General features: G+C 34.9%; 3 protein-coding genes and 1 long non-coding RNA gene across 9 annotated transcripts in view; 2 read left to right on the forward strand and 2 right to left on the reverse strand.

The window, feature by feature from the left end:
* The window catches only part of LOC119069643 (nucleolin), a 32,527-nt gene extending 20,412 nt beyond the window's left edge, over window positions 1–12,115 (reverse strand). For 4 of the 6 annotated variants that reach the window (XM_037173761.1, XM_037173763.1, XM_037173759.1 and 1 more), the window contains exons 1-2: window positions 11,991–12,115; window positions 4,464–4,615 (exon numbers count right to left, since the gene is read on the reverse strand). In XM_037173761.1, the coding sequence (XP_037029656.1) occupies window positions 4,464–4,577 (114 nt within the window). In that variant the 5' untranslated portion in view covers window positions 4,578–4,615; window positions 11,991–12,115. Of the gene's footprint in view, window positions 1–4,463; window positions 4,616–11,325; window positions 11,495–11,990 lie in introns of those variants that run through there. The other 2 variants (XM_037173764.1, XM_037173760.1) reach the window with 2 other exon arrangements.
* LOC119069653 lies at window positions 9,890–10,636 on the forward strand. The gene is made up of 2 exons (XR_005086368.1): window positions 9,890–10,440; window positions 10,542–10,636. It is a non-coding gene; the product is annotated as an uncharacterized LOC119069653 (long non-coding RNA).
* Window positions 12,116–36,628: 24,513 nt separating the features above from the next.
* LOC119069655 lies at window positions 36,629–45,616 on the reverse strand. Its single transcript, XM_037173774.1, has 8 exons — window positions 44,635–45,616; window positions 44,512–44,568; window positions 41,882–42,007; window positions 41,751–41,819; window positions 41,521–41,664; window positions 41,361–41,420; window positions 40,552–40,677; window positions 36,629–37,076 (listed from the first exon to the last, which is right to left on the reverse strand). Exons 1-8 carry the CDS (start codon window positions 45,508–45,510, stop codon window positions 36,882–36,884), a joined length of 1,653 nt encoding a protein of 550 aa, XP_037029669.1. The 5' UTR covers window positions 45,511–45,616; the 3' UTR covers window positions 36,629–36,881.
* Window positions 45,617–72,078: 26,462 nt separating this feature from the next.
* Window positions 72,079–72,089, forward strand: part of LOC119069574 — a 14,858-nt gene continuing 14,847 nt past the window's right edge. Inside the window, exon 1 of the mRNA XM_037173659.1 lies at window positions 72,079–72,089. This exon is cut by the window's right edge and continues 373 nt beyond it. The gene's annotated coding sequence lies outside the window, so the exon portion shown is untranslated.

Below are 72,089 nucleotides of genomic sequence, written 5' to 3' on the forward strand. Positions count from 1 at the left end.
TATTCATGATTTACCATATAGGGGAAGTGAAATATTTTGTTGCATAGCAGGTTGATAGCATCTTTAATATATTTAAAAAAATCAAAAGTGTTTGCATACCAACGGTTTCAAAGTGATTCTCGTTTCGGTCTAATGATCGACAAAATTTTTGCATCACAGCAATTAACTTCATATTTCTATTCATCGCATAACTTTTAAGTTGAGAAATTGGATTGGTAGTGCGCTGATAGTTTTAACGAACGTATTGATCTTGAGACTTTTTTATTTTGAAATCCAATCAAATCTGTCATGTTAACCAAAAACATCGCATGTCTTTTCGCATTAGTTTTTAAGAGCTTTCGAAAGCTTCTCTGTGCTTTGAGCTTCTTTTAGATTCCATTCAAAAAGTGGAACATTCCATTGAAATTCAAAAGAAGCTCGAAGCTCAAATATAATTTCGAAACCTTTTAAAAGCTAATGCGAAAAGACATGCGATGTTTTTGCTTAATACGGCAGAAATCTACAAGAAACTCGAAGCTCGTAAAGCTCGTAAAGCTCGGTGAAGCTTAAATCTGTCGAGGACGATACATTGCTGTTGGTAATTTCATTAAAAAGACCACCAAGCACGAACCTCTTAGGAATAGGAACTGATAGTCGCTAATCAAATGTTGTCTCATAACACGATAAAAACGAACGTTGAAACTAAAGATGTAATAGATTTGAAGTTCAGACCAGGCGAGAGCCGTCTTCATAACCAACTGAACCGAGCCATTTAAATGTATGAAGCAAGAAAAATTGATTTCAATTTGACTATTTTGCATAATTCAGTTGCATTGCAAATAATTATCCCCATTGACTGAATGATAAACCTTGCACACCGTCAAACGTTCAGCATGACAGTGTCGTATAATTATCAAATTTCCAAAGCTCGAAAAGATCGTAGATTACACTTTGGTTTGACGATGTTAAGTTTTTGTTTAGTAGGTCGCTTGAAGCCTGTACGACTTGAACGATGATAGTAGATTATACATTTGATGCTGCGCAAGTAATTAATTACAATGTGGGAACGATTTTGTGATTAAAGCAAAGGGATTTTTAGGCAACAACCTTCGGTAACTGTTTTTCGACAAGTGTAGAGTTTGTCTATCCGAACCGAAGGCGAGTGTGTGAGTTTCACAAGATTGTTTCTGAGGTAATTCTGCCGTATTAAGCAAAAACAACGCATGTCTTTTCGCATTAGCTTTTAAAAGGTTTCGAAATTATATTTGAGCTTCGAGCTTCTTTTGAATTTCAATGGAATGTTCCACTTTTTGAATGGAATCTAAAAGATGCTCAAAGCACACAGAAGCTTTCGAAAGCTCTTAAAAACTAATGCGAAAAGACATGCGATGTTTTTGGTTAACATGACAGATCTCGGATCAAGTGGATCAAGTCATTGTTCGTCAGTCGCTATATTTGTAAACACAAAAGCTAACAACAAATAAATTCAAAAGAAATCTATTTCCACAGCGCCAATTGATCGGTGAAACTTAAATATTCGATATAGGTCTGATGAACATATTAATTGAAAATTAAAAATATTTTGTAAATAAATGTTCGAAACGTGTAACTGCAGCGCGTAATATAAGAACCAAATATGACACTCGAATGAAACCAACGAAAATCAAGGTTAAACTCCGACCAAAGTATCAAACGAAACATTTTTAATTTTTCGTTTTGTTAAAACGAATGGCAACAGAAAAAAGTTGCATTTACATTCAAGGTTCACTCCCGTATATTGAAATTTAAAGTGCAGTCACTTTCCGAATAGAGTTCGTTATACTTCTCGTTTTTTTTGCGTTCGCCACAAATTTTGCACAAAACGAATATTATTTTGCTTATTCGACCGAGCATTAAATCAGCTTTCGATCAATATTATTACATTGTCTCGAAACAGGATGTCTTGAGTTGAGTTGTTTATTGCCGTCGAACAACGAGACAAAAACTTCACGATGAAAAGAGTAATTGATTCGCATTGTTGTGGAGCTCATAAAAACATGGTTTTGGTAAGACGAAACTCTTCCATTGTCAACATTCTTATCTTCCTCCCGCAACGAAACCAATCTGAGACTGTGTGGCAATTGACAGAGTCGGTTTGAGACATTGAACACTTTAGTTTCTTAGGAAATTTAGAGAAAATTTTGCGATTCAAGAAATGTCCATTGAATTTGGGAATGTGTTGGCCAAGGAAAAAAATGAAATTGCCGAAAGTTCTAAATCTAAATCCTGCTGGATCTCGCTCCAGTTACCTTTCGAATCTTACTGTTAAGCCGCTGAACATTCCTGCCTATAAGCAGGTACTATTTTCCGATTTTTTCCTAAATTTTACCGAATTTTCCAACATTTTCCAGAATTTTCCCAAAATATTTTTTCGGAAAATTGAGGAAACCATCTAGGAAAATATGGGAAAATTCAAGAAAATGTGGGAAATTCTTTTCCCAAAAATATTCTCCGTTATAAGAGACGTTACAGCAGGCTGCTGAAGTTGGTCTGGTCACCCAGCTTTCCGATTAATTTAACTTAATCACCTTAAACAACTTTTCATAAGATTTCTTTTGAACGATGTTAAATTCAGCTGTTTCAATTATCATCGTTGAAGACTCTGCTAAATCTTACAGGAAGCTATTCGACAAAAATGACTGCCGAAGGTGAGACATAAAAATCTCTTTTGTGAGAATGAAGAAATTACAATTTTCCAGATCGGGCTGAGGCAAAATGTGCATTGAACAGAAAAGAACTCGTAAAAAAATTGATTTCACTTTTAAAACCTTCAAATCGAATTGAAAACATTTAATTGCTGATACGAAAGCCTAATCATTCTCATAAATCTTTCGACGCGTAAAACTTGCTAACATTGAACATTCTATGAATGAATTACATAATTCGCTTTTGTATTTCATTTTAATCATCTAAAACCCATTGTGTTCGTAAATTATCCAGACACAACCATCATCATCTTTAATTCAACGCGCTATCATCTCAGAAGCAATTTAATTGTTCCATTAAAATCGTATTGAACAAACGCAGATTTTATGGAGCCATACAGAGAGTTGGACAATTAAATGACCAAGGAAGGTTAATTGATCCGCAAAGCACCATCTAACTATTGACAAAAATATTTTTTTTAGACAAAAATAAATTCCCAGAATTTCTATCGATTCTGTTTTGTTTTTGTCTTTTTGCCTTTGATTGAGTTAAAGACCTGACGATGATATGCAAATTATTAATGCGATTAATTGGCAGAACAAGGTAAAATCAAGGTAATGATAAAATAAGTTGTGGTCGTTCTGTTTTGTAATTTTAACGTTTATCGAATCATTTTGATCACCGACGATCTAATCGTCACTCTGCATTTTTGTGTACAATATTGTACAGAACTGACAGAACATCGACACGAAATGGAATTGAGACATCATTATCGCCGCAAAACTGGCAAGTATAATTACTATATGACAGAATTTTCGCAATTAATAAATCATATCTCGAGATTGAGTGTCTCTTCACTTCTGATCAATGCCACTGTGAACCTCCTCATAATATGCATTTAGGTCAGATTTTATATCGAATATCAGTATAATGTAGACAATATCCAACACAGCCATTTATTGTTTGATTTATTCGATGTAAGTTTATCGACTTGATGGGATGTGAATTTGATAAATTGACAAATTGATGATTTATCGTACTTGTTAATGTTATTACAATGCAACGACGATCCAATGACGGATAACATGGAGTCAAAAGTAAATTTATGAGGGGTGAGACGAGAAGGTTATGAAATGGGTAAATGGAGGAGAAGAAATTGCATCAATGTGGGTGAGTGCAGCTTTCAATTTCTTGTTCCGAAATTCAAATTCCAACCAGATTCGGTGAAAATGGGATTAAATGAAATTCTTTGTGGTATGGAGCGCGTCGGATGAGCTTTGACGGTACGTAAAAATAGGGGAGAATTTAAATTCCTCTACGTCAACGCTCAGACCCTTGAACGGTATTTCAAGTTATACTCAACTCGATATTCACGTTGTCTCTTTTCGAAGACTTAAAGAAAGTTTGTCAATGAACAATGAGCAAGCTTAAGGAGAATAAGTCCAACATACATCATATAGCCAAAGAATAACCATTTTCTTCAGTATGAGGCTGTTCACTAACATGTGCGACTTGAACCTTATTTCAAAGTAAATTTGTATCACATTGCTTTAGGATTTCTTGCTGTCATCAAGCTTAACACACACGAACAACTGAAAATCTGTTTCGATTTAAAACCTTTTCTTTGTTCGTGTGTCAACCTTAATGAGCTTTGCTTAACGAAGGACTACCTAACCGTAATAATTGGCAAATTTGAAGAGAATCAATGACATTTACACTACTTGAATGGAATGTTGCACTGATGAGTTAAAATGCAGTTATGTTCGTATCCTAATTGATCAATTACAATTACAACATACCTTATTTCCCTGTAGAGGAATTTGTAAAATTTCTAATTCATTTGGTTGTTCAGCTGGTACTGGAACGGCTTGAACCGCACACAATGCACACGCGAGGAATATGAGGTTCTTCATTGTTATTTTATGGTGTTAATTGTTATTTATGCTAAAGCCTGCGAAAGAAAAAGAAAACGAAAAAGTTGAAAAAATCTGAAAATATTTTAACAAAAAAAAATTGAATTAATTTTCGTCGCATTTCCATTTGTGTATGCAACAAAAAATGGGACGCCATAATTTGTGCTGTAGAACAATTTTGTTTTTCTCTCCATTTATTTCCAATAAAAAAAAAATACTTTTACCTTGGCACAAGACCTAGGCTCTGATCAATTCTGACTGTTTATATTTAACTGTGATCAATGATTTATCAAGCTTATAATTCATTTCTACACGCAAATTATTATCATTAAAAATGAAATAAAAAAAAATTGCAAGACTCAGGCAATTAAAGCATAGCAGAATGAATTCGATTGAACAAATTCGTCGAAACAAAATTGATCACGCTGAATAAACAATGGAGAAAGGAGATAGGGAGAGAGAGAGAGAGAGATAGAGAGTTGAAATCAGAGAAAAATTTTAAGTTACTTTTTCGTGAATAAATTGATTGCCATTTCCCTAATCTGGTCCGGTGGAATTTCTCCGTAGACGAACTGTTTTATGAGGTACCGGTCATATCTTAACAGTTATAGGAAAAGCTTGATAAACTTTTTGGCGTACAAAGAGTTACAGACGAGGTTAATGCTTCACAATGTCCTAGACTTGCCATTTTTTCGTGAAGCCTCGCTAAATTTCAAATGAAAAAAAAATTAAGAAAAAGTCAAGGAAAATCGTCGAAATTTTTCCAGTTTAATTTTAGTAAAGTTCACAGCTACTTCAGACGTTTTTAGACCCGTACGAAGTACTGGGGTCTTATAGGTTTACGCAAACGTTTGTAACACGTCGAATTGGACTCCCTGAGTAAGGGGAAACCTATTGTGGTTGTCTAGAGATGCCAAATCCGCGAAAAAAAAAATGTCCGTCTGTCCGTCTGTCCGTCTGTCTGTCTGCACGATAACTTGAGTAAAACGCATCCGATTTTGAAAATTCTTTTTTTCCCGTTTGGTAATGTCAAAAGACAGGCTAAGTTCGAAGATGAGTGATTTTGGATCGACCCCTCCCGAGCTGTGGCCCAATAAGTGCTTTACGGTTTTTCGAAGATATCTCCGGACATTTAAACGTTAAACTTGTAAGTGATACGTCAAATAAAAGGTATTGACAATACCGATCGACAAAAAAAAAGTTTATGGAAATCGGATGACCGACTCGTGAGTTAGACCCCTTGGTGTGGAACAGGCACAGGGCGGCAAGCAGTTTTTGCTTGTAGGTCGGCCACATTTGAACATATTTCGTCTGTTTTAGCTTTATTAGATAGGTATTGACCGTACCAATCAGGGAATTTTTTTTTTATGAAATTATGTTCTCCGGAGCGTGAGCTAGGTCTCTTGGAGTGAGCTCTTATCTGGCTACTCGGAAGTACAGTGAACGTGGTGTATTTTGACAATATCTCGAGTAAATTTTGACCGAATTTCATGAATTTTTTTTGTTTGAAAGGTATTAACGAATGTAAAGCGTCGGTACTATTTCCGGTCTCCTAACAAAATGGCTGCCGGCGGCCATATTGGATTTTATTAAAAGTGATATAAAGTGGGAGAAATGATGCTTAGAGAGTTTCTGTTAACATGGAAATAATGTGTTAAGTGTGAGAGGTTTCAGGGATTCCATATATGGACATCTATATATACCTATATACAGCTATATTGAGCTATATACAGGCATATAGAGCTATATAATAGCATATTCCTCTGTGAAATGTTTATTTATAGTGAAATATAGTTAAATATAGCGGTATATAGCTGTTTAAATAGGAATTTATGAAATTTGTCTTCGTACGGGGCTGTCTATATTGCCTCCGGCAATTTAGTTGTATATGATAACAAGGCAAAGAGTGGATAATGTAAGTGATTTTAAAGGGAGAATAGTTTTTCAGCAGAGAAGAAAATGAAGTAAGAGAAATGAAGAGTTTCACATTAAAGGCTTTTGATACGAATAGGTGTTTCGTACGGGTCGGCGTTAGCTATGTTTTTCTGTTATTTTCAGGGATTTTTTTAGGAAAATGATTTCCCAATCTACTTGAATTTTCCAACATTTTCCTCGAATTTTCCACATTTTCTTTTGATTTTTCCATTTTCCTTAATTTTACCAAAAAACATTTTTTTTTGAAAATTTAGAAAAGCTCGGGAAAAACACGGAAAATATAGGAAAATGTTAGAGTCCCTAGTTACTTTCGGTGCTTATATGATTATAAGGAATACCAAAAAGCCATTCCAAGTAAGTGAATTACTTAAAATATTTTGCGAAAATCGATAAAAGCAATCCAACAAGCAAAATTTCCAGGTAATATATGGAAAGAAATAGCAATTTACTTTTCATACGAGTACAAAACCGACGAGACACGCTCGTTGATGTCATGATTTTATGCATCCTAAACACACAACTTAATTTCGCAAACAAAATTTATATCGAAAATTTTTTTTTTTTTTTTTTTTTTTAAAAACATGGCATGAAACCATGTTTTGACACCTTTATTGGTATGCTATAGTACAATCTTAACTTATATGTTAATTTATTACTATTGATGACAAATGTTACCAACTGTCTCTCTGTTAGAGACAACCAGCCGAACGTGTGTGAGTTTTTCCATTCCATTGATTGGATCTCATTTTGATGATGGTAGCATCGTTCACTGCGACATCTGTATTTCAGCAACCCAGACCTTGAGAACATTCTCTTCAACGACATAGCCAAGCACCTTACTATATCGCTTGCTTGATTGCTGATTGAAGAGCTTTTCCCATGATAATACCGACCAGAAATTCTATGAGAATGTCTTCTACGACGTAGCCAAGCACCTTACTAAATCGCTTGCTGACTGCTGACTGAAGAGCTTTTTGTTCCCACCATTTGCTGATAGATGGCGATTGGTGTCTGATGTATTCGCTCGTTGGATTCGTATATCACATAGCATTAATAATTTTTTTATTAATGTGTCAGCGATTTCGAACTTACGAACTTTCAGCACAATAATTCAGTGTGAGGCTAACGACTTACACACTGCGCTATTGAGTCGACAAAATATCGAAAATTAAAAAAAAAAAAACAACAGAAGCTGATGAAGCCGACAGTAACAAATGACTAATATGTCCTTCCGTAATGCCAACCGTAGACAAACCATCTTTTGAATGTGTTCTACAGACTTAATTATTGAGAGATGCGGTAAGTCGAAAACTATTTGACCGAACCTTCATTTTACATCTAAAAAAAAATTATTCTTGCCATCATCCATTCCAGTTGATTATTATTGGCTATAAAAGCAGCATAGAATCCAATAAATATAAATTCAACAGCAAGAAAAAAAAATGTTCAGAATGAATATAAAGTCAATTGATTGCCTTCAATATGTGATTAAGAGTACGTCTGGTTATATTCTCATACCAGAAAGAAGCGTGAGAGAAAAAAAAAACGTTACCGAGAATTAACTGACGTAGGGTCATTCAAAAATGAATACATTTTCCATCCGGCATAATACGAGATTTTGGTTTGTTTTGTTGAGTTCATTTTTTAGCGAATATGAGGACTTTACGTAAAATGATAAAAACAAACACCTCTAACAACCTATCAACATAAACAACAATAATACGAGACGAGTCATCGTTAGAAGATAAATATGAAGTAAGCGAAAATGAAAAAAAAATCGAATTCACTGAAGATTGTTACATAATATTGCCGGATAGGTGAAAGCCGATTTTTACAGGTGGACGGTATAATAAAAACTATGAGCGTACTGATGAAGATCACTATCATTTTCGCAAAATACGTTTTTTTTTGTGTGACTTTTGTTTTCTGTGATGCTATGTGGATTATAAGTAAATGTATAGCAAGTTCATTGTAATGTATGCGACATCCGACATCAAAAAATTTGAAAATGATGATAGTCTGAGATGATAAAAGGAAATAAAAATTTAAATAAAAAAAATTTCTAATAAAATTCCATTTTTGCGGTTCCGTTGATTCGGTTGTTGCCGTGAGTCTACAATTAAATTTTAGAAAAAAATTGACTCTAAATACCGGTTAAGATTACATAATCCACAGATAGTAGTAATTCAATGTAAACACATTCAGATTTGCATTAGCATTTTTGTAATAGAAAAACTGTTACAGAAAAAGTGAACGCATTTTTATCTCACACAAGTTTGCTGGTATATTGCATTTTGTAGCCCTCTGATTTCTATACTGCTATCGAATGATGTCAAACCTTAAACCGAACCAATTGCATTCTTATATACTTGCTAATCGGCGTACAGTGGACTATTGGATTTATATTACGGTGAACTCAGTCAGACATGAAACCATAGCACTGCTTCTAGCATAGAAAATATTTGAAGGCCGATGATGGTATTGGAATACTCTGTTTTTCTTTCATTATGATACACTCGGTGTATAACCTGCAAGTGTATACACGCACACATGTATCAAAATTTTGATGTTTTGACATCTAACACACGAGTGTGTCAATGCTAGGAGCAGTGCTATGATGAAACTAAATCGAACTTCTTCTTCTTTTTGGGATTATTGGACATTATATATCGGGATATTGTGGGATTCATTTGAAGCCGATACCCCTCGACCAGAGGAAGAAGCTTTCCGCGTTCGTCAACAACTCCAGAAAATCTAGTCCAACAATCGAGTTCAAACATGTAAAATCGATCGAAGTAATTGCTGAGGTAGGGGTCAGTAACCATTAAAACGGGCAAATATTGGCGGTAGAAATGAAGATAAATAATTCTTGGTAACTTCGCATGTGCGTTACACTAGATTATATGCGTCTGTTAAATGAAATTGATAAAAAAAATTTAGGCCTCGATAATGTCAGACGGAATTCTGACGTCAAAATGCATTAGGTACAGAGAGTTTAGCGAAGGACACCTAAAAGTGCCGCCGTGTTATCAATCTCATATTTCAGTTACTTGTCTCTCTTCATAACAAACGTACAGCGAAATGAGAGAAGTGAAAGAATTGGAGAGAAATAAGATCTTTCGATTAAAAAGGCACTTCTAGGTGTTCATCGATGAAGAATTTTTTCGAGTAAATTATTGAGTAAACGAATGCATTTATAAATGTACACAACAGTAAGACTTTTTTCAGGGGGCTTTGTGTGTAACCGGCTTCGTGTCTATGAAAAGACTTAATATGCAGATGAAAAAATGCAAAGGACGAATGTACGAACTGTATGTATACGAGTGTACAATGTAGAGGCACATAAAGTTTAAAATACCTCTTGAAAAAAACCTGTCAACCTTGTTTTAAAAAAATGCTTATTTGCAAGTGTGTTTTTCGTTGAAAATGATAATTAATAAGTTTATTTGACATGACATGGCGTCAAACATTTTTATCTACATGAAAATTTATAATTTTTACTGCAAAGAAACTTGCTCATAGCCACCACTCACAGTTGAACACAATGTGTAAAATACGCAAAATAAAATTAAAATTAAAAAAAACAACAACGCGCACACTGACACACTGAGTAAAACTGTAATGAAATTATGTAACATGAAAATTAAACAAAAAGAAAATAAATTTATGTAAAAAAAGATATCGAAAAATGATTGTAAAATCTACATGCGAGCGAGTGTAATTTCGGCAATAATAATTTTTATTTTAAATATTTTCTTTAACACATTGGGTGGAATTTTTTGTCATATGACATGACGCAATTACATATAGTGAAATATTCGGTGAAATTTTTATCATCATCATAACAATAATAATAATAATTGAAAAAAAACCATTTGAATACAAATTAAGATTTCGTGTTCATTATGCGTCCGAAATGAAAGAAAAGGTGAATTCAAAACAACACCTACAACAATTAAAACAACCAGAAAACTTGAACAAAAACAATTGAATTCAATAGCAACCACTCTTCTCTTTCGAAAATCCAAGAAACAGAATCTCCGAAACGTTCAATGGCACTTTTATTGAAATGTAAGAAAAAGCGCGTCGTCCGGGTTGCATTATGAGATTGATTCCGTTCGTATCTACATGCATCAACACCAAAGCACCAAAGTCCGATGGTGATATGATGGTTGGGATTGTGTGTATAAGAAATTGTTAATTTTTTTTTTCGTTTATACACACTGCGTGCGTAAGACATGAGAATGTGTGTACACACCGATTGCATCTATAAATGGTAAGACGGATAAAACATGCTGACGATTTAGAGTTACATATATGTTGGAATGTTGTGAGTCGAATTGATTTGAATAAAAACCTATTTATATGTTGATTGGACAATCAACGCAACCGATTTGTTTTTTGTTTTTTTCTTTCTTCAAATGTAACTATCAACAATGCAGTCGAATAGAGCTTTCGTTCCATCGATTTTTTTTTAAATTTTATTTTGTTTATTTATTACTGCGTTCGTCCACCGATAAATTTGAATTTAGAAGAACAAGAATTGATAGAGAGAATAAACCCGAACCGTTAGATGGTTGTTTCGTTTATTAACGTTAATTGTATACGCTGCACTATGGCTGAGTTCTTTGGTGCCACCTTGCGACTGACACGAGATTTTAATTTAAATTTTTATTAAATTTTTTATTCACTCCAAGTTATTTATAATATTGTAACAACAGAAAATGTATTATAACTCAAAAGCGTTTTATCGTATATTTGCTTTTGTTCAAATAAACAATAATCGTTTCCTGAACAACTAGTCGGTATATACCTCGAGAGTGCACTTTTCGTATATAACTATGTACATATACAATTTCACTTCCAACGAAAAACCGTTCAAAACAACCGAAGAACAACAAGAAAATAAAAAAAAAAACCAACAAAACAATTCACGCGGTTACAACTCCGTTCGTTTAACAATAATAACAATTTGAGCAAACACACAAAACTATTTATTTGGATTGAAGGATATGTATAATATACTTAGCGTGTCTCTCTCTCTTTCGGGAGATTTAATTTTCTCGTCAAACCGCGTATGTATGACACTTCACACGCTACAATCGCATCACTTTTAATTTACTTTAATTATTCGATTTTAGCAATTGTAACTTAATCAATTTGAATTTTATCTCTTTGTCAAATGCTACACCAGTGAGTGCATACAAGAAAAACTAACTTGACAATGTTCACGATAATTTGGAAAACTGTTGAGCGTTCAGAAGTGTCATCGCCGTGCAAACACCACCGATCGAGTGCATAAACAAATGATTAATAAAACCCAAATAACAAAACAAATTTTTACGTAAACTAAGAAACGAAAATTGTTTTTTTTCTTTAAATATTGAAAAACATGTAGAGAGACAAACAAAAATTGTTTAAACAAGAAGAAAAAATAAAAATAAAATAAAATTCAGTAAACTTTTCTTTCCAATGTACCTATATAAACTAGTTGCAGGCTGTAATCTCGGCAACACTTCGATTTGAAATGCTAATGTAAATTGTTAAGCAACGAATAAACCTCTTAATGATTATTATTTTGAGCCGTGCATCAAATGGGAGGAAATATTTCACCGTCGTGGATTTTCTGAAAGCCGGGTGGGGGTTTTTTTCAGTTTTACTTATATGTTTCATTTTATACATATTTATCATTCTCATTCATATACACAGCCATATATCTATATACGAATATACGAATATTGGCGCGCTTGTGTCGATTTCAAATTTTATTGAAACTGAAAACCTACGAAAACAAAATGGGTATGAGATGAAATGATAAAAAAAAATCAATTTAATTCATCTAGATACGACGCGATGATGATGATGACCACCGTATAGGTAATATATTGGCGTAGAAACGAGACTATATTATGGTCAGCATGCCTTTGGACTTGTATGTGGAGTGGATATTCCAATTACGTTACAATTATAAATCATATGTAATATTCGAGTGCGTCTAAGAATTTATTTGGACAGGTTTAAGATTCTCATTTTAGTCAGATGTGTTCAACAGCAGTTGTTTGTTGTCTGTTCTAGTTATGCTGAGCACTTTTTTTTTAAGTTTCAAATTCGATTCGCTTTTATTTGCATGGAATCGAAAGGTTTAAAGGTAAGGTGTTTAGAAATTACATACCACCTATTTTGAGGGAGACAGGTCCTAGACAAAACTTTTCTCGTTGGTCCAGGTGTAGACACATAGAGGAGGTCCAGTACTACAGCAGGAAAGTCCAAACTGTTTTCACCCTCACTGTCTGAAATCAGTTTCTTTGCACCACAGTCCACCACATTAAAACGCTGTGAAAGTTCAGTTCATTTCCTCCTAAAAGCTAGTTGTATCTGCCACTGCCGCGAGGGCTTGATTGGATGGTGTCATTTGAAAGAATACTTCTTAAGTGTTTGAAAAACGAATGTCTGGCTTAAGAGCCATCGGTGCTCAGCTAAAATTGTAGAATACATTTGCGTGTCCCGGATTTAATTTTTGATATCTTTTCATCAGAATCCTTTTCAAAAAATGTACGACCACGAATGTGTTAGCTTTAAATAAAAATTAGTTGCAGTCGTTTGACTAGTATTCGTTATTGCGGGCCTTAAATTTTTAAAAGGCACATGCTATTCGAAGTCAACTGCCAATAGTCAATATTGATACTATTTGCAGTCAACTGCGAATAGTCAATATTAATGCTATTCGCAGACTAATTGTGCCTTCACACTGATGAGAAATGATTGTGCATCAATGTGAAGGCACAATTAGTCTGCGAATAGCATTAATATTGACTGTTTTTAGAATTTGTGATTCAAGTTTTGTAAAGGGGCGCAAGAGTCTGTACAATCGCAGTTTGTAATAGGCAGCAAAAATTTGTAATGTTACAGTTTGTAAAAGGGATTAACAGTCTGCAATGTTACAGTTTCTAAATAGGAGCAACACTCTGTTATGTCAAAGTTTGTAAAAGGTATCTGCACTCTGTAATAATACAGTTCGTAAAAGGGAGTGACAGTCTGTAATGTTACAGTTTATAAAAGGGAGTATCACTTTGTAATGTCACAGTTTGTAAAAGGAAGTAACAGTCTGTAATGTCAAAGTTTATAAAGGGGATCAACACTCTGTAATTTTACAGTTTGTAAAAGGGATATACACTGTAATGTTACCGTTTGTTATAGGCAGCAACGCTCTGTTATGTCACAGTTTGTAAAAGGGATCTACGCTCTGTGTCACAGTTTCTAAAGTGGAGCGACAGTCTCTAATGTTACAGTTTGTAAAAGGGATTAACAGTCTGCAATGTTACAGTTTCTAAATAGGAGCAACACTCTGTTATGTCAAAGTTTGTAAAAGGTATCTGCACTCTGTAATAATACAGTTCGTAAAAGGGAGTGACAGTCTGTAATGTTACAGTTTATAAAAGGGAGTATCACTTTGTAATGTCACAGTTTGTAAAAGGAAGTAACAGTCTGTAATGTCAAAGTTTATAAAGGGGATCAACACTCTGTAATTTTACAGTTTGTAAAAGGGATATACACTGTAATGTTACCGTTTGTTATAGGCAGCAACGCTCTGTTATGTCACAGTTTGTAAAAGGGATCTACGCTCTGTGTCACAGTTTCTAAAGTGGAGCGACAGTCTCTAATGTTACAGTTTGTAAAAGAGAGCGACAATCTGAAACGTTACAGTTTCTTATAGGACCTATATACATTAGGACCTATAATCCCCACAGTTTGTAAAAGGGATCTACGCTCTGTGTTACAGTTTTTATATATTTCTCGCTTAAAAAACGCACTTTATCTGACCGCAAACCTCGATGTAAAGAAGGCTTTGCGATTCGCGTATAAACATCAAATACATAAGCCAATACATAAACTTTATAGTCGAGTATATAAGTTTTATAGTTGAACTGTAAAGGTACATAGATGATGTGTTTATATACACACAGAATATGTGATTTGTTTTTAGTCAAATAAAGTGCGTTTAAGCGCTCAATATATAAAAAATTTTATTCTACAAGAACTGTAAAGGGTGTTTTATGTTCTTGAAATGGCAAATAGGTTCACGACCTCGTCTCGAACCATTTACCATTACTCGAACATAAAACACCCTTTACAGTTCTTGTAGAATAAATAACTAATAAAGTGGAACGACAGTCTCTAATGTTACAGTTTGTAAAAGAGAGCGACAATCTGTAACGTTACAGTTTGTAAAAGAGAGCGACAATCTGTAATGTTACCGTTGTAATGTCACAGTTTGTCAAAGGGATCAACAATCCGTAATGATATAGTTGGTAAAAGGGATGATCGATACCTAGTTTTAAAGTTTGTACACGTGACCAACAGTCTCCAAAGCTTATACAATGGATAATCAGTTTCTTTCGTTGCATTTTGCAATATATTTTTTGACTGAACGAATTTTCTTTGTTTTAATATAAGTAACAAACCAACAATCTTCCCAACTTGCTGTACTTTTATTTTAGAAGATATTTTTAGTTATTTACAATTTTTCAAATAAGTAACTGCATCAATATTGACTATTCGCAGTTGACTGCAAATAGCATTAATACTGACTATTTGCAGATGACTGCGAATAGTCAATTCGTTTTTAAAAAGGATTCTGTTGGAAAGATATCATCAAAAGTAAACTTAACATCGATGTCTCTAAATGACACCTGACACAAGTATACATGAGGCATGGCTTTTTTTGGGAATTTCAAATCTGAAAAATCTTAAAAAGTTTCGAAAAATTTGTCCATGCTCGATAGATGTCCATAAATGATAAGATAGATTTTGTATCGATGGTATCAGTGAAATGCTTTCGATGTCACAGGACTAAGTTAAAGTAAGATTTTTTTATTCATTTTCATAAACCTAAATTTGTATCATAAAATGAAACAAATTCCACCCATGGAGTGGCAACTATTCTTAACAAAAGTTACCCTAATCTATTTATCCAGAACCATGGAATGTATATGACAATGTTGCATTCATTACTTTTGCTGTTGTTACACCTGTTCCACCCACTATCTTCGATGGATCTTTTGTCGTAACTTTTTCAGAATTATAATTCACAAAAATAAGCTCTGACACGAGCACGTGAAGGTCTTTTTAGCCCCGTACGAAGTACAAAGGGGCTTATAGGATTACGATGCCGTGTGTAATTGATGGAATTCGAAGCAGACGGTAAGGGCAAAGTGTTTGCCTATGTTCATAGATGACGAATCTGCAATAAAAATTTTGTCTGTCCGTCTGTCCGTCTGTCCGTCTGTCCGTCTGTCCGTCTGTCCGTCTGTCCGTCTGTCCGTCTGTCCGTCTGTCACGTCGATATCTTGAGTAAATCAAATCCGATTTCAAAAATTTCAAAATTTTCCCTGAAAGATAGTCGAAATAGTGAGGCTAAGTTCGAAGATGGGCATATTCGGGTCGGCCCTTCGTGAGTTAGGGCCACCTAAGTGATTTAAGGTCTTTTGGTGATATTTATGGCAAAATAAACGATGGAAATGTAAATGACACGGCAAATGATAGGTATTGTCAATACCAATCCAGGAAAAAAAAGTTTTTTAAAACCGGGTGAGTGGACCGTGAGTTAGGGCCTTAGAAGTGAAATGCTACTAGGGCCCTATGTGTATTTCACATATAACTCGAGTAAATTTCATCCATTTTTCGTAATTTTTGTTTCATTTGGAAGGTAATCAAAGGCCGAATAGAATGTTGTTGAAAAAAAATTAAATTTGGGTCCTTGGACTAAGGCCACTACTAGGGCCCTATGTGTATTTTACATATAACTCGAGCAAATTTCATCCGTTTTTCGTAATTTTTGTTTCATTTGGGAGGTAATCAAAGGCCGAATAGAATGTAGTTGAAAAAAAAATTAAATTTGGGTCCTCGGACTGAGGCCGATACTAGGGCCCTATGTGTATTTTACATATAACTCGAGCAAATTTCATTCGTTTTTCGTAATTTTTGTTTCATTTGGAAGGTAATCAAAGGCCGAATAGAATGTTGTTGTAAAAAATTAAATTTGGGTCCTTGGACTAAGGTAACTACTAGGGCCCTATGTGTATTTTACATACAACTCGAGCAAATTTCATCCGTTTTTCGTAATTTTTGTTTCATTTGGGAGGTAATCAAAGACCGAATAGAATGTAGTTGAAAAAAAATTAAATTTGGGTCCTCGGACTGAGGCCGATACTAGGGCCCTATGTGTATTTTACATATAACTCGAGCAAATTTCATCCGTTTTTCGTAATTTTTGTTTCATTTGGAAGGTAATCAAAGGTCGAATAGAATGTAGTTGAAAAAAAATTTAAATTTGCGTCCTCGGACTGAGGCCGATACTAGGCCTTTCAAAAAAATAAAATTTTAGGGCGATTTGAAATTTTTGTTTCATTTGAAAGGAACGTCGTACGGGGCTTCGTAATTGCGCTATGCGCAATTTGTAAGATGTACATATTACATAATAATTTTACTTTAACTACATTAACCGGCGCAATAGGCTTACGGTCAAAGTAGGGTGACAGACGCACTAGGGTCACGTACGCAATAGATATACGGGTTTGTACGGGGCTCAGTCGCAGCAAACGCTCCGACTGTTCTGATGGCTCGTTTTATTTATGCAATCACTCTTCTGCTTATACTTCTTTGGGTTTATTGACCTCTATTTCTACTATTAAATTTTCATATTAAGTTGTCATGTTGTCATAACTGACACACCATACTTTCCGTATTGTCACGATAGGGTAATCAAAGGTCATCATGGATGGGGTGTCGAGAATAAGTTGAATAAGCGAATGGGTACGACGTGATCTATGACCGATATACTACATACATAAAAATATAATAAATTTAACCCGGCTTCCTGAGGCTATAATATGCATAACAAGGGTTTCAAGTCTTTAACATTACAATGTTTGTCACAGTTAGAATTTTCATGATGAAATGTTTTTCCAGAGACATTTTTGTTGGTTTACACTGGCCTGTAACGTCTCTTGAAAACTACATCTCGAGATGTTCCATCTATAATATCAGTGAACCTTTTATGTAGCTATTCAAAAGTTTGCAGTTCAAATGAAATGCTGTTAAAATCAATGATTTTGTACTTGTACGGGAATCCTTTATGGTCTGAGGCTTAAAATGATGGAAACATAATCTGGAATCCGATCAATATGGTTTTAACAGAATCGGTGGAATTATTAGCGAAATGGCACAAACGTTTGTAATTGCAGATAATTCCATTCTGGCAACAGGTATAAGTTTTAAAGCTTCCACTGATAGGTAAATTATGTGTGCAGCGTTCCTGATATGTTGGTATTAAGAGTTAAGAATAGTCGCTGATTGGGTCCGAATGAGATGGTATAATTCCATCAAAAACTCGTTGCTGGCCTTCGATAAAAATTTCCGTATGAACGGTTTCGAAATTAAAAGTTAGAGAACAGATTTAGCTCAGTTGCTGAGTCAAAATCAATTAAACGTAAATTCTATTGAAAGTGAATCGCACAGTTTTTTTCGTCTACGCTTTACAGAAACTGTGACTTCTGTCGATTGACGTCGCTCAAAAAAATATTATAAGTCGTCGACACAACATCTCTAAATATGGTCAACCAAGAGACGGATTTCCATTAAACATTTTACTCCAAAACTATAAAGCATTTTTGGTTAAGGGGTTAACATCATCATGATTCAGCAGAGATTGACATATGAGTTTCAATATTATGTATTGAACTGCTTGAGAGGTTTTCGTCGTTTCAATAAATAAAAATTGTTGAAGAAGCCGAAGAAGCCGAAGAAAAAAAATGAAAACGGTAAACAAGTTTTACTTGATACGTAAATTTTGTTTTAATTTTTTTTTTTAATTTACTTATCGGAATTTTAATGTTATTCATTTATGTTATTAGATGGCATAAGAGATTCATTCTGAATTGGTGAACATTGAATCGGTTCATTAATTAACTTAGTTTCAGGTTCAGACAAACCAGATAATTAATCAATGTTAAGCAATCGGGTTTGGATGGTTTTTTTGTTCTTTTCTTTCTTCCCTATAATTAAGACTGATCTAAGCTAAAAATAGCGTAAAATAGGCGGAACTAAATCATTTAAGAAAAATAATGTTTGATCTTCTGCATTATACTGAAATACATTCTGTTAAGGCCGTTAGAACTTGGTAGATGGCACGACAGAGTAAAGTTAACCAGGCAGGAGTGCTGATTTGATTAGGGACCTGAATAATCTAGTAGCCCTACATTTTTTGCGAATACAATTTTTTCAATTTATGTCAGTGTTCATTTGAGTTCATTTTAATAGAGTGTATTAGGTCCCTTATTTGACGTTTCGAAAATGACCCGTTTCTGCCTGGCTTATTTTACTCTGCCGTGTATATAGATTAAGAGTGAAACCGTGAAATCTTCGAACAACTTTGGGACAAGGGGTCACGGATATTATTGACTTATAGCTCATTCGATTCGTTGAACTGTTGCGAGTAAAACGTGGTACTTCGTTTGGTGTCATATATTTTGTTGTTGACGCTCGAGGTCATGAAGCAAGGGTCTGCCAAAAGGGGCCCAAAATCGTTTTCTCGCTATTAGTCGAATAAAACAATTTTGGGAAAAAACGTTTTTAGCTAGGCTTGTAGGCGTTGAAGAGACGCACATTTTGAGTATACACACCACCAGGTCCATGTTGACGTGTTGGTGATATCAATAATTTTAGGTGAAAAAATAGGGGATTTTCCCAAGTCCCTGACCGGCTGCAGTGACATAAGTCCGAGACATGGTATGTATGGTGAGAGAGCCTTGCCTCTGTAGTACCATAACATGCAAAAACATCCTTGGATAAGTTTCACTGCAAAGGGTTGGAGCGACTTTAGCGGAATTCCAACCCAAGTCGACGAAATTTTATCCCTTTCTTTCGTTTGTTTTTCGTTTTTTTGAGGTTTTTTGTGCGGCTCTTCATTATTTATTGCTGACAAGAGTGAGATCAACTAAAAAGAATTTTTCGATGTATTCACGTGGTTCTAATAACTCTTGGAACCCAAATTTCGATCTATTTGGACTATTTTCTATATAAAAGTTGGATATGAAGCATTTTTGGACTTTTTTGTGGCTATTCAATTTTTTTTCTTCAATAAAATTGTTATTTAAAGTGAAGTAAACTAAAATAAAGAGTTACTTGATATATCGACGTTGGTCGAGTACAATTACTGTGCTATTATGTCACTCACTGTAGCAAACAGCATTCGGAATTTACTTTGACTTTAAGTTGGTTACCTGAAGGCGACAAGTGCTCTACTCCCGTTTCATAACCGATCAACGTACCGTTTTTTCGATGCTATTACCTCAGGCGCGAATCTACCAATGAACGGATGAACGGTCGTCGGGATCGCCAGGGCTGGAAGATTAATTTTTTTGATTTTTGTACCCAGATAATACCTTTTATCAAAAACGTGGGTCAATGAGAAGTGACCGGAAGGCAGTAGATTAATAGTATTTTGAATGAAAATGAATGAGCGATCGATGTCTATGTTGCGCGGTAAGAACTTTTTGTATGCAGAATTTGGAGCTGCTTTTTTTCAGAAAACATTGAATGACTTGAGAGTGAGAGTGATATGAGAGTGCAGCGAACGAAAGTATAATAACTGCATTTGCTGCTCTCGGGCAATTTTTTTTTGTTCAACTCGTTTTGGTGGTCTCCCCCTCAGAACAGATTGAATTTAAACTTTCGAAACATATTTTAATTATCCGAGTTAGGAACCGAATAGCGGTGACCGCACTCACCTTTACTCTTAGAACAATATTCAATTTTTTCTGTCTTTGTGATAGACACGAAAGTACTTTCTTTCCAATCATTGATTTTATCCGTAGCATTATGCATTTCCGGTTTCAGCTCGCTGTATCACTGGGAAATTATTGAAAGTATTTCCACGATTTTTTGTTTACATTCGTATTACACACACACATTTCCTATTCATACTGTATACCGACCCGAAAATAATATTGAATTTGAATCTTATTTACAGAATTCAATATTTTATAATTGAATTGTGCAGTCACTCATTAAAAATCAAATAAAACTGTGATGTAAGTGTGAATGAACGATGACTACATTAAATTGTGACTTCACATTCACGCGAATGTGTCTATCTGTCTGTGGACGTTCCGGAGAAAAAAAAACGTAATCTTCCAATCGTTTAATGTAAAAGCGATTTGAAAATGATTTATTTTATGTCAACCGATGGATTTTTATGTCTAATTCATAACGGTGGTATGTACATGCTGAGTGAACCATGATTTTGATTATTATGTCGATTCTTGCGTGGAGCTTTTACATTTCGTTTTTTGAAAAGAACATGAAAAACTGCTTTCCGCCACGTTTACGAGAATAGGTTTCTATGGAATTTGTAGTTTTGATAGGAGTCTATCGTCTCATTTTCATTACAGGTATGTTCCCTGGAAAACTAATGCTATATATTGAGATCTAAGATGAAAACATAGCTAACGCCGACCCGTACGAAACACCTATTCGTATCAAAAGCCTTTACTGTGAAACTCTTCATTTCTTTTACTTCATTCTCTACTGAAAAGCTATTCGCCCTTTAAAATCACTTACATTATCTTTCTTTGCCTTGCTATCATATACAAATAAATTGCCGGAGGCAATATAGACAGCCCCGTACGAAGTCAAATTTCATAAATTCCTATTTAAACAGCTATATACCGCTATATTTACCTATAAATAAACATTTCACAGAAGAATATGCTATTATATAGCTCTATATGCCTGTATATAGCTCAATATAGCTGTATATAGGTATATATAGATGTCCATATATGGAATGCCTGAAACACCCCACACACATAACAAATTATTTCCATGTTAACAGAAACACTAAGTACCATTTTTCCCAATATATATCACTTTTATTAAAATCCAATATGGCCACCGGCAGCCATTTTGTTAGGAGACCGGAAATTTTACCGACGCTTTACATTCGTTAATATATTAACGAATGTAAACCGTCGGTAAAATTCAAACAAAAAAAAATTCATGAAATTCGGTCAAAATTTACTCGAGATATTGACAAAATACTCCACGTTCACTGTACGGCCGAGTAGCCAGATAAGAGCTCACTCCAAGAGACCTAGCTCACGCTCCGGAGAACATAATTTCAAAAACTTTTTTTTCCCTGATTGGTACGGTCAATACCTATCTAATAAAGCTAAAACAAACGAAATATGTTGAAATGTGGCCGACCTACAAGCAAAAACTGCTTGCCGCCCTGTGCCTGTTTCACACCAAGGGGTCTAACTCACGAGTCGGTCATCCGATTTCCATAAACTTTTTTTTGTCGATCGGTATTGTAAATACCTTTTATTTGACGTATCACTTACAAGTTTAACGTTTAAATGTCCGGAGATATCTTCGAAAAACCGTAAAGCACTTATTGGGCCCCAGCTCAGGAGGGGTCGATCCAAAATCACTCATCTTCGAACTTAGCCTGTCTTTTGACATTACCAAACGAAAAAAAAAAGAATTTTCAAAATCGGATGCGTTTTACTCAAGTTATCGTGCAGACGGACAGACGGACATTTTTTTTTCACTGATTTGGCATCTCTAGACAACCACAATAGGTTTCCCCTTACTCAGGGAGTCCAATTCGACGTGTTACGGATGTATGCGTAAACGCATAAGACCCCAGTACTTCGTACGGGTCTAAAAAGTAAAACTCTTTTTGTGTTAGACCATCATTGATCTAAGTAATCTAATAAAATTGAGGTAGATCACAAATTGTCATCAGCGCCAATTTTTGTCGATTTTTTTAAAATAAAAAATTTCAAAAAATTTCAAAATTTTCCAAAAAATGGAATTGCCAATAATATGCACTTCTTCAGGTAAAATCTGTATTTATTGTTACGTTGTTTGCATAATTAAATTAACAAATTGAAGCCATTTTTAACTGATCGATAAATACCTTTTAATAGCAGTACCTTTCCGGACCAGCGGAACAATTTAGCCCACGTTTATATTATAAAGCCACTTTCCAGGGAAATAAAGGTTTTTTTTTAGAATCGGTTAAGATTTATACAAATTATGCTCTTCATGGAACATGTACCAGATCGGGGCCTATTTTTGCACCAGAGTAGACTTCGAGCTGGTAAAATCCGTCAGCGAAACATTTGATCAAATACTATACATTCAGGGCTGCCACTCCTCCTAAAACTCCTTAAATTTCAAAGATCATCGTAAAACCTCCTAAAACTCATAAAATGTAGCTCTAAACTTAACAGATCGCATACTTAAAATACTTAAAAATGTTTATCGATGTTGCTCAGTATTCTTTTATTTGCCAGAAATTTCTCTACACTCAGTTCGAGGTCATCATCAGTGGCTTAGACACTAAATTAATGAATTTAATTTTCAATCGAATCTCGTCACTACAATATACTTAAAATATTATTTAGAACATCTCGGAAACCAAACAAGAATTTTCGAAAATCCCTCTTAAATCACACTGAAAAACATAGCTAACGCCGACCCGTACGAAACACCTATTCGTATCAAGAGCCTTTAATGTGAAACTCTTCATTTCTCTTACTTCATTTTCTTCTCTGCTGAAAAACTATTCTTCCTTTAAAATCACTTACATTATCCACTCTTTGCCTTGTTATCATATACAACTAAATTGCCGGAGGCAATATAGACAGCCCCGTACGAAGACAAATTTCATAAATTCCTATTTAAACAGCTATGTACCGCTATATTTACCTATATTTCACTATAAATAAACATTTCACAGATAAATATATGCTATTATATAGCTCTATATGCCTGTATATAGCTCAATATAGCTGTATATAGGTATATATATATGTCCATATATGGAATCCCTGAAACCCCACACACATAACTAATTATTTCCATGTTAACAGAAACTATCTAAGTACAAATTTTCCCACTTTATATCGTTTTTACTAAAATCCAATATGGCCGCCGGCAGCCATTTTGTTAGGAGACCGGAAATAGTACCGACGCTTTACATTCGTTAATACCTTTCAAACAAAAAGAAATTCATGAAATTCGGTCAAAATTTACTCGAGATATTCTCAAAATACACCACGTTCACTGTACTTCCGAGTAGCCAGATAAGAGCTCACTTCAAGAGACCTAGCTCACGCTCCGGAGAACATAATTTCATGAACTTTTTTTCCCTGATTGGTACGGTCAATACCTATCTAATAAAGTGAAAACAGACGAAATATGTTCAAATTTGGCCGACCTACAAGCAAAAACTGCTTCCCGCCCTGTGCCTGTTTCACACCAAGGGGTCTAACTCACGAGTCGGACATCCGATTTCCATAAACTTTTTTTTTGTCGATCGGTATTGTAAATACCTTTTATTTGACGTATCACTTACAAGTTTAACGTTTAAATGTCCGGAGATATCTTCGAAAAACCGTAAAGCACTTATTGGGCCACAGCTCGGGAGGGGTCGATCCAAAATCACTCATCTTCGAACTTAGCCTGTCTTTTGACATTACCAAACGGGAAAAAAAAGGATTTTCAAAATCGGATGCGTTTTACTCAAGTTATCGTGCAGACGGACAGACGGACAGACGGACATTTTTTTTTCGCGGATTTGGCATCTCTAGACAACCACAATCGGTTTCCCCTTACTCAGGTAGTCCAATTCGACGTGTTACAAACGTATGCGTAAACCTATAAGACCCCAGTACTTCGTACGGGTCTAAAAAGATTACGTCGGACACGTATGGTAAGGAAGTTATACATCATATACGTATGTGTACGTATGTGTATATACGTATATACGAGTGGCATGTTTCTTACTATAGCCATCGTATATTACACAATGACTGTGCATGGAAATACGTGTCGTGTATAAGTACGCATACGTGTCTGGTGTATAACTTCCTTACTTACTTACTTACTTACTTAGGCGGCCATTACAACCTACTATTGGTTTTGGCCTCCTCCAGCAATCTTCTCCAATCGGACCTATTCCGCGCCAACGTTCTCCAGTCGCTCACTCTTAGTACTTTTAGATCAGACGCAATTGCATCTTTCCATCTCGCTCTTGGTCTTACTGGTCTGCGTCTTCCATCGGGATTTGTATTTAGCAGTTTCAGTGGTACACGTTCCTCGTTCATTCTTTGTACATGACCGAGCCATCTTAATCGATTGATTTTGATGAATTTGACTATATCGGGCTCCTTGTAAAGCTGATACAGCTCATGGTTGTATCTTATTCTCCAGTTGTCGTTCACATTGACACCTCCAAAAATTGATCGAAGAATTCTCCTTTCAAAAACCAAAAGTGTCTGTTCGTCACTTTGTGTCATGCACCAAGCTTCCGATCCATATGCTACAACTGGTCGAATCAGCGATCTGTACAATTCGCACTTAAGGCCAGGTTATGGTCCGATATATCGCACATATGTCAGGACGCATAACCTGGCCTTAAGGTTGCGGTTGAGTGTTTTTGACCGGATGATTTTTTGAAGACTGTAGTAACTCCTGTTACCAAGCGTTACCCTTCTACGTATTTCCTCTCCGATACTATTATCACTAATGACCAGCGACCCAAGGTAAATAAAGCTGTCGACAGTCTTGATGTAAAAAATATTTTGTATAAAAGTCGGAACACATCCGCCAAAATATTCGAAAGGGTTTAGGCCCTGCTTTAATCAGAGAAGTGGTGTTTAACCCTCTTCGCTTCTTCTAATTCGAAATATTTTACAGAGAATTAATAACAAAAACTCAGACAGTTGAGTAGTTGCGATTTGTGTTATAATATCACAAAAAAAAATTAAATAAAAAAAAAACGGCACATAGTCAACAACATTCGAAACAATTTTGTTGTCATGTTATAAATTAGCATAATTGAGGAAATCGTAATAACTCAACTCTCTTTGTCTACGTTTAAGCGTAAAGGTTAAATTAAAGCAAGAAAATATTTTGTCGCAAAAACTGTTTAGCGAAGAAAAAAAAAACGAACGAAATGAATTCAATTTAAAGAAAGAAAAAAAAAAATATCCAACAGACATGTTTGTACTCCGATTACTTCACTTCACTTTTATATATGCTTTGGCTATTGTGCCACTTTATTTTCCTTTTAAATGGTTGATTTATCTTTTTGTAGTCTTTTTTTTCGTCGTATTCGCATTCAAATATCAATATTCATATTAATTAGATATTTTATATCACCACCGCTTGGTACGTTGGTTATTTCACGCTAATTGTTTTCGATTTAAATATTTCATAATGGACGTTACATTACAAAAATACATTTCAGTCCAACATTGGCGAAAAAAAATCAACAAAATTGATTCTTCATAATAATTAGAATAATATTCACCACCAATAACAATCCGAACAACAAGTTGTCAAAAGGTACAGAGGAAAAAAAAAGCCACACACCGAAATTGTTCAATCATAAAACCAGTGTGTGTGTTGTGTGTATGTTTGCTTGCAACTTTCAATTTTCATCTTTTTTTTATGAAAAGTTTTTATTTTGGTCAACATTTTGTTATTATTTGACACGTAACACTTTCGATTTCAATGAATGCCGAACCATTTCAATTTTAATAAAATCATAATGTCCGCCCACAGAATTTTTTTAATTTTTTTTTTTTCACTTTTTTCCCCATTTTAAGCAATAAAAATAACTCAAAATGTACTCAACGGAATATGATGAAGATGATGCTTCTCTATTATTTGATGTGTTATAACGTTTTCGTAGAAAACGTGACGATCAAGTAAAAGTTTTCCATTCTTATAAGAAAGAGGCATTGACATTCTAATAATTTAGCAGTCAATTTACCGGTAATGTAACAAGCAAAAACAAATATTTCGAATTAAAATTTGTGCGTTCATTCGCTCGTACTAAGATCAGCGGTTAATAAAATCGAAAGCGCAGTACACCTTAATGAATATCTAAATAGCAGATAGGAGACATGTTTGATTTGCGAATTATAAACAAAATGAGAATTCAATGATTTCGCTTCATTGACGGAGGTTTTTCTTTTGAAGTATCAAAAATCCTCTATTGACATCGTCGGGCTATTCGAAATGTTTTATTGTTCTTGTAGTTTGCTAATTGGAAACGTCCTCTTTCTGCATTTAATTATGCAAATAACATTATCTGTAACAGTTTGAACAATGAGAGAAGATAAGAATTTGGCACAATTTAGAGTTTCAACAGAACGCACAATTTTTGTCCTACAAATGTTGAAGACCACATGTGGATACACCTATAACTTCAAAATGTCGTGTAATGAGTAGAGGGTGCGAAAATGTGTGTTTCGTTAAGGCCCGTCATTGGGAAATGACAGGACAGTTTCCCCCCGAAAATGTATGGAAAATTTTATCACAAAAATTCACCGAAAAGTCCAAAGAAACTCACCTCTGATACTTTCCATTGTATTCGGGCATAGTCTCTTTAGGTCGCCAAGGAATATTTGAACACTAAACACTTTTTACTCGATGCAAAAACAAAAAGTTTTTTTTTTGTTTTGTCGCAACAAAAACACAGAAAATATTTCGACACAACTGTGACACTCCGCTACTATAAGTACTGGAATGAATGTTTGCTGTGTTCACTTTGGCGGTAAAATATCTTCATTCAAAAAAGTGTCGGACAAATTATAAAAATCATGAAACATTTGACAAAGGGTAGCGTATACAGTTAATAATGCTCATCGACCATTTTTTTAAAGGTTTACGAGAGCTCAGCGGACATTCTTTCAACGATGGGAAAGCATTTATTAAAAATTTAACCTCTCGTAAGACTGCGCTGAGCGTAAATAAATGTTCGTTTCTCTGTAGTAAGCTAAGAAGACTTCGCGAAGTCTAATTATGCCACCTCTTTGAATAAAAATATCGGCTGAGGTCGAATAATCCTCCGCTGAGCTCTAATAATTCTTCGCTGAGCTTTGACAAACCTCCGCTGAGCTCTAATAATTCTCCAATAGGCTTCAGGAAGTGTCCGTTAGGCCTAAGGAAGTTTCAGGAAGGCTTAATGGAGCTAATCGGACACTCAGCGGAGATCTGCCAAAGCTTAGTGGAGTCTTAATAAATCATAGCAAAAATTATTAGGTATCCGCTGATGCTTATTGAGTGTTCGCTTAGCTTCATTGCCTTACTACAACGTGCTAAGGTCTGACGGACTCTTACTGAAGCCTAGCGGAGAATTATTAGAGCTCATTAGAGGTTTGTCAAAGCTCAGCGGAGAATTATTAGAGCTCAGCGGAGGTTTGTTAAAGCTCAGCGGACAATTATTCGACCTCAGCCGATATTTTTATTCAAAGAGTTGGCATAATTAGACTCAGCGAAGTCTTGTTAGCTTACTAAGGAAGTGGCAAAGATTACAATTTTAATAAATGTCTACCATCGTTGAAGGGTCGGACACTTTTTTGAATGAAAATATTTTATCACCGAAGTGAACACAGCAAACATTCATTCTAGTACTTATAGGTAGCGGAGTGTCACAATTATGTCGAAATATTTTCTGTGTTTTTGTCGCGACAAAACAAAAAAAACTTTTTGTTTTTTCATCGAGTAAAAAGTGTTTTAGTGTTCAAATATGCCTTGGCGACCTAAAGAGACTATGCCCGAATACAATGGAAAGCATAAGAGGTCAGTTTCTTTGAATTTTTTCGGTGAATTTTTGTGATAAAATTTTCCATACATTTTCGGGAAACTGTCCTGTCATTTCCCAACCTTAACATCAAAATTATTCCAACTATTTGTATAACGAACGCAATTTTTACAATGAAGCTAATGAGTGGCCGGGCCTGTACCAAATAAAATTTGTTTACACAAAGTCAAACATTTGACCATGTCCATGACATTTTTTAAGGCTGTCGTGCCTTTCAGTTTTGGATTTTTAAGAGCTTTTGAGAGCTTTAAGCTTTTTTTGTATTGAAATATTACACTTTTCCAATGAATCCAAAAAAATGTTCAAAGCTTTCGAAAGCTCTCAAAAGTACACAAACAATGCTCTTTTCTATCAGGTTTGTTTATACTTTCTTGATGAGATTTATTTGATTTTCTTACTGAGGTTCCAGCTTGATAGTTATAGAGAATTATACTAGCAGTGAAACGAAACCTCGTATGGGATCTAATTTGATGGGAAATCTAGGATGCGACAATATTTGTATAAAAATATTCGCTCTAAAAATGCATATAGACGTAAAAGCTCTGCACGAAGTGAAAGCTATTAAACAAAGCTGTACGTAAAAGCTATATGGAGAGAGCCATAGATTTGAGTAGTGTAGTAGTGTATCTCTGCCGTGTTAACCAAAACCATCGCATGTCTTTTCGCATTAGCTTTTAAGAGCTTTCGAAGGCTACTGTGAGCTTTGAGCTTCTTTTAGATTACATTCAAAAAGTGAAACATTCCATTTGAATTCAAAAGAAGATCGAAGTTCAAAAAAAATCGAAAGCTTTTAAAAGCTAATGCGAAAAGACATGCGATGTTTTTGCTTAATGCGGCAGTATGTGGCTTTAGGTAATAAAGGACTGACTTCATCTTTACCAACAACTCTGGTTCATGGACAAATCTGCAGTGTTAACCAAAAACATCGCATGTCTTTTCACATTGGCTTTTAAGAGCTTTCGAAAGCTACTGTGAGCTTTGAGTTTCTTTTAGATTCCATTCAAAAAGTGGAACATTCCATTTGAATTCAAATGAAGCTCGAAGCTCAAAAAAAATTTCGAAAGCTGTTAAAAGCTAATGCGAAAAGACATGCGATGTTTTTGCTTAATGCGGCAGATTATGTGGCTCTAGGTAATAAAGGACTGACTTCATCTTTACCAACAACTCTGGTTCATGGACAAATCTGCAGTGTTAACCAAAAACATCGCATGTCTTTTCACATTGGCTTTTAAGAGCTTTCGAAAGCTACTGTGAGCTTTGAGTTTCTTTTAGATTCCATTCAAAAAGTGGAACATTCCATTTAAATTCAAAGAAGCTCGAAGCTCAAAAAAAATTTCGAAAGCTTTTAAAAGCTAATGCGAAAAGACATGCGATGTTTTTGCTTAATACGGCAGAAATGTTATAGTATGCTAGACACAACACACCTTACCAGTCTTAAAACAGATCAACTTCTATTTACTGTAAATTGCACTGACAATATTGTTAATTTAATTAATTTATCCAGTCCATCCTGAAAACAGCCATGTCATACCGCTCATTCAAGGACAACAAAATGAGCAAATTGATAAACTAAGGCGTGACAAGCATATTGTTTGTCTGGTCTTAAGGTCATATTTTGTTAAACGATCAATCGTGCGTATTTCTGATATGCTAATTTGCCTACGAAGCTTTCGTCTCCATTAAAACTCCATTAAGATAATCACATTTTGAGGATCGAGGAACGGTATCTCACCACCTTTCCGTGTTGTTTTTTCTCTTCTTTTTTTTTTAAATTTAATATCTTTATCACATTGTGTAGTAATGAAACAGTCACGGTCAATACCGGTTTATCAATTGGTGTTAAAATAAAAATATTTGTTTGATCGCCGGCCAATTAAAATTGTAATCCTTGGATGCAAGTAACAAGTGACATTAATCTTGAAATGGAAGAACAATTTAATGGATTTTTTCGCGCGTCACTTTGCACGAGAAAAAAAAAGAACGATCGAAATGCCATACAGCTCTTGGTATTCCTTTTTCCTTAACAAAGTGGTTGTGAAACCAGTGATTAGTGATTTGAACTTTTTATCGTAAATGGTAAATTGAAATTAAAAGCCCCCGCAAGCCATTAATCACTGATTGAATGAATTATAATTCTGAAATATCTAAATATAAAAAGTCACCATTGTGAATCCATAAAAATATTTATTTCACCAATTGAATTGAGATATAAATTAAGAAAGGAAAAAAAATCAACTGCGTTACACAATGGGCTTCATCTTGAGCATTCGATTAGTTTTTTTTTTTCTTTATTTTAAATGCAGTTTCTTGGCCATCTCTAATGACATTTGATTTGGCTAATTTGGAGCAAAGCTTTTTTTATGCAACATCACTTTCAATAACGCAACTGACTTGAAAATTCGCAACAAAAACTTAGCTTTTCGATTTTGTTACATAAAAAAAAAGAAATAATTTAATTATTGGATAATATATTAATCTTTGTATCTCTATATATTCACTACCCAAGACCGACGCAAAACTGACGACCTTATAAATTAAAAACAAAAACAAAACAAAAAAATGTTTAATCAATATTTGCCACAATTTAAAAGTTGCCTAATCAATAGATACGTATGAAAATGTGTGCGGTGCCTGGTCTGAACTTAAATGTGATACATATACCAATACCGGTGTATGCAGGTAGGTAATTAATATAATAATTCTATAGTTAGACCACATTGGATCGATTAAAAGTTAACAAATTTTTTAATTAAAATGCTCGACGATTAAAAATGTTTTTTTTTTCTGCGGTTTTGTACAGTTGGCTATCCATTCAACTTATAAGTAAATCACTTCCACGGAAACGGAAAAAAAGATTAAAGAAATCGAAAATGTTCTTTCAGTAAGTTCAAGTACAAGTAACAATGAGGGGCAAATCAAAGCAAAAGGAGTTGCCCATTCCTTTATTGGAATGGAATAGAATTTAAATTACCGGAGTCTTGAATAGACCTTCTGGATTACAAATAAAATTTTCAATGTTAAGCTTTTCCATTTCATACATTTGCCATAAATCTCCCGGTGAATTCGGTTAATTTTGAGATTATGGATAAGAAAACCGTGAGGGTCTATTGATAAACTTAGCTCAAATCGGGAATTTGATTTACTGGAAGTTGAAATTTGCCAAGAATTACCGAACAATTTTTCTCGGTAGATCAAGGTAAAATTTGAGATTATTTAGAATATTAAATGGCATCTATGTTCTCAGTCAATTAAGTGTTTCCTGTGTTTTTGGGTATCGGTTTAATTCGGCATTGTGTACAATTCGGAAGACATTATTGGGTTCTAAATCGCTATATTTCGATCAATTGAGTGTTTCCAATGAGCTTTCCAGTTTATAATATTTTAGCGCAAAATTTGAATTCGCTAAGGCGTTGTCAAATTTTGCGCAGAACTATCATAAACTAAGAATCACTTAATTGACTGGGAACATCAATGACTTTTAAAACTGATATTTACAGCGGTCCCACTCAAAATTTCGTGTCCTATAGTAGGACACGTAGGACAATTTTTTTCTCATTCAATTTTTGGCTATATTTTGAGTCAACTAAGCTTTGTACTATTGCAAAAGCAATGCAAGGCTACTACGTTCTGTAAAATGAACCACAAATAACTTTTTTTTTTAAAGAAAACCTTCTCTAAGCTGATTGATGTCTGAAAAATCAAATTTTTATAGTCAGGCAGTACTTACTCTTGCTAAATAGTTGCCAAAATAGTCGTAACCGAAGATTTATTTATTTCACAGGAAAGCAATGTTCAATGACAGATTTAATAGATATGTATGCTATACTAGGACTGGAAACGGTATCTCGGTTTGAGATGAAGTAAAAGGTTAGAGACGAAGTCGAGTGACGTAAATTTCGTTTGATCTACCGTAAAGTGAACTTTACAGTAGAGAGATATACAAAATGTTCGAGTTTGTCTATGGTTTTAGAATCAAGTTTTGAAAGCATTTAGTTTCTTTGGAATGATAGTGTTCGTTACACAGAAAGTGTTATGAAAGAAATCAGTGGGTTATAACCTCAGTAGCAATTCCTTTAAAGTTTGTGGCTTTACAAAAAAAACCTCTTGAAAGAGGAAAGAGCGACGCAGGTCCTTAACCTGTCACATACATTCATCTGTTGTCGATAACGACGACAAAAATACAGACAAGCTCTGGGTAATATGGTCGTTTACATAGTAAAATGCATGTTGAAAAAATTGAAGTACAAGATTTGAAATCATCAGATTAAAAATACATTGATGGATGGAAGTAATAGATCTGATAATAATACTGGTCATATGTGACCAAAAGTCAATCTGTTCCATCTGTCAACGTGACGTTTTAAACGTCAAACCAAAATTTTTATGCAAAATAGTTACGAACTCGCTTATTTTTCCTCAATTCTATCAGTAGAATAGCCTCATAGAAAAATAAACGATTTTATGATTATTTGGCTAGACATTTTTGAATTGACGTTTAAAACGTCACTTTGACAGATGTAGTAGACCGACTTTTGATCCCAACTGTCACATATGCTTGCCGTCTGTAACAGGTTAACATTCTAATTACAAAACCATTGGTATCAGAAACGACGACTTCGATGCTCTTTCCAGCAGTGAAGCCAAAGACAGTCAAAGTTTCGCCGAAATTGAACTTTACATCCAGTAAGATCTTAAAAAATCCAACACAAATGATAAGGAAGTGCTGGAGGTTAAAAACTTCTCCTCGCGAGATTTTCTGTTGTAAACTGGTGCACATCCATTCGACTACAAAAATTTGAACGTTCCGAACAATGGAATTCACTTAACATACTTGTCCTACGCAGGACAGGACGAATTTTCAAAAAATAGGACAAAGTAGGAAAGTAGGACATTGTGGGAGCGCTGTATTTATAAGATAAAATTCTATTTTCTTAAGGTGTAGGTAGACTTCGAAAAATAAATTTCCTAATTAAAGCCCTGGCTCAAACAAACCTTTTATGAGCTAAATGTTCTTTAGTTTTATTTATGTTCGTACACATGGTATGGAAGAAATGTAGACTTAATGACGGACTAAATGATAATTTCGGTAAAATTCTTTATATTTTAAATTTTGATCTTCCTTAGCCAAGAATAGGGAAACTGATTTTTTGCTTACACTCGCAGAGTCGCAGAACAGTGAATTTCACCATGTGCTCTTGTTCATAGTCTAAGATCTCACCATTCAAAAAATATCCTAGTCGCCTATCTTCAGCTACCAATTGAAATCTTTTGAACAATATTCGATTGACCCAAGTAATCTCTCTTAAAGTTCTTAAATAGTTGGAAACGGATCTGTATGGTTAACATAACCACACACTTAATTTAATCAATTTATGCACAAACATATCAACGGAACGCAACGCAACCTGCTACTAATTATATCGTTAACATAATTTTCTTGTCTCTATTTCAATTTTTCTTATTGTCTTCCGTGCTCCAGCAGAATTTTGAACAATTAATATCGTTCCAACTTGCAGATTTTGACACAGTTTACATGCGTGATAAAATTGAATCATTCGCTTGCGAGCAAGCAATCACACAAACAATTTAATGCAAAATTAATCCTTACGAAAAGATTTTTTTTTGTTTTTAAATTAGGGTCTCAATGAATGAATGGCAGATGGAAGGTAATTAACAAATATATTTCATAAATACTTTAAATTATCCACACATTTTAAAACATTTTCCAACAATTATTAATTAATTACGAAAGTTTACCTACTAATTAGGTACAATATTCGTTACAGTCTTAATTGCACCTGCTGGATTGCATAGCATACACATTTTCAATAATTAATTTTAATTTTTTTTAATATTTTTCAATAGGCAACAAAATGAATGATATTTCTTTTCCGTCAAATTTTACAACATTACATTGGCTGACTGAATGTTATATGCGTTATAATACGCTGTGCATGATTTCATAATTTCTCCTTCGTAATTTTTATTTTTCTTCTTCTCGCTTCTATTCATAACAACATAAATAAATTAAGATGCATAATGATCCTTTATTGTTTTCTCTACCTTGTATATCCACAGAGAAGAATTATAGAAACAAATTAACGCATTAAATTATTTATTAACGATTTATGTTGCGCGAAAAATGTTGTTTTACAATAGTACTTGCCACACACTATACATTATAATGTATCTGCAACACGAATTGTTGTGTGCAACAAAAGAAGCGTTCTTGCAGCTCTGTTCAACGTCTAAATTAATTTCAAACTGTAATGGTGTCAACGAATCTAAGCCCATTAGTATGCAAGTTTTGTAGGATATTAGCGCCGCTCGTGCACAATTCAAATTTTATTGGTCTGTCATTTCAGACCCATGAAGTCATCCTTAAATCAAGCTTAGCGGGTGAAACGCAGTCAGATTTTGTCATTCCGCCCGTAAGAATTTTTATCGGTTGAAACGACTTCGTGACAAATTTCAATCAATGACGGTGTGGTAAACGAAGTGCTAAAAATATGTGATGACTGCATTTTTCGAGGAAAAACATAAATTGCCTCACTGTGGATAGTTTACATTTATAACAATAAATGTTTTCGGTTCTAAAATTCTCAGGCTGGTGTAGTACCTGACACATTACCTTGCAGTAATATGCTACTCGACACCAGATGCGCCCAAATATTTTTAATGGCAAATGTGAGAGAATTGTTCTGAAATTTTTCTGTAGATACTTCGACCTTGACATAATGGTAAATTATGTCACTAGGAACAAAAAGAACTGTTTTTGACCCAGGTAGTAAAAACATTGTTCTTGAGAAGGTGATAAGAGAGAGCGACGTGGAAACCAGCGGGAGAATCTTCAGAAAGTTGAGTCAGTTGTTAGGGTATGCTGATGACCTAGACTTAATTGGACGGAACATTGACATCGTTAAAGAGAATTTGACGAAAATTGAAGATAGGGGTGCTGAGTTCGGTCTCAAGGTCAGTGAGAGAAAAACCAAGTACATGACAACTTCATTGTCTGATGGCAGACCAACGGACCATACGCTGGAGGTGAATGGAAACCACTTCGAGACTGTCGACAGCTTCATTTACCTTGGGTCGCTGGTCAATAGTGATAATAGTATCGGAGAGGAAATACGTAGAAGGGTAACGCTTGGTAACAGGAGTTACTACAGTCTTCAAAAACTCATCCGGTCAAAAACACTCAACCGCAACCTCAAGTGCGAATTGTACAGATCGCTGATTCGACCAGTTGTAGCATATGGATCGGAAGCTTGGTGTATGACACAAAGTGACGAACAGACACTTTTGGTTTTTGAAAGGAGAATTCTTCGATCAATTTTTGGGTGTGTCAATGTGAACGGCAACTGGAGAAGAAGATACAACCATGAGCTGTATCAGCTTTACAAGGAGCCCGATATAGTCAAATTCATCAGAATCAATCGATTAAGATGGCTCGGTCATGTACAAAGAATGAACGAGGAACGTGTACCACTGAAACTGCTAAATACAAATCCCGATGGAAGACGCAGACCAGGAAGACCAAGAGCGAGATGGAAAGATGAAATTGAGTCTGATCTAAAAGTGCTAAGAGTGAGCGACTGGAGAACGTTGGCGCGGAATAGGTCCGATTGGAGAAGATTGCTGGAGGAGGCCAAAAACCAATAGTAGGTTGTAGTACCTTACTTAGGCGTAAGGCGTAAGTAAGTAAAAACTTCCGAGGATGTACCGGAGTGAACTTATATTCACACTATTCATTCCATTCGTAAATGAAATCTTATCAATCTTACGAAACGTTGACACAACTGGGACAAAAAAGTGGGATAAAAAGTTGTTGTTTTGGGTCCCTCTCTGCTGAGAGAATATGATGTTTTTGGTCCGCCTCAATATAAAAAATATTTTTAAAACACATTGTGTCCCATGTCCCGAAATGCAGACATTCTTTTACAGAAATTTGATGATGATACTTGTACTATGATACCAGCAATTATTGTACTGGATAAAGAACGATACTAGTTCTCGGAAATCTTGGATCTTCAGAAAAATTATTTTAAACGATAAACGCAATCCGGAACCTTACCCAGTTGAATAAGCTTTGCCCTTGCCCTGGTAGTATCATTGCCTTTTCATTTGCTGTTTGTAGTCAGAGTAATGTTTTACCCAGGGTAGATAAGTACTTTTGGCTACTATTTACATTTAGCAGGTGAATAAGCTGTCTGCGAAAGGTTAATCGAATCATAAATTTTCTTCTCTTAATTACATAAGTCTATTAACACCGTTGCCTCGGTCTGTTCGGGCTGAAGTAAAGTGATTACAACGATGGAGCTCAATTACAGTTACGGCGAGTATAGAAAGTCGAAAATGTGACAAAATCAACCTTTTTGCTAAGCAATATCCATAGTTCCATAATTAATGGCCGCAAATGGTTTTTCTTTCAGATAAATTTATTTGGCGTATAAAAAATCGTTTTACAGATATAATATCGATCCTATTGTATTGGCAAACAATTTACACAAATTGCTATCATATCGGAACACACGAAAAAGAAATAGTAAACATAAATGCAAAATTCATTAAATCTACTTCCATATCCATAGCTAGCTCTTGAGACACTAGCACAGACATAGAAATACTTGGATGCCAGTTTGTCTATGTGCGTACTAGTATCTCAAGAGCTATACCAAAGCGCGTTAATGATGATGTTCGTCGGCAACTGGATAATCATGTGATGAACTACTAGCTCCTGATGACCCACCAGAAAGATCAGCTGAACCCTGTGACGAACCACCTGATGATCCCAACGATGTATTCAAAATCAAACTGGTTACGCCTCCAACAATAGACGATACGACGTGCACTATGAAACCAAAGATATCTGAACCACCCTAGAGAGTAAGCATCAGAGAATGTTAGACTCGAACATCACAATGTGGATTTTCGATGAAATTAAAATGCTAAATTAAAGAGATCTTTAAACTTTGTGTAATGAAATGCATAAGACAACAGCTTCACAATACACGTCGCGTCAGTATACAATTTTTACATAATTCTTGTAAACCCACATATTTTGTTGCACTACATTTCATAGTTTTCGTTAAATCGACTTCGAAAATACCTTAAAATAATAAAAAAATAAAATCGAAAAACCTTAATCGATAGCAACATTTCTGCGCAATTGAATAGAATTTTCACATTTTAACCAATTATTTAAGACGCTTTCTTGAGGGATTTTCCTCAGTCTGATGCAGGTGAGAATCTAACCGAAAAGCTCTAAACTTCTACAACTAATCCATTTTTTGGAAGATAAATAAATTGTTGGACTTTCGATCTATCCTCCCTGGTCCGTCGGTTCGGTCAGCACGACCAGAAACAACACATATTTAAAATGATTCACAGTACATCATAAAAAATCATTCCATTTACGTTGTGTTGGCGAAAAACATTTTCACTTCAAGATCTGAACTGTTGCTCCACTTACTTTTACGGCTTTTCATTCCACGTTAAAAGATTCTCTGCCGTGTTAACCAAAAACATCGCATGTCTTTTCGCATTAGCTTTTAAGAGCTTTCGAAAGCTTCTGTGAGCTTTGAGCTTCTTTTAGATTCCATTCAAAAAGTGGAACATTCCATTGGAATTCAAAAGAAGCTTTAAGCTTAAAAAAATTTCGAAAGATTTTAAAAGCTAATGCGAAAAGACATGCGATGTTTTTGCTTAATACGGAAGTTCTGAGATGTTAATTCCAGCTGAATTTAGTTCATTCAGAAACTTTTGAATTATTACTTTAAGAAAGCTCTAAATGATGGCGCTGCAGACATTCTACAATTTTAAGGTGAAATCGGTGAAATATTTTGATAATTTAACGTATTTAACGTTAAATCTGCCGTATTAAGCAAAAACATCGCATGTCTTTTCGCATTAGCTTTTAAAAGCTTTCGAATTTTTTTTGAGCTTCGAGCTTCTTTTGAATTCCAATGGAATGTTCCACTTTTTGAATGGAATCTAAAAGAAGCTGACAGAAGCTTTCGAAAGCTCTTAAAAGCTAATGCGAAAAGACATGCGATGTTTTTGGTTAACACGGCAGAAATTTTCTCTAAATTAGCGCATTTCTTGCGTTTCAGTCACCCACGGTTTGAATGATAAAAAAAATTGTAGATTACATTGGATGTCGCGAAAGTAATTCATTACAATGAGATAACAATTTTGTAAAAAAAGCAAACTCACTAGTGTGCTTTTTGAACAACCAGCTTCAGCAACTGTCTTTTGTCCTGCCCCGTGTGAAAGTTGAATGTCAGAACGGAATTTAGATAAAATGAATGAAAAATATTGTTCAATTACTGGATCATTTTCACAGGAGGAAAACTGTTAAATAAAGGTCAACTTTCGCATAGGGCAGGCAGTAAAACATTTGAATTTATGGGAAATACCCTAAAAGATCAAACGTGTTCATCTGCTTATTGTACTTTAGCATACAATATGGAGGTGTTCTGTGTAGACGAGTGTGTGTTGCGGCACAAGTTTAAATGACTCTATGACTAAACGAACTTTAGGCGAACAAAATCGAGATGTCGAATCCATTCGGATAAAATAGCAAGTAGAAGTGTAGTCATATTAGTCGAAAAAACACTTAAGGTTGAAAGTGACGCAAGTCCTTGTGTCGACTTACAAGTGGTATCGGTTAGGGTGACACAAAAAATAACCAAAAAAATTTGGGTCAACTTTTTAAGATGATTCGATTTTCTTCCGTTTGAATTCCATTCTTTCAGGACATAAACTCAACTCAATTAAAGTTTTTACTTGGGTAGCATTTTACAGTTTTAATTGTTCCACATCGTTCCACATGTTTTCAACGAAAGGAGCGTAAAGGGAGTCGTTTCACTCACGTGTGGAATTGAAGAAACGTAACAACAAGCGCTACTTTTACGTGGTGGAAAACGCGTGGAACAAATTAAACGAAAAAAAAAAAAAAACGAAACCCCAAAAAAAACAGCTAACGCCGACCCGTACGAAACACCTATTCGTGTCAAAAGCCTTTAAAATCACTTACATTATCCACTCTTTGCCTTGTTATCATATACAAATAAATTGCCAGAGGCAATATAGACAGCCCCGTACGAAGACAAATTTCATAAATTCCTATTTAAACAGCTATATGCCGCTTTATTTACCTATATTTCACTATAAATAAACATTTCACAGGAATATATGCTATTATATAGCTCTATATGCCTGTATATAGCTCAATATAGCTGTATATATAGATGTCCATATATGGAATCCCTGAAACACCCCACACACATAACAAATTATTTCCATGTTAACAGAAACTCTCTAAGTACCATTTTTCCCAAGATATATCACTTTTAATAAAATCCAATATGGCCGCCGGCAGCCATTTTGTTAGGAGACCGGAAATAGTACCGACGCTTTACATTCGTTAATACCTTTCAAACAAAAAAAAATCATGAAATTCGGTCAAAATTTACTCGAGATATTGTCAAAATACACCACGTTCACTGTACTTCCGAGTAGCCAGATAAGAGCTCACTCCAAGAGACCTAGCTCACGCTCCGGAGAACATAATTTCATAAAATTTTTTTCCCTGATTGGTACGGTCAATACTTATCTAATAAAGCTAAAACAGACGAAATATGTTCAAATGTGGCCGACCTACAAGCAAAAACTGCTTGCCGCCCTGTGCCTGTTCCACACCAAGGGGTCTAACTCACGAGTCGGTCATCCGATTTCCATAAACTTTTTTTTTGTCGATCGGTATTGTAAATACCTTTTATTTGACGTATCACTTACAAGTTTAACGTTTAAATGTCCAGAGATATCTTCGAAAAACCGTAAAGCACTTATTGGGCCACAGCTCGGGAGGGGTCGATCCAAAATCACTCATCTTCGAACTTAGCCTGTCTTTTGACATTACCAAACGGGAAAAAAAAGAATTTTCAAAATCGGATGCGTTTTACTCAAGTTATCGTGCAGACAGACAGACGGACAGACGGACATTTTTTTTCCGCGGATTTGGCATCTTTAGACAACCACAATAGGTTTCCCCTTACTCAGGGAGTCCAATTCGACGTGTTACAAACGTATGCGTAAACCTATAAGACCCCAGTACTTCGTACGGGTCTAAAAATTAAAACGTTTGATGAGGTCCGTTTATAATTCCCTATATTTTAACAATTTACTAATCAATATTGGGGGTTATTGGGGGAGAAGGGGAATCAAAAAGTTGCTGCAAATATGTTCTAGTCCCTAAAATGTTTTTTCTCCTTCAATTTTTGTAGTAGTTGATTCATGCTATTTACATGTTAAATTGTCCATCAAATTACTTTCTGCAACTCTACTACAAACCTTATGGTACGTTTGGCCTTCACCCCCCTCTTTATTGTCAGCTTTTTGAATTGACTGGCGCGATCCCTTAAAAAAGTTTTCGATGAATATTCCTGGAGTTAGCGGCAAATCTTCGTCTTCTGGATTCTAGAAAGATGTAGAAATGGAACGGAAATTAAAATTCGGTTAATCGATTGGAATCGGTTAAAGACAAAACAAAATATATTTAAATGTAAACGAGAGTGCACAACATAACAAAAACGAAAATAAAATTGGATGCTGGAATAAAGTTATTTATTTCTGACTTTTATTTTCTAAATGATTCCTAGAAAAGAGAAAAATTAAATTCAATGATAAAGGCATGTCTTGATCTACAGGTTATTAGTCTCATTTGCAAACTACTTTTTTTTTTAGCTTATTATGCAATTTAAATTAAGTTCATGTATAATATGCATTTTAGAGACCTCAAGACCCACATTTTTTTTTATGAAATTGTATTTTCTGTTTTATACTGCTTGATGCACAATCTTGCTAAAAATGGTTAGATAATTACGAGTAAAAAAAAATTATAATAGCTTGTTGAATGTGATTAACATTACACACATAAAATGGTGATGAAAAATGGCAATAACAAATAATGAAAAATAATTAACTTTGTAATCATTCAGTCTATACATATTCAGTATACGCCACACATATCATGCTTGGCACACGCAATGAACCATGGGAGTGCAAATAAATAGTTTTCTATTATGTGTTGCATTATTATGATATGACACACCAACCAAATAAATTTATAATTTTTTAGATTTTATTTTTATTCTGTTTACCGCACTTAATCCGGCGAGCACAGTGCCCAAAAATTGTCCAAAAAATTCACCGTTCAAATTCTGAAACATCACCGAAAAGAACAGTTTCATTCATCAGAATTATTTTGCCCGTACAGCCAATTAATATCCTGGTTTTATTATTATATGCAGAAAATATTACCGCTCCACCGCCGCCCGAAGCTGCATCAACAGCGACAACTGCATAAGTTCCCAATACTTTACCGAAATTATCATCACCCGACAATAAACCGGCAAGTAAACCGACCCCCGTTCCAATCAACGATGGAACGTCCAATCCACCCGGCTTTGTTGATTGTCAATGGGGGATAGAATGTTAGTGAAACAAAATCAATTTTGAATTTCTCGTAAAAAGTCGCATTCAATTTTTACCCCAAATAAGTTGGTCACTACTCCAGTTAGTGCTCCAATTAATGCACCGACATCCGATCCTTCATCGCCCTTTTTTTATCAATTGTAATTTATTTGAGTTAACCAAAAAAAAATGTTTTCAAATGTTTTACCCCGCTAAGGTTTGCAATTAATCCGAGTAAACCGCCCTGTTCTTCTGATGACGATTCCGATTCTGAATTCGAATTCTGCTTGTCGCCATCCATTGGTTCTCCATCAACCTCATTTTCATCGTCTTGCTAAATGTTAACAATTAAAAATGTCTCTTCAATTTGATTGGTCTTTAAGTTTTATTTGGTGTTCAATGTGAAACTGAGATGCCTTATGTGTCTGGTAATGGAAAAATGGCGCACAGTAATGATGATGAAGATGAAATTAGGCAATTCGCCCAACGATGAACTGATGAATTGTTGATCGATTCGTCTGGCGATTGGGCTTCCAAAAAAATGTTTTGTCTTTCTTGGCGTAAAAGTTGTGCCTATGGTATTGTTACTAAGACAATTTCCATTCCCTGCTGATTATAATTAATTTCACAAAACAAAGATATTTAATTATTGGTGCAATGTGTCATGTATAGGTATCTCGGGGCAGATACTCTTGTATTTTGAGTGCAATAGGATTTTCTAAAAGAAAATCCTCAAAGGATCTTTTATCATTCGAAAGGATTTTTTTTGGTGTCCTAAAACTTGAAAGGATTTTTTGTGGGGGGATTTTCGACGAATCTGAGGATTTTTTTAACAAAGGATTTTTTTTAATGTTTATCTGCCCCTCGGTGTAGGTATTGTCATTGTGTCAGCGTAAAAATCTCCACCGTGCTCTTGAAAAAATTCGTAAAATCATCGGTTTTATCTACAATAACTACGAAAATAAGCAATGAACTCCGACAAATTGTGGGTTTATTTAGCTAATGAAATAAAAGTTTTGTTGTCAATCTTTAAGGGAAATATGTGAATGGAAATTATGATCGAGGGACTATTTTTTCCCGATCTATCAATGTAATCTTCCTCTTACAAATATTTTATAAAAAATCGAAATTGATACGAATTTTATGAAAGAATTGGTAAAATGGAAAAGTAACCAAGTGGTAAATTGACTCAAAGTGCTGTTTCATCATGATTTCATCGGTGAAATCATATTAAACCAGTGCAGAATTATGTTATAATCCTTTCTTGTCCATATTCACTCGTCTGCCAGGCATTGGGTTCAGTTGTAGTTTTTTTTGTGTGTAAGTACCGCTTCTTGAATTTTTATGGTTGATCTAAACTAATCGTCAAGTCCTGATAAAAACTATTTTAAATAGTTCAAATGATTGTGCCGCTGTTCAAAAACAACCTCTGGTCTATCGTTGTATATAGTTAAGTTAGTAATTAACGATAGATCTTCATATGGGTAATTCCAGTTAATTTGTGACTGTTCGAAATATTTTCACCAATTCAAATGCGATTTCGGCAAACTTTTTTTTCCTTGAAAGCTGTTGACCAGACGCGTCGTTTAAGCCCCATATTAGGTCGGTGGCCAAAAATCTCGGGGAGATACCACCATAAAAATGTATGCTTGTTTTCAGCAAATTTTTGAAAATTCTAGTTTATTTCACGAAACCTGAACCGATTTCACTAAACTTTTTTTTTGCTGAAAGCTGTTGACAAGACGCGTAGTTTGACACCAATATGAGTTCATTGTAAAATGCGGTCTCGGGGAGATATGACCAAAAAGTGTTTGTTTGTATTCGACATTCCGAGATATTCTCAATAATTCTCAAATGATTTTTGTAAATTTGTTTTCCTGTAGATATGAACGCTATAATTCCACAATTGCTCCAAATGACACGAAATTAAATTTTTGAAGATTTTTGGTTCATTCTGCTTTGAAGTAAGGTGAAATCACTTCGACCCAGGTTAGTTGGGTGAGTAAAGTCGGTGAAAACAGCTTCCCAGTGGTGATAAAAGTCATCCTCGAATTTTAACTCGTCGAGGTTATCTCGAAAAATTTTGTAACCATTTTTTTAAAACCCTTTTTAAGCCAAAGCAACCTCCGAAAAATATCACTTTTTTTGACATATCTTCCCCAAATTTTGGGTTACCAACCTGATATTGGGCTTAAACTGCGCGTCTTGACCATAGCTTTCAGGGGAAAAAAAGTTTACCGAAATCAGTTTTTATTTGGTGAAAATATTTCGAAAAGTCACAAACGTGTACCGCCGACTTTTTCGATCACACAAGTCACACTGCGCAGGCTAAAAATTCCCATTCTTGTTGGTATGAAAGCACTGTGTCTCCTGAGTATTAGAAAATTTATAGACTGATTTGTTACCGCAAAACATAGCCAACACAATTAACTTTATGACTCACAGATAACGGTAAGGGCTCATCCATATTTCCAATCCTTCTGTTCTTAACCGGTTACAGACTCCAAGCATAGGAACAGTATTATTATCGGATCTATTACTTTTCAATCGATCAAAGTATTTTTAATCGGTCGTTTTCAAATCTTGTACTTCAATTTTATTAACACGTATTTGACTACGTATAAAGGACCATATTACATAGAGCTTGTCATTGTTTGTGCCGTCGTTATCCATAACAGATGAATAGCAGTATGTGACAGGTCAAGTTCGAAGGATTTGTTTTATTATTTTGAACCTATTGGATTTATGGATGATCCCTAGGTACTGTCTGGTCCGAACCGAACCGTAGAAATAATAACCGAATTTGCTGATGTAGAACAAAAGTAAAATAAGCTATACCTTAGAAGTAATATCCTGCCGCTTCAGTCGATTAAAAAGTCCAGCCAAACGGGATTCCTAAATTTTTTGTTAGAAACAAATTTTTCCAAACTTTTGGGGTTTAAGTCAACTTGTACAACTCACTTTCTGGCTCGGTGGAAACGTTTGATAACCTTCCGCATCCGTATAATCGGTGGTGGATTCAGTAGTGCTATCGTATTGCGTTGTTTCAGTCTTGGGCTGAATTAAGTTTTTCAGCAGTCCGAAACCAAGTGCCGGTTTGGCGGTTGTCTTCGGCGTCGATTTGGCCGTTTTCAAAAATCTGATCACCTTATTCTCTCGATCTTTCAGCGCAGAGTGGATGGTGTACATGTGTTTGTTGATCGAAATTCTAACATCTTGCTTTCGCTTAGCAAATTCGGCATTCAATTCTTTCGAATGTTTTAGCATTTTTCCAACTTTTTCACCTTTGTTTGTTGGATCTTTGGTTATTTGATTGGACAATTTTTTCTTTGCCAACTCAAGCATGGTCGCTTCATTATTTCGACCGATTTCTTCCATATCTTCTTTGTATTGGTCAAGATTTTTGGAATGAATAGCAAAATCCAACGCATTTCCCAGTATTTCCATAGCTCGCTTGTCCCGTTCCATGGTCTGTTCTAAATTGAACAATTTCTCCATATTGTCCTCCACTGTGGACGAATTGAAATTGACGAAAAAGTCTCGAGCCAGTGCGGCCAAACGTTCGTTCAAACTGCGCTCAGTTTTGAGGGCACCAGCCAGTATTCCAACTGTTGCAATGCGTCGAATCTCTTCCGATGATTTTTTGCTTTTTAACTTTTTTATATCGTCAAACAGAGCACTCACATCCGATTTGTGTTTTTTCATGAAATCCAATTCACCTATCGGACCACTGTATACACTGTTAGTCGCTAAAGGACTCACATTTTTATCGACCGGTCCCGATTGAATCAGTGAAATTTGAAATAAGAAAATAACGAGCGATGTTCGCTTCAACATTTTTAAAATATTTTTTTTTTGTATTTCAGATCAATCAAAAATTCTTTGGATTCACTTCTGTTTTTTGATTGAATTCTTGAACTGCAATAAACAGCGTTGTCGTCAATTCGCTGATGTTTACTGAAGGAACAGATTGATGAACAATCGCATTTTATTAAATTTATTATGAAATTGTCAATAATTGTGAACAAATGCGACAGCAACTATGGTTGCTATTATTATGGGTTTGGATGGAAAATTATGAAAACTGTTGCCCGTTCAATGTGTCTTTTGCAACTTCGTTTGAAAGTTCGTAATGCGATGCTCAGTAGACGATGGACAAAGGTTTGTTTTTGTTTTTTTTTTTATTTATTTATTTACTTTCCATAAACAACGACATAAACATAAATCGAAATAGTAGGTGAAAACAAACGATTTGTGAAGTACTTACCTCAAGACGTGAGCTTCAAACATTTTATTTATGCCATTAACCAATCAATGTTTCACTACTGTTTCGCTGTACAGCAGAAAAAAAAATATTTTTTTTTATTCTTGCAAACATGAAACATATCATTATTTATGTCGGCTAAACTTACGTGCATTACAGTATATTATGTTATTTCTCATTTTTTACTTCAAAACGATCATTTCACGTATAAGTGCACTCGATGTAGAAAATGCCATTTTCATAATGTCTCGACGAAACTAACGGTTGGATTTGTAAACTAGCAAATATACCACGAAACCAACAACCAAACATAATCTCTAGTATCTGTATTCGTATCACTAATACAGAAAAAAAGCAAACAATTTTACCAGAACCAATTGAGCTTCCGATAAAATGTGTTGAAATTATTGACTGATATAAGAATTCCATCGGTTTGTTTCGACATTAACAAAAGTCGGATATTCTCAGAAATAATTGAAAAAGTTCAGAGGCTTTGTAGTAGGTTAGATTGCAACCCAGGTTGAAGCATTTTATTTTTCCGGAAAGATTACATTAGAGGGATTACCATTTGTCATACAGCTATCAATCGACAACGCTGCCGAAAAATGGTTCGGAACTCTTTTCTGATGTGGTGTTGTATCAGCGCTGTTTTCAAGAATTAAAATTTTTGAAGGTATAGAAATTCCTGAAATTTGAATTTCAAGAATTTTTGAGGATTTCAAGAAACTTCAAGAATTTCTAGAGACCTCGAAAATTTAAAGAAACTTCAAGAATTTCTAGAGACCTTGAAAATTTAAAGAAACTTCGAGAATTTCAAGAAACTTAGAGAATTTCAATAGACTTCAAAAATTTCAAGAAACTTCGAGAATTTCAAGAAACTTCGAGAATTTCAAGATACCTCGAGAATTTCAAGAAACTTCGAGAATTTCAAGAGACTTCGAGAATTTCAAGAAACTTAAAGAATTTCAAGAGACTTCGAGAATTTCAAGAAACTTCGAGAATTTCAAGATACCTCGAAAATTTCAAGAAACTTCAAGAATTTCAAGAAACTTCAATAATATCAACTTCTAGAGCTTAACCAAACTTCTAGAGTTTCACCAAACTTCTAGGGTTTTACCAAACTTCGAGAAATTTCAAGAATTTCAATTCCACACGTATCAAAATTACTTAAGAACACATTTTCCAACAATATCCTAGAAACAGTCGCTACAAAGAAGTGAAAGATTTGATATTTGTGATATAGACCTCATATAACTCCTTAATTGAAATCTGTCGTATATCATGGAAATTTGAAAGCTCCGAGCTTTTGACATAACTTTGTTTTGATTTAAGCTTAAAAGTACATCGAAACTCACTTGTTTTTGTATCGGATTACGAACACAAATATTCTAAAACGTAAATATCACCAGTGATCATTAGGACATTGTGTGCATGTTTTGTGGATCATCAATGCTTTTGAGGGTGGTAACGTAATGGAATTATCATGTCCGGAGCGATAGCGGATATTTTTGAGGGTTATGAGAGATAGAGAATTACTTTCTTCGGCAAAGTCTCAGATTTTTACGAGTAGAACAGAGGGAGAAAGTTGGAAATGGGTGGGTCAATTATGTTTTTAGAGGTATTTCTTGAATGGTGGCAGATAGAGAGTTACTTTCTTCGGCAAAGTCTCAGAGTTTTACGAGTAGAAAAAAAGGGCATTTGTGAAAAATGTCGAAAGTTGGAAATGGGTGGGTCAATTGGGGTTTTAGAGATATTTCTTGAATGGTGGCAGATAGATAATTACTTTCTTCGTCAAATTTTCGATTTTCGTCTTTCGAATTTCGTCAAATTTTCGATTTTCGTCAAATTTTCGAATTTCGTCAAATTTTCGATTTTCGTCAAATTTTCGATTTTCGTCAAATTTTCGATTTTCGTCAAATTTTCGATTTTCGTCAAATTTTCGATTTTCGTCAAATTTTCGAATTTCGTCAAATTTTCGATTTTCGTCAAATTTTCGATTTTCGTCAAATTTTCGAATTACGTCAAATTTTCGAATTTCGTCAAATTTTCGATTTTCGTCAAATTTCGAATTTCGTCAAATTTTCGATTTTCGTCAAATTTTCAAATTTCGCCAAATTTCCGAATTTCTGTTATAAACTGTTATAAAGAGCAGTGTTCTAAAACTTCTAAAACGACTGATATCCCAACAAAAATCTCTTCGAGAAAAGTGTGACGCAGTCTTTGAAGTACAATTTCTAAAATGAATGATATCGCTAGAGTTGACGCTTTCAGCTTCGTTACGCAAAAATTAAATTTTACACCCAATTTTAGTTCAAACAAGCTGGCTTAGTTTTTCTCATCATCTGCCAAATAATTTTTACCAAAAAAAAAAATTGACTGGAAACAACCAAAATTTTACCAAAAAAATCTGCGTCGCAAAGTGGCAAATGTTCAGGAACAGACCAGCAAGAAAATTTATCTGCCACATGCGACGCAGATTTCTTTGGTAAAATTTTGGTTGTTTCCAGTCAAATTTTTTTTGGTAAAAATTATTTGGCAGATGATGAGAAAAACTAAGCCAGCTTGTTTGAACTAAAATTGGGTGTAAAATTTAATTTTTGCGTAACGAAGCTGAAAGCGTCAACTCTAGCGATATCATTCATTTTAGAAATTGTACTTCAAAGACTGCGTCACACTTTTCTCGAAGAGATTTTTGTTGGGATATTTAATAGGGATGTAGATGTTACGAAGAAATGTCCAGAGCCAGAGATTGACTAATTGGTGTTAGGATGGTAATATTCGAGCGGTATTTTAAGTGGAGTTATCATTAGAATTACCGTTATTTATTCCCGATATCCTGATATCGGTCGAAATTGAGTGAAATAATGGTGCAGGGAGTGGTTTAAAATATTTGTAAATGGAAAAATCCTTTTGGTAAGCTCAAAAATTCCGTTTCTGAAGCTATATTTCGGAGACTGCCAATAAGTGTGTATCGTGGGCGAAAGTGGATAATGTGAATAATGCAGAGCTACAAGAATTCGCAGATTGTGTGTTTGACAGCAAGCAAACCGCAAAAATAATAGTAAGTTCCCTTACATCTTCGTCGTATACAACAGATACAACTGTAAAAGGCTATTAAGAGCATCCCTTATTGATGTAAACCATGTTACCTAAGTATATAGTGCTAACCCTTTAACTCATAAAAAGGAACTTAAGTACAAAATGAGCATAGTGTAGACCAAAATACCTGTTTTCAACTTGGCCTACAAACCTCATAAATGACGAAAATTTCTTTGGGCTACATTCAGCTCGTAATTTTCTTTGATTTTGAAAAGAAAAATATTTTACTTTCACCCATTCCACACCGCACTTCACCTACAAACATAATTTGAATGTAGAACGGATGATGACATATTCTACTGTTAATATTCGAAATTTCGTTTCGGAATGACAAATTTTTCTTGTCTCGTATTTTACAATATTTATTGGTTCAATTAGCACTCAATTTATAAATTGAGCGTTTAAAGTTCGAAAAATGTTTTTATTGCTAATTAATGCCATAGGTGCCTAAATAACCAAAAAAAAAAACATTTACGACATTCCTCGCTGTTACGCCTTGGCGGCAAATTTATTTGACTTGCTTCTCAATGTCTAACACACAAATATTTCGATGGAGTGTTGAACCATTCGATTTGGTAATTTAATTTGGTAAAGTCCTTACCTTGTACAGAAAAAATTGAGCGCGAAATTTGATTTGATCAAAATAAAAAAATCGGTTGAAATTTAAAAGTAAAAACTTTCAGTATTGTCAAACCGGATATTATTACGGTTCTACAGCACAACAGTATTGTACACATTGTATCTATATATACCACCGACTATACACCAGACATAGTGTACCAAGTATAAAGTTATGATCCGTGAGAATAAATCGATTTGAATTGTTCATGGTACAAACAAAAAACCGCTCTGATTATGTGACAATTGCATTTTATTGACCGTGCATAATGGCAATAAGGTAAATCGTTTAAAACCGTTTTTACGTTGGAGAGCTTTCCAATGAGGAAGTCTGGCCCGAAAATTGCGTTGGAATTTTCGCCGATATTTCATTCAAACCGACTGTTTTGCACGTTTTTGTCGTCATCGAAAAAGCGGATATCGGTAATTCCGTACAATCGACTAGACTAACAATATCGAAAGCGGACACTGACATAACGCAAAGATATTCCGAAACGTACATCCTGAATCAGAAGGTCTTTACAATGATTAAAATATGCTTCCAGCAGCCGTAACATCTCCATACCCGCCAGTTATCTCTCTATATATTTCAATTTTATCTTCACGATTCTTTCAATAGCGTTACACTTTTCGAAGTCATTGTATTTAACCGTCAAGAGCGATAAATTCACATATATGTGGTGATACGAAATCTGAAGCGAAGAAAAAAAGGCACACAAAATTGAAGCGATACAATGTTATTATTATACGGTTGAAGGTAGGGATGTTTGGCGTACAATAACAAACAACAAAATAGTTAGTTTGTTACAAAACAAGCACGTCGTCGCGGTTTTGATATTGAACTTTATAAATCATCCGGCGATAGTTTTTTGTTGTTGTTGTTTTCTTACTTTTCGCTACGAATTATTTACGTACATGCGTATAAAAGTGTCGTCGTTGTTGTTGTGGTTTTTGAATATTATACGTTTGGTGGACGTTTCGATTCATTTTCATTAAAAATTGTTTTTATCTTATTGTCGAGTAAACTTCAAACGTGCAATTAATTGTGAATAAAAATTGTGTTTAATTTAGCTAATTGGACAAGAAAACAAAAATTAATACAAAAGTTGATAAAGTTACGCCAAAAAATTAAAAAAAAATAATTAAAATTACCGCATTGGAGTGCAATATACGAACGCTTTTTTTTGTCTTGGTCGGTTTTATAATTTGAATTTTTTCGGATTCCATTTTAAATGCGCTGAAAGTTTTTTTTTGGTGGCCGTGAAACGAAAAAATTTTCGAATATTTCGTAGTGCATGAAATTCGTTGGTATGTAAAGCAATTTTTCTCGTTAATTTAATTAAAGCAAAACGAAACACACTGGTCATAAAGTTCCTTTGTTAAAAACATTGTCGTTATTATCTTGTAAAACTGCTCTGAAATGACATTTCGTTTTTTAACTTTGAACCGAAGGTTTGTTAAAACAAGAACAAACTCAACGTTTACCATAGCATATACCATTACGTATGTGTTGTGACGATAAAATTTGTATAAAACTCTGCTCTGCTCGGATTAACTTGCATCCAACGTCATCTGCAATTTGCATAAAGGAAGGAGGTGCAGACGAAAGTTTCTCGTAATTCCATCATCAAAATGGGGTACTTTTCGACACTTGTGCTAAAAGGAAATGAAATTAATTGTTCATTTCGACATTGTGCCGGTGGATTGTAATGTGTTGAAAAACGCAAAGTGTTCGTTTCGTAATTCTCTTTGAAAATCTGTTTCGAATGTCCTCTCTACTTTTTGTACATTCGTTATTCGCTTCGTTGAAGGGGCATTCGTCAGCATAAAATTACTTGCATCGAAACATCTTGACCGGATTTACCATCGATATAATAAACTGTAGATAAGGAGACAAGAAGAACGAAATTTCGGAAATATAGCGCTCAAGTGCAAAAAATACGAATCACAACACAAAACGAAGAGAAAAAGAAAATTGAGAAATGCAGAGTTTCAATTATTTTCAAACATTTGTATGACATTATTTCGCGCGCTTTATCAAAACGTTAGTTACGTTACACATATATCCATGTGATCTTTCCGCATAAAGTTGCTTTGACATTACTTATCTACTCTATAGATCTCTTCGTTTGGTGAAACTGATGACGGAAACGTGAGAAATGGTGGCCAAAGTGTGCAAACTAATCGAAACCAACTTCACACTTTCACATAGTAATGAATAAGTGAATGCGTCCAATTCTTTGAAATGAATGCAAATGAACTAAATACGGGGAATTCCCTTAGAAGCAAAGGTGGTTGTCAGTAGTTTGCACACAAAACCGAACCGTCGATTGTCACGCCAGCGGTCATTTTAGTGATCTATATTATATCGATGGGATTTACAAAGCCACTGAATCCACTAACTTATTGACGAGGTGTATTCCATCTTTGAAAGTTCATCACTAGAGTATATTACATTTGAGTTACATTCTGTGAACGTACAACGCAGACAACATACAAAATCTAGTACTTCACTTTGACATAGATAATATTGGAAAGCATTGAATTGGGAATCAAAATGGCCAAGGGTTTATTAAAATATCGAGATTTCCGCATTACATTAAGTAATCGAACCACATGGTAACGACGATTACACGACACGAAATGAACCGAATGAACTAAGAAATGCTCTTGTCTTCTATTTCACAAATCTATTAAACTCAAGAGGAATAATGCGGAATGTACTGATGTTGGTTTGAATGAAAAATTAACATAAAATAAATTTAAATATATTTCATTTCAAGACATCTTACAATGGTAAAGGAATGTTAACAGTTTTTAACAATGGCGAGAAAGTGTGCGATTCATTGATGTATGCAAACCAGACAGATAATTAATATTCGTCATAAAATTTCATTTTTTTTTATTTTTGTAAATACAAACAAATTGTAACCAATTTGATGTGTGCACACAGGTTACCATTACGGTATTTATACTCGGTAAAGTAGAAATGAAACACGAAAAAAAAAATCTTTTTTCTCTTAGATTACTTCACAAATCAACCGGAAGACTGCCATTTAAAGATTACACATGATTGCTTAAATTTATAAGATTGGGCATTCCTAAAGTAAAATGCGCTTTCTCATCGTGAATTTTCATACAGATTAGATTATTTCCGCTACTTTCGGCTCTGAGTTTTTCAAGTTAAATTCGTTTCCAGTTATGTTCGTTGTTCAAATTCGAATAATCGTTTATATTCTAAGAGAGTTATGCATTCAGCTAAAGTGAAAGACATTTAAGTTATCGAAAAACAGAAACCAGACGCTGTGGGCGTATGGGGTGTCGCATGGATCATCTGGATCTTTTCCGAAACTTTGATTTTATTTCGTAATCATAAACATGAGAAGACTCCACCAAGCCCTATCTAAATATTGCATTTTGTTAGATTAAAAATTTGACCCTGCAACGTCACGTAGTCTCCTTCAATGAATTCAAACAATTTTTATTGCGTACGCGTGTTTATTTCGTACATTAAACGCATTTTTCAGGGTATTACATGGTATACGTTAATTCTGTCATGGTTGTTGAGGCGCGATCAGAGAAATGATAACATCAGACGACGTGCCATTTTCATTTCTCTGGGCTAGATGTTAATACTAAGGTCCGTTGGTATGGTTTGACTATAGAGGTAGACTACCTAGAAGAATTTTCAACCGAAATTCATTGAAAAATTATATCCCACACACCACCAACACGAAAACGTCAACTTTGCTTCTTTTGACATTAAGAGTCCCTTTTTACTGTCTGTACACGAAGCTGTCACACACACATTTGAAAATATGATTTTTAGTTTTTAATTGTCGGTTTTGTTCTAGTGAAAGAACTTGTTTGACTTTTCCCAGGACTTGAAAATACATGAAGGTCAGTCAGTCAGTACTTTGAAATAAAATGAAACTCTTTCGGCGTTTCAACATTTATTTTACCAATGCTATAACAGAATGAATCTTAAAACTAAGAGAACCGCCGTTCTAACATCTATCTATACATGATACTCATACACAATAATCATTCGCGCTGATATGTTCAAAGTTCACCCATCGCTTTACAAACTCAGTTGCAGATGGCTCTTACTGAACCATACGTGGCACCTTAACTTAATTGTAGCTGACACAGCAATGTCACACTTGTCTAGAATAATGTTGCGGATTGACATTTGAAGCCTAACTTTATCTGCACATAGCGACGCCACGGAGACCTAATTCAAATTTTTATTCAAAAACGTGAGGTAAAGTAAACTTTACTGCACGGACCTCAAGTTTTTGGATAAAATACCTTACTTGGCAATGGGGCAAATGATGGAAACTATACTTGTGTGTTTACCGACCTCGGTTACGCCTTGATCGGCAAATTTCACACAAGAAACTTTTCGGGTCCTAGGTATGAAAAATGTATTACATTAAAGGGTGAAGGTGACGTAAGTCAACGTGTCTTAACTTACAAAATAACTGATATCGTTGCAGGTGACGCATTCTGCACCTGTACACAAACATTTTAACGACAAAAATTTCAGAAAGTAAACTTTCAAAAAAAAAGTTGTGTCACAAAGTGAAGATTCGGCTTTTTTCCCCTTGAATGCTTTTCTTTCAGTTTCAGGACTATTTTTCTCTGTTTTAACAATTTTGTTTCCCCAACATCTGCACTTTGTTAAGAGTGTTTCAAGCAACAAGGTTTGGAAACTGTTGTTTTGACTAGGGTATAATTTACATATCCGAGCCGAAGGCGAGGTATGCAGCTAGTCCAGTGCCGGACTGACTAAAAAAGGAAGAAATTTTTCAAAAGGCAAATTTCTTTTATTTATTTACTTTTGCATGAGGACCCCATGGACCTAGCGTTTCAAAACCTAAAGGAACAAAGAGATATTGGCCAATTAAAGAATTATATAGCGTGCTCTTTTTATCCTCTGCCGTTTTTGCCACCCAACCAACATGTCTTGAACTGTTCATGAAATACGATTTTGCAACTGTGTCTCGGCAAGTTGCGTCCCATAGCAAACATTTTCCAGTAGACCATGGTATCAAGACGAGTCCATCAGGATGATTTCCATCTTCACGTGCGACTCCAGGTGGTTCCAAAATTGCTGGAACTCCTGCAGAAACTTTACCTCTTCTAAGTGTTTCGTTCAAAGAATGATGTCTCGGATGTCGGCCTGATGCTATTATACAGCTCAACCCATGATAGCCATAAGAATCAACTTCTTGGCCCTTCGTTGTCATTTATTCATACAAAAATCAACCGGCGTTTCGGGAATCGCCCGAACGCCCATAGGGCCAGTCCGGCACAGATCTAGTCAAAACAACAGTTTCCAAACATTGTTGCTTAAAACACCCTTGTGAGTTTGGCTTGTATCACAGCATTGATCCTACATGTAATGAATTACTTCCGAAGCATCCAATGTCATCTGCTATTTTTAAAATGTCTGAAGGGAACTAAATAGATCATTTTCTATCGAGAAAATCACCCGGCTCTGCTCTGGCTACGGTTCTGTCGAAAATCCAGCGATTCAATCGAAAGTACTGTTTTTTCGCCTTACTCCCCGCTATCAATTTCATTCTATCTAATTCCGGATGCTTTTTTTATTGTCATCGCATTATGTATGTTTAAGATGAAAAAACGAAACGTAAAGTGATTTTATAACAGAACCACGTAAAAGTATCCAACATCCACTTTTAGTTCATTGACTAGCAGACCGTTTCTAATTTTGCTTAATTAACGAATAAGGCAAAACACACAAGTACAGTAAACGAAAATTGAAATTGGCAATTACAATGAAGCAACGACGACAACCTTACATCGAAAGATTGTAGTTTAACGTTACAAATTGAAGTCTGTAAAATTGGGACAATAGTTTTCGATTGCAATGAGAAACATTTTCCGTTTAAATTAAAATAATTCGGATTTGTTCCAACCTTTGTTTTGCGACATGTGATGTCAGAAACGTTTATCAATTCATTTTAGGTGGTTGACATAGGATTACTGAGGGATGTACACCGACAGTGTAAGCTGTACACAGTATGCCTTTAATTCGTGGGCACCATCACGATGCTCCCATAATTTGAAAGAGTGTAGCAAAGAAAGGGTTCAGCTTGATCGTTTATTATAAGAAGGTTGCTTATTGCAACTTACCTACCAATGTACAACAATTTCGTTTGAATCTCATCCCCATTTCATCCCAAAAACTGTTTAACATTGTTTAACCCGACATTTAGCGGCAGCGACACCGACTTTGGTTATGCTCTTGGTCATGGAAGGAAAGATTATTAGTCTGAACTACACCTAAGGAAAGTCCATGTTTCCAATCTGTTTTGGAAGCCACTCCCCAATCAAATGTTAAAATATTTCTCATGAGGGACAATTGCTTCTCTCGCCCCTGTATACCCCGCGACAAATTGCGAAAATGAAAGACAGAATTCCCAATGTATGTTGTGGACTCTACCAATTTTTCTATGTATGAGAAGGTTATATACTGGCCATGCCTCTTTTGCACCTACGTCACCAGTAGTTGTGCATTACTGCCCGTACTTACAACGCATGGGATACATACCTGTCGCTAATTATGCCTATGAGAAATATAAACCATCTGGGTACAGCGACGTTATCATCCTCAAGTTGATTTTAAGAATTCACCCAGGGGCGCCGACTTCTAAGGACAAGCGAGGCTCGGGCACCACTACTCGAATGTTAAGCACCACTACATCTTTCCAGCTTTACTTGAAAGAGCACCACTACTCCCAGATTCTCTTGTTGTATGAGCACCACTACTCCCAAACACAAGTCGGCATCCCTGAATTCACCCAACTCGAGACCCAACTGTTGTAGGAGTTCGGTGTAATAAATTACATTTGGTGGCCGATAAACTCTGACGGGAAATGAGATGGTTTAAGTGCAACGGCGACTCGTAATTGCCGTTAATTAAAAAACGTATTCAGTTAAATGTGAGGGCTAAGTTTTCGTTGACCTATTGTAATCCACACAAAATAATTGCCATTACCAAAACAAGTCCAATTTCAAAATGCAATTTAAGTTGATGTAAAGAAAGCATCGAGTAAATATATGACACACTTATTGTCCTTGACATGGAAATACGTCAGTACTTTATCTGAGCGTTTTGAATTGGGTGATCTAAATCATTGTTGCAAGGAAATATTGAATAAAAATTGCTGTATCATGTGAACAGTGATTGGTTTTTCTTATAAAAGTTCAGAGTCATAATGGCAAAATATTACGGACTTTGATAGTGGTATTTTGTTTGTTTTGTTTTCGGATTAGTATATTTACCAAGCATTCAATTTATTACGGTCAATGCTGGCTGACAATATCGTTATTAAATGTAGGTATTTTCTGAATCGGTTTTTTTCCGCTGAATATTTTCTTTTTGAACATATTCACCTATATGTCATACATACATTGAATTCGGACCAGTTCTGAAAGGTTTTGTATTGAAAAAGTAAAAGGGATTTTTATACGAGACTCATGCCTGGCAAAATATAATCTGATACTCTACAATGTAAATCGGCTGGTGGTTTTTTTTTCATTATTATTTTTGGTCTCTTTGCATTTTATAGTTTGTAATTGTATAAATTGCACAAGGTTAACTAAAAGTGGAAAAAAACCGGCGCTTAAAAATAAAAACAGTTTGCAGCAGGAACTGTTTTTTTTTGTGTGAGAATGAATGTGATATTTACATCTACATCCATACTGTAGAGTTGACCGGGTTGAGACGTTTTTTTGAAACCCGATACGAATTATTTTATCTGGAGCCCATAACCTGAATAATTCTGGCAGATGATTAACCCATTCAAGTCCAAAACACTTTTCAAAGCAGACAGAGATTCGGCATGCGCTTTAAAATTTTGTAGAAAATAATTTCAAATATTTCATCAATACATATGTTGGATACGTACATAGCCACCCAGTTAATCCAGTTTGAAGTAGCCCGACTCGGAGAATGTTCTTTTATCGGTAAATCGTGTGACCCGCCACACTACAGTACTTGTGTAACTCCGTTTTTAGCAGTATAAAGGCGAAGTATGCAGATTCACTGATTCATTGCCAACAGAAAAATTTAGTCATCAAATGTATACGAACAACTGTCACATCAGAAAACTGAAAATATCACAGATGTCACATTTTTACGGGCTGTAAAAAAAAACTTTTCATCTCAATGCAGGAAATAGCTTGTCCGACAACATCAGTCAATTGAAATAAATTTCAGGTTTTTTGTCTAGTCCATTGGATTGATTTGAATTTCCATTTCAAAACAAAAATATTACATTGAACCCACATCCGCCCATAACCTGACGAGTTGAAAGGCGGTTTAGCCCGAAAAGTCTGGCTATAAGCTCGCTGATCTCTAAGCCAGACCAACGATACGCATATATTGATCACTATTCGTGCGTTATAATCAATAGAGACTGTAATTTGTCTAATTTTAATACAAAAAAAAAACAAATTTATTCGTAACCACCAACCGATTTCCACATAATCACGTATTGGCGCACATAATTTACAACTAATTACAATTCACCGAATACGAATTGCATCCATATATTTTCTGAGCGATCAAGAGAGGTGATCAGCGCGTTGCTAACAACAAAATCGGTTAAAGTGAATGCAAATTCATAAAAATTTATTGCATGTCATTCACTTATTAGCTAATCTCAAAAAAAAGAAAAAAAATTCACATAACACCCGTGAGTAAGAGTCCGAAGATTTGATGGAAAGACGAAAAATATATTTGTTATAAAAATCGCATAACCTAGCCCATTATCTTTAATTAATTTTTAATTTATTTAACTTTTCTGTCCGTATTGGGCATTCAGGCTGACGAAGGAATGATGACATTAAAATATTTTGTTTTGTTTGGTGGTGGATCGTTATGGAAGAATCTCAAGACTTTGAAAGATTTTTTGTTTCCTCCTTTACATTACACTAATTACCTTGCAGTCCGAATATCACATATTGTTTGTTAGAGGTCAAAACGATGGTGATTTATGGTCGATAATTATTGTTATTGCATTTAACTTTAATTAACATTTCAAATTGCAAATACTTTAGTTGAACAATGCAAATAAAAAAAAGCTTTCCGCATCGAGAGTGTACTTGACGCAGATTATCATGGAAAGTAAAATGAAAGCAGAATAAAATGATCGAGTCTGGTTTTTGACAATCTAAATTCAATTGTCAAAAACCAGACTCGGATCATTTTATTTTGGCTTTTACCTTAATAACAAATTCTCCTTTTTTATGACTAAACGAATCTATTAATTGTTATGTCGCTGATATATGTCGCTTTATTTATCAATCGTGTGACCATTTATTTACATTCATATGAGTCGAAAACTATAGACCTTATATTTCAAGTCCAACTAACGTTCTTTACATAGCTCGGCCATCGCCTCGGATCAAAATTTTCCAATGAAATCATAAATTCAACCTTCGTTTATTTGCTGGTTAAATTTCAATGTCCAAGTTACGCGGCCAATTATATAATATCATAATACAGTGAATCATGCTGTGTTTAAAGCACCGCAATGGAAAATATAGTTGAGCGTATGGTTTAGTGATTGCTATCAATTAGAGACACAAATTAGTAATAGGATGATTATTAACTAGTTCCGTAACGTAATTGATATAAGGTGCGTAAATTGTCATCGCACCATCGCGACCGTATTTTCACCACCTATGAAGATTAAACCAAGATTCTAAGAACTGTGCATTTTTACTATAAATACATGAACACCTTAAAGTGCCGTCGTGGTACAGATGTTTGAAAAGTCAACTTGAAAACAATTTTTTTTTTGTTAAGTTGAAATCGTCATATAAAATTTTCCAAACCTAGTTGGCGCTACAGGAAAATTTTGATCACACCGCCTTCGTGATCAACTCGAAAGTGACCTGTTCTTTCAGAACCTTGGTACAGGTCTCTTATTTGTTTAGTTCACTTTGTTCCACAAATCTTGTGACCACTGCAAAGTAAAATAAACCAGGCAGGTGCGGTTCATTTTTGAAACCCTGCATGAAAATGAACTGACATCAACAGTGACATCAACACTGACATCAATTGAATTAGTTTTATTCGCAAAATAAAGGGCTGTTAGATAATTCAGATTCCTAGTAAAATCAAGCGATACTGCTTGGTTCAATTCAGAGAGATTGATAACACTAGGTGTTCATGGCTGTAAGAAAAAGAAGTCGTTCGTCGTACGTCAGGTCAACCTGAATGCTGATCTGAAATAGCTGACGGCCTGAATTATCTGACTTGATCTGAAATGATCTTAAACCTGTTTCAACCTGAGAGAAGTCGACCTGACCTCTGTAGGCTGGAAACCAAACTACTTTACATTATGTCTTGGAATATTTGTCACTACTTCATTCTTTGATTAAATCACCTAAATAATTAGCTTCTGTGCATAATTTCATTGGACACTACAGCTGAATTTGATAGGTCCACCTTATAGATTTTGCGTGTAGTGTTCAATGATTTTTTCATGCTACATTTTAGCACTTAATTCAAAATGTCGCATTTATTAAATGAGTGAAATTAGGTCAGCTGCGATCAGGTATGATCGCTTCAGTTCAGGTCCGGTTTTGAAAGTACCATTATAATGCCTCAGGTTTTTTCTTCTTTGACCTGACCTGAGCTGGACCTGATCTGTTCCGAGCATTACTTGTAGGACTTTTTATTAGTTATTGTCATCCCTGATGAAGCTCACAGTTTGTGTGCGAAAGCTCGGAAAAGGTGGCGGGACATTTCCACACCGTCAATATCGTCAGGAACGATATTATCGTTTTTTTGGACGATACTATCGTCTAAAAAACGATACTATCGTCTAAATAACGATACTATCGTCTAAAAAAAGATACTATCGTCTAAAAAACGATACTATCGTCTAAAGAACGATACTATCGTCTAAAAAACGATACTATCGTCTAAAAAACGATAATATCGTTTTTAGACGATAGTATCGTCCAAAAAAACGATAATATCGTTTTTTGGACGATAGTAACGTCTCAAAAACGATATTATCGTTTTTTAGACGATACTATCGTCCAAAAAAACGATATTATCGCTCAAAAAAATTTCATACAGGACGATAATATCGTCTAAATTGAAAAATTCTAAAATATTGTCTGGACGATAGTATCGTTTTATTGTCGCTATTATCGTTCAAAAAACGATATTATCGTTTTCTGGACGATATTACCGTTCTAGAAAATCTAATGGATATTTTCGTTTTCTGTACGATAATATCGTCCAAAACGATAATATCGTCCAGGATGATACTATCGTTTAAAAAACGATAATATCGCCCAGGACAATATTATCGTTTAGTTTTGGGTCCCTAAATAATTCATCTGTTTACGAAATGAATACCAACTTTGATTGTACATAAAAAGCGTTTTAACACGCCGAGCGATCCGGCCCATCCGGCCGCAATGCGAGCCGTGCGCCGGAACGGTGTCGGAACTTTGGAGTTAATTTTTTTTTCTCGCATCGTCTCATAATTAGTCTGTGTAACTTTTCTATATAAAATTTACATTTTCGGAACCAAATGAACCAATTTTTAATATATATTTGCTGTCTATAAAAAGGTGTTTATCTACAAGATTTTGTGTTTCGTCTTCAACAACCATCCAGAACGATAATATCGCCCAGGACGATATTATCGTCTAGAATTTTTATTTTAAATAAATTAAAACGATATTATCGTCCTGGACGATATTATCGTCTCAAATTTAAAAAAATAAATTAATTAAAAACGATATTATCGTTCTGAACGATACTATCGTCCAGAACGATATTATCGTCCCAAAAATTATCGACCAGAACGATAATATCGTCCAAAATAACGATAAATTTGTTCAGAAAAAGAATATAACGATAATATCGTCCGGCGGATATTTTCATACAGGACGATATTATCGTCAAAAAAACGATATTATCGTTTTTTGAACAGTATCATCATTTTAAAATTTATAATTTTAGACGATATTATCGTCCTGGATGAAATTTTTTTGGACGATAATATCGTTTTTTAGACGATAGTATCGTTTTTCGGACGATACTATCGTCTAAAAAACGATACTATCGTCCAAAAAACGATACTATCGTTTTTTAGACGATACTATCGTCTAAAAAACGATAATATCGTTACTGACGATATTGACCGTGTAGTTATGTCGCCTCATCCTCGGAAAAAATAAAAATAAAGAAATAAACCACGTATTCCAATTATTTAAACAATGAAGATGAAAAAACGTTGAAACGACATTTTAACTAAAGAATGAACACATTAGCACATTAAGATGAGCTTGTTTTCTAAAAGGAACAAGCCAAACATTTACCTGCTCTCCCAGACAAAATTTATTTACATTAAATGCTGATGCAAAAGTTCATTTAAAAACTGTCTAGAATTATGAATGGCTTAATAAGAACAACAATTGTATTGCATATGCTACCAGCTGTACCAAACAACTTATAAAACCAAATTGATTTTCACAAAACACTTTTTCATCCCACAAGCCCAGATTATGAATGACTAAACCGCACCGTTATAAAATCCAATTCAATTCAATCAAGAATTACATCTGCACGAGTTTCGGTAGTGAAATTTAAATTAATTTTTTTTTGTTTAAAATAAGTGCTCATGAATAACAAGAAAAATTAATAGTAAATCGGAATAAAGCCAAACCACAAAAATAATTAAATGTTCATTTAGGAATGAATTATTTAATTTAAAAAAATATTCAATCTGTTGTTACATAAAAACAAAAGACATCGACATAAACGACGAACCTATTTATGGTTTTTTTTTCGGTGTTTTGTAATTAATTGCTCCATACAACTCTCTAATTAAATTAGCGTTAATGCAATTAAAGGTGTACTTAAATTTAGGTAACCCAATCGAACGGAGATCGGAGACAACAAATTATATTTATTAGCTCGTGGCTAGGTAATTAATAATTTACAAAAGAAAAAACAACAACCCGAAAACACGAAAAAAATGTACTAATTCTATCAATTCGCATTCAGACATGTCAGCCAACCATAAAAGCGGAGTATTTTTTGAGCCAGACCAATTTTTCTGTTTGAAAAATTTGTTACTTAACCGAGGGGTTACACTTCTCTAGGACTGAATGGAAAAGTAGACTAAATCCAATAAGTGCCTCAACTCTCGAGTTAGCATATGAATGTCGAAGTTGTTAGAAGGTAGAAATATTGTTGCGATTAACGACATACACAAATACAAAGTGTTCTGCAATAGTGGAAACAAAACGTTATGTAACACTACTTGCCCAAATGGACAGATCTGGCCACTCTTCGATGTTAAGCTTCTTCACGGTAATATACCTTGCAGCGAAGCGAAGAAAATGTAGCCATTTACCGCTTCAACGTACTAGACTATGCTTCGCTCGGGAGGTTTCTGTCGTATTAAGTCAAAACACCGTATTGTGTCTTTGATTTTAAAGAGCTTTTGAGAGCTTTAAGCTTCTCTTGTATTAGACTGAAATATTCTACTTTTCCAATGACAAAGAAGCTCACATCTTTCGAAAGATCTCCATAGGATATAAACTAAACGATACGGTGTTTGAGTTTAACAACGTATGTGCATACTCTAGGCTTTATAGGAATTAGAAGTCTTTGAGAAAATTGTTACAGTAAAACGTTTGGACGTCAAGTTCTATAACGCAGTACCTCATCTCACCTTCGTATGAAACAATGTTGTATCGTAATTCGCGATTTTTACGTTCAACGGATGACACTACTACGTTGAAATATTGGAATATCTGACATTCGTACTGATATTAGTACTGACATTCGTACTGACATTCGTACTGACATTCGTACTGACATTAGTACTGACATTAGTACTGACATCAGTACTGACATTAGTACTGACATCAGTACTGACATTAGTACTGACATTCGTACTGACATTCGTACTGACATTAGTACTGACATTAGTACTGACATTAGTACTGACATTAGTACTGACATTAGTACTGACATTAGTACTGATATTAGTACTGACATTAGTACTGACATTAGTACTGACATTAGTACTGACATTCGTACTGACATTAGTACTGACATCAGTACTGACATTAGTACTGATATTAGTACTGACATTAGTACTGACATTAGTACTGACATTAGTACTGACATTTGTACTGACATTAGTACTGACATTAGTACTGACATTAGTAATGAAATTAGTACTGACATTAGTACTGACATTAGTACTGACATTAGTACTGACATTAGTACTGACATTAGTACTGACATTAGTACTGACATTAGTACTGACATTAGTACCGACATTAGTATGTTCAAATTTTTCACACACAAAACAATTGTCGCCACATTCTCCGTTAACAGGTACACGTTCGATTTCTTCCCGATCATCGAAAGTACGAATTTACTTTTACAATATTGACAAAAGAAAAAAGTCTTCGTTCCAATAGTACGACGACTTCTTGATTAAATTGTGTTGGATGATGATGTTGACTATGCAATCGAAGTTCACCCTGATACACATTCATTTCTTGTGAGACCGAGCAATCAGGTTTTCTTTCAAAGAATTTATATGCCTGACAGCAGGCGGGTGCCGAACACAAAATTTGAGCTCATCATCTCGCTTGATTTTCGTCATTAGACGAAATAAATCGCTAGGTGTTGATCTCGCATTTTGTGTTTTGTACCCGTCTTCTATCTGTCTCATACGGCTGTTCATCTGTTATCGATGACGACGACAAAAATAATGACAAGCTCTGGTTAATATGGTTCTTTACATAGTAAAATGCATGTTAAAAAAATTGAAGTACAAGATTTGAAATCAACCACTTAAGAATACTTTGATCGTTGTAAGTGGGTAATAGTGGTCATGTGTTTACCATCTGTAACGGGTTAATAAACTGCTTTACGAATCAGTCGTGTTTGCTGGAATCTACCAGATGAAAAGGAGATCTCTTTCGCATTAGCATAGGATTTCATAATTTATGTTTTGCCGCTAGATTTTTTTTTCCGGAATGCCTAATTAATCACCTGCGGCTCGTATCGACAATCTCACATCTCAGTTCGTAAAACATGGCCATATCGCTGCATGTGTCAAAAACTGATATTTTCGCACTGTTTATCAATTCCCCCTCGGCGGCTGTAATGTCTGATACCATTGTTAACATACCTGTTTCGATGAATTTTTTTTTGTTCGTTTATCTCGGTATAGCATCGGTATATGTGCAGTCAACATGTAAACCGAACATAACAAAATATTTATCATATTTTCAATAATTATTATGAAATATTTTAGCAGAGTAGTTTATTGACCGCACCAACGAAAATTATGTAATTTATTGAAATGCAAAAAATTAAGATCTCCAAATTCGATAATTACACTTAGTCTGCCATTGGATCATAACTTTCAAAATTTCAAGCAATAAAATGATCTCAAATGTTTTTTTTTTAATAAATTAAAAAAAGAAATAAATTTCACTGAAATCCGCCTAACAAACAATATAATCGATAGACAATGAATGGTCGCTTATTATTTAATAGAAGGCTGGAAGATCACATCATCACTTTTTGTTGTTGCTGTTGTACAAATTGATGTTGCATTTGAAATCATAACAACAAAGTGTGTGTATCTAAACACGTTGGGACAATGTTGTTGTTGTTTTTTCTTTCTTCTGTATAATGATTCGTTTGATCAAAAATACGATCAATTAGAAATAATAACGGGGCAAGGTAATACTTTTACAAATTGAATGACTTTGAAGTTCGTAATTTGCCTGATACGCAAGGGAAAGGAGGCCAATGTGTGGTTTTTTTTTCTATGGTTTTTTAAGGAGCCCAAATTAATTAATAAACTAATTAATTGCTTAATTAATTTACACTTTTAAGGTCTAATATGCATGCATCCATTCGTTATACTCAACATTTTAAAATGCAGAATAAATTAAGAAGGTGAAAAAAACAACGTTTGCATATATATATATGTGTATCAAAGACCACAGTGTCGATGACTATATCCTTGTATCTTTCTATCACTTTTTACTCTCGCTGTTACAAATCTGCAGTCACATTGTTTCCACGGTGGGTCTGAATGAAGCATGAAGAATCGGTTTTTTTTGCATTGATGAAGCGACATCGAGAGTAAATGAACCGTCAGCCGAACCGAAATACAATTTTGACACGCAAATACCTCAAAATCACTGTTACCAACACAGGTTCTTTTACCCTGCGTTTTTCTTCTACATGTCGTATATATCTCTCCTTCATGGATGGAGAGATGTGGACCATCAAATCGAAGAAATTCAGATACTTCAATTCGTTATGTAAGTCTAAGTGACAATTAAAACATGTCATTTTATGCGATTTGTGGTATGAGTATGCCCTTAAGCAAAGTCACTATTAGGCCCCAAATCGACCGCATTAACAGTAAAGAGGGCGCCACCTAGCGATAGTAGATAAATAGTAAACAAAGAGCACTGGACAACACCGGTTTTCCACACAATGGTGGCATAATGCGTTGGATATGTCTCGATGCCCTGAATACGAAACACGCATCCGTTGATTCCAATGATGCATGTTGTTCCACTGCAGCCTCACAACACAACTTAAAAGGTAATGAAAACAGAACCGTTATTGGCGCAACAGGTATCTACTGTGCAATTAGTTCAAATAAGCATCCACTACCTATCTTTAGTACAATATCGAAGGAAGGAAAAGGGTGTTCATACATGTCCAATAGACATTATTGTCTAACTTCGATATTGTATCACATGTATTAAATGGTTATTTGAACTCACGGCACCCTAGATACCTGTTGAACCAGACCAATAACCGTCCCGTTCTTATTAATTTTTATACGATTCTTTTGAAGCTGCTCGTACTCAGGCCACCGAGACCTGTCTAACACATTATTTTTGTACTGTCCAAAAGTGACAAATTGTTGCCTAGTGTGTCGCGCATCGGGCATCTTTTCCTTCTTTCAGTGTATTCAATAGATTATGTCATTAGTTAGTCCGTATTCACCTGTGAAAGCATGAGTTACCCAACTGGCAAAGATACCCTAGTTCTATGTTGAATGCTATGTCAGCTATGAATATGATGAATGAATGTTTCGTCACTTGTGAAACGAGGACACCAGATATATTCATTTCCTTATCACTTCTATTGTAGTCCAGACAACTTATAGAGCTAATGAAAAAAAGTTGCTAAAAATCGTGGAACAGGTATTATGTGCCCACTGTTTCGTTCGAAATGTCCAAGCTTTTTATTTCCTTCAAAATAAGAAAACCAAAATTTTTATTGCAACACATTAGCACCGCATTTACCATCCATTTGAATATTTGATTTATCATCGTGAATTTAATGATTTCCGATTAGCTGAAAATGTTGCTACATAAATGAGTCGTTTTATGTATATCTCTGTGATCAGTGATCAGTGACAATGAAATATAGAAAGTGATTATATTGCAAGTGAGATACGTTAATTCGTTGATTTCTTAATTACGCTAGACATTTTTTTTTTGTTTCTCTTACGTATTAACTGGAAGAGAAACCAACCATCATCAGCATTGAGCATGAGCATTTTAACTTAATTTTTATTACATTTTATTTATTTGATTGCTAAAAAACACCACAGTCGACAGTTTTAAGTGATCCTTGAAATTTATAGAGACTTTCGATATGGAAAAACCTTAAATGCTTCAGTGGCATCTTCAGTTTTTCGACTGAAACGCTGAAACAAAATGACAAATTAATAAATTAACAAACATTTTCAACAGCGCGAAAAGTTGAAATGTATAGTTCTCCTTCCAATGCACTGAACGCGGATGAATGTGCACCGTAATAACATGAATCTAAAAAAGCATCTTGAATCACATTATCTAAGTGAATGTCTCCTAACCTCCTGCAAAACACCGACTTTGGTTGTGGTTTTTTTTAAAAGTGTTTTATGCAATTAAGTTGGTCTTTACCATTACAACACAGTCGTTTGAACCGTTCGTAACAGTGTGAGGTAAACGTAACAATGAAATTTCCAAGAATTGGTTTTATTCCTTGTTAATTGTTATGTTTATACACGGCTGCAAGAAGTACCAAGCTGTTGTCATTTGCAGCTAGGTATTTACATGGAGAATTAAATAAAATATTTTTGAAATTAAACGTGGGACCGAATCCTTTCAGCATCAGTTTGTGTAATCTAAGAACCAAATAAACATTTTCCAATAAGTTCCCGTAGAATGGTTAAGGACCATTCAGAAATTACGTAACGCTTTTTCAGTGCTGCCATCATATTGATGGAAATTGTTATCGTCACTACCTTAAAAATCAGCGATGGCACTGGTCTTTTGAGATACGAAATTTAAAAATCAAAATCATTTGTTTGGAAATTAAATTTTCGGTCACCATTGTCCATGAAATTATTGTTCGATTAAGTGGCAGAAGTGACCAACTTGCCGACAGCGTCAATCATTAAGAGTCCTGTGAAATAGTGCTCAAATCCACAATCTCTTGCATCTTTAATAACTCGATGAAAACACAGTTTATGTTCTCCCCTTCCATTTAGAAAGATATATTGAGACGGTAGAACATATTTTCAAATTCGTAGTGCTCGTATTTTTGGAGTTATTAAAGATTCAATTGTAATGACAACACTGAAAGAGCGTTACGTAATTTATGAATGATCCCTCAGCCATCTAATATTCAATTTGGAACCAAATTTTAATGTCTAACCCGAATCTAATCAACACAGTTATTTCAATGAAAAATGGTAAAAATCAGGGAGTATCTTTAAATCAAGTTTTCTTTTATATGAGCGTGGGAAGATGTCACCAATAAAAGATTCAATTGCTATGCCGACAACTCGTTTTATTATAAAGTGATTTTTGTAAGTCCAAAATAGGCATCCTGCCTAGTAGGGCGTATAGAATTTTTAGAATTTTAAGGGCCGCGATAGCCTGTGTGCGGAAAACGTAGATCATTGAAAACTAATTCCAGGCATATGGTTGATGGATCCGAAGGTGCCCGGGAAGAAGTCCCCCCGGACGACTTTAACTTTCAAATGGTCATAACTCGGAAAGTTGAGAGTATTTCTGAAAACAATGTTCTAGCAGGATGTAGAGCGTTAAAAACTCTACAAAACTGCCAAAGAAACCGATGGTCCAAAAGGTGTGTCGAAAGTTCGACATTTTCGTTTTTGACTTTTATTTCCTGAGAGACAAATTATTAGGTTTAGCTTTTGGCATGAGGTTGTAGAGGAGGTCGAGTACTACCAGTACACTAGGCATTGTCCCGGTCGGCAATCCATCCGAAACCACTTTTTCAACATCAATGAATGAACTTTTTAAGTGTACCCACGTCGCCCACGAAGCCAGTGCAGACACTGTAACCGGTGTTGCTGAGTCGAGGTAACCTTGGCCAGTAAGTGCACATAATATTCCATAACAGAAGCTGAACTCTTTTACAAAATATTTGGGATCTCGATGTAGCACATTATATTGACACGGTATACCACGAAGTTCAACCGTTTGTAAAAATATCGAAAAATGTGTATTTGCAACGAAATCGACTTCTTACTACTGTTCGTGGGTCAAATAACTAATTAAAACGATTATTTGTTGTTTTTCTCACAAATTTCACTTTCTCAGATTTTGTAGTACAAAATGTGCTACACCGAATTCTTAAATATTTTGTAAAAGAGTTCAGCTACTGTTATGGTATATTATGTGCACTTACTGGCCAAGGTTACCTCGACTCAGCAACACCGGTTACATTGTCTGCACTGGCTTCGTGGGCGACGTGGGTACACTTAAAAAGTCCATTCAAAAATGTCGAAAAAGTGGTTTCGGATGGATCGCCGACCGGGACAATGCCTAGTGTACTGGTAGTACTCGACCTCCTCTACAACCTCATGCCAAAAGCTAAAGTTAATAATTTGTCTCTCAGGAAATAAAAGTCAAAAACCAAAATGTCGAACTTTCGATGTTAGAAAACCTCGACAGACACACCTTTTGGACCATCGGTTTCTTTGGCAGTTTTGTAGAGTTTTTAACGCTCTACATCCTGCTAGAACATTGTTTTCAGAAATACTCTCAACTTTCCGAGTTATGACCATTTGAAAGTTAAAGTCGTCCGGGGGGACTTCTTCCCGGGCACCTTCGGATCTATCAACCATATGCCTGGACTTAGTTTTCAATGATCTACGTTTTCCGCACACAGGCTATCGCGACCCTTAAAATTCTCAAAATTCGATGCGTCCTACTGCCTAGCACAAAGAACAGCATCGCCATCGGGACAACAAGTGTGTACTGTTGCTATTTTCCTTACTAGTATTGAAATATTTCATCGTTAAAAAGCCCGTCATTGGGAAATGACAGGACAGTTTCCCGAAAATGTATGGAAAATTTTATCACAAAAATTCACCGAAAAAATTCAAATTTCCATTGTATTCGGGCATAGTCTCTTTAGGTCGCCAAGGCATATTTGAACATTAAACACTTTTTACTCGATGCAAAAACAATTTTTTTTTTGTTTTGTCACGACAAAAAAACAGAAAATATTTCGACACAACTGTGACACTCCGCTATTATAAGTACTAGAATGAATGTTTGCTGTGTTCACTTCGGCGGTAAAATATTTTCATTCAAAAAAGTGTCGGACATATTATAAAAATCATGAAACAGTTGACAAAGGGCAGCGTATACATTTAATAATGCTCATCGACCATTTTTTAAAGCTTTACGATAGCTCAGCGGACATTCTTTCAACGATGGGAGACCATTTATTAAAACATTAGCCTCTCGTATGACTGCGCTGAGCGTAAATAAATGTTCGTTCCTCTTTAGTAAGCTAAGAAGACTTCGCGAAGTCTAATTATGCCACCTCTTTGAATAAAAATATCGGCTGAGTTCTATAATTCTTTTAATACTTACAATTTTAATAAATGTCTACCATCGTTGAATTGTCGGACACTTTTTTGAATGAAAATATTTTACCGCCGAAATGAACACAGCAAACATTCATTCTAGTACTTATAATAGCGGAGTGTCACAATTATGTCGAAATATTTTCTGTGTTTTTGTCGCGACAAAACGAAAAAAACCTTTTTGTTTTTGCATCGAGTAAAAAGTGTTTAGTGTTCAAATATGCCTTGGCGACCTAAAGAGACTATGCCCAAATACAATGGAAAGCATAAGAGGTCAGTTTCTCTGAATTTTTTTGGTGAATTTTTGTGATAAAATTTTCCATACTATTTTGGGAAACTGTCTCTCATTTCCGAATGACGGGCCTTGGAAAACGTTGTTGCTAACTCATGCTTAAAGTTTTTTAATTTAGCGAACTCGCCTCCGGCTCGTGCTGGAGATCTCTCCTTCACTAAAAAATACTTTTGGCATACGTTAGGAAAAAACCTATTTCATAACATGTGAAAATTGTCAACCCGAGGCACTTGTGCGTAAATATGGACGATGTGGGAAAATCCATTTACAGACTTCTTTGATCGCAATAGTACAATACTGTCAACCTTTCTGATATGTAGTGTAGGACATCGTTGAGCTATATCTTTGCGGTCCGAGCGTTTGCCGGGAGTGAAGTAGCTCAGTCATATTAACTTAACTGTGAGCTTAAAAGAATAATTTTGAATATTTATAAGTTTTGTGGGTTGTCTAGAGTTGAGATGACTGTTCTAGTAACGAGCTCTGGTTCAAGATGTAATACCACGTATCCAAACAAAAATAAATTTTCAAATCCGGAAGTCTTGTTAACTTCCGACTTCAGTTTTGCGATACAACACACTGAAAGCAAGTGATCTGTTATCGACTATCGCGACACCGCCCGTTACATGGCAGAATGTCCGATGAAACTAATAAAGCATCGGATTTTGTGCCGAACACTGTGCGATACCTTAAACAAGACGATTGTTCGTTTGGTAAAAGATTTACCCAAAAATTTTTACTTATACCGTGCTCTCGTATCATATTCAACGAGAATCGATTTTAATCGAAATGTACACGGCATTTACATCGATCAATATGTCACACCTATACATTAGATGCAGCTGTTCTGCTACTGAACCGAATCGCAGCATTTTATTTTGAACAGATTGGATGTTCTTGAATTTTCTATTCGACTTATATTATGTGTTTTACCAGCGCGCTCGCGCCATATAGATAACACCTCACACACCATCATCACCCATACATTTGAAATAAACCACAAGCGAACAATATTTTATCATGAATGAAAACTAGTCTGACCTAATTGTAATCCAGTAGATATACACGATGCCTTTTAGCATGTCTCTCATTCGTTTGTTAGACACCATCATGTAAGATTTAATACCATTCTCTCCCATTTCCATATATCAAAAGGCAGCATTAAAAATTTTTCGTT

This window comes from Bradysia coprophila (genome assembly GCF_014529535.1).
Source record: "Bradysia coprophila strain Holo2 chromosome X unlocalized genomic scaffold, BU_Bcop_v1 contig_38, whole genome shotgun sequence".
Classification (NCBI taxonomy): Eukaryota; Metazoa; Arthropoda; class Insecta; order Diptera; family Sciaridae; genus Bradysia; species Bradysia coprophila.

Bases quoted from the DNA above. Each gene is read 5' to 3' on its own strand.
- LOC119069655 (XM_037173774.1), bottom strand. From the start codon at position 45,510: ATGTTGAAGCGAACATCGCTCGTTATTTTCTTATTTCAAATTTCACTG. The intron at 42,008-44,511 runs GTATAGCTTATT...GTTAACATTTAG, and splicing joins GGCAGGATATTACTTCTAAG to CAAGACGATGAAAATGAGGT. The intron at 41,820-41,881 runs GTAAAACATTTG...TGATAAAAAAAG, and splicing joins TAATTGCAAACCTTAGCGGG to GGCGATGAAGGATCGGATGT.